General features: G+C 37.6%; 2 pseudogenes; one reads left to right on the top strand and one right to left on the bottom strand.

Annotated features, from left to right (window-relative positions):
* Positions 1 to 33,973: 33,973 nt before the first annotated feature.
* LOC140522583 (olfactory receptor 9G19-like) lies at positions 33,974 to 34,900 on the bottom strand (annotated as a pseudogene).
* A 21,297-nt stretch (positions 34,901 to 56,197) lies between these two features.
* LOC140522582 (olfactory receptor 9G4-like) lies at positions 56,198 to 57,139 on the top strand (annotated as a pseudogene).
* Positions 57,140 to 72,089: the final 14,950 nt, after the last annotated feature.

The raw sequence follows: 72,089 nt of genomic DNA, 5'->3' as shown, positions 1-72,089 counted from the left end.
CACAACAAGACCACAGTGTGCGAGACTTTTTTCTGGTAGACTTGGATCTTCATAGCAATGCAAGGACATTAAAAAAGAATTTCCCAATGGTCTTCTAAGGCAAAATGCCTTCCACATTCAGAGCAAGAACTCTGGAATTCAATCGCAAAATGTAGCAAATCATTTGTGTGTGTGTGTGTGTGTGTGTGTGTGTGTGTGTGTGTGTGATTCCCTCCAACCACTCAAATACTGAGAAAAGTCTCAAGGGTTACAAACATTATCTTTCCATGTGTTAATATAAGCAGTTTCACTGTAGAAAGTCCTTTATGATTTCTCTTTCCAGTTTACATTTTCATGCATTTTTTGATCTTTGTGTTTGAAAGTCAAATTTCTATTCAACTCTGATCTTTTCATCAAGAATGCTTGAAAATCCTCTATACCATTGGATGACTATTTTTTCTCCTGAAGTATTATCCTCGGTTTTGCTGGGTAGGTGATTCTTGGTTTTAATCCCAGTTCCTTTGACTTCTGGAATTTCATATTCCAAGCCCCTTGGTCCCTTAATATAGAAGCTGCCAGATCCTGTGTTATCCTGACTGTATTTCCACAGTACTCAAATTGCTTCTTTCTATCTCCATGCAATATTTTCTTCTTGACCTGGGAACTCTGGAACTTGGCTAAAATATTCTCAAGAGTTTCTCTTTTTGAACCTCTTTCAGGAGGTCGTAGGTGGATTTTTTCAGTATATATTTTGCCCTCTGGTTCTAGATTATCAGGGCAGTTTTCCTTGATAATTTTATGAAAGATAATGTCTAGGTTCTTTTATTGGATCATGGCTTTCAGATAGTCCCACAATTTTTAAATTGTCTCTCCTGGATCTATTTTCCAGGTCAGTTATTTTTCCAGTGAGAAATTTCACATTGTCTTCTATTTTTTCATTCTTTGGTTTTGTTTTGTAAATTCCTGGTTTCTCATAAAGTCATTAGCTTCCATCTGTTTCATTCTAATTTTTAAGGAACTATTTTCTTCAGTGAGCTTTTGAACCTGCTTTTTCATTTGACTATTTCTGCTTTTGAAAGAATTCTCCTCATTGGTTTTTTGGACCTTTTTTGCCATTTGAGTTAGCCTATTTTTAAAGGTGTTATTTTCTTCAGCATTTTTGGGGTCTCCTTTACCAAGCTGTTGAGTTGCTTTTCATGATTTTCTTGCATCCCTCTCATTTGTCTTCCCAATTTTTCCTCCAACTCTCTTACTTCATTTTCAAAATCTATGTCAAGCTCTTCCATGGCCTGAGACCATTGCATATTTATTATGGAGGCCTCTGATGGTAAGTTTTGTTCTTCCTGCTCCAAAAAGATATAAGGGGATTCACCTAAGCTCCTGGAAAAACTCCTCTGGATATCTCTGGGGGGAGAGTCTGACCAGACTTTGGAGGTGTAGAATCCAGTGGGAGACGGACTTTGACGGATTTGGAGCCCAGGCTGGACTGGAGGGTCCACGGGAGGGATCTGTTCCGCGGGGGTAAGACCCCGGCGCACAGCGCAGCGCGGTCGGCGCGGCAGGGCGGAGGGGACCCGAGGGGCCCGAGAGTGGCGGGCGAGACCAGCGGAGCAGGAGATAAGCCAGGCCGAGCCAACGATATCAGCACAACAGCCCTTGAAATCTTCAGCCTAAAGACGGGACTTCAGTGGGTCACTACTTGAACATCCAGGAGCTGGGATGCCGGAGTGATCAGTAAGTGCTCTCCCCTCCCCGCCGATGACCGTGACGGAACCATAAAATTCTTCCCCAGATTAATCCTGGATCAGTGGGAAAAGCAGAAGGGGGCGGGTGGTCTCATAACACTAGAGGCTGGAAAAGTGGCAAAGGGGGATTCTTCCTACGGTGGCGGAGGCTATCTAGAGGGACAGACGACCCAGGGCAGAGAAAATTCGCACTGAGACCCAGGCAAGCCTCAGCCCGGGAGACGAGCCCCAGGAGGGGCGGGAACACGCATTAGCCTCTAGGCCTGCCCCAGCCCTCCAGAGGAAAAGGGAAGACAATAGGGAAGCTGGGATCACCATCCCCTGACCTTGCCTTTGCCTCAGGTCAGCTGAGGAGATATCCTGAGACCAGACCACCCCTCCCACACACCTATCAAGCTAACCCCAGGGTTGATCTGGGAAACAACAACAACAACAACAACAACAACAACAACAACAACAAAAGCCTGCTTTTAGCCTAGACAAACATCAATTCAACTTAAAAGATCTGTATCTTCTGACTGTAAGAACCAAAAGCTACAACACTCGGCCAACATCATGAATCGGAAAAAGCAGACGAAAAGTGAAAAAACCATAGAATCTTTCTATGGGGATAAGGACCAAAACACAAACACCAAAGAGGTCAGAGCTGAGACTGTACTTCCATCTGAAACCTCAGATGGGACTATGAATTTCTCGCAAGCACAACTAGATTACCTGGAACGTCTGAAGAAGGATGTAAAAGAAAAACCGGCCAATGATTTTAAAACTATAAAAAAAGAATTCACTGATGAGAACATCACTCTGAAAAAGAAAATTGAAGAAATGGAAAAGGAAGTTCAAAAATTAACTGGAGAGAATAATTCCCTAAAAGGAAGAGTTAATCAAACGGAAAAGGAAACCCAAAACCTAATAGGGAAAATTGATCAGATGGAAAAGGAAACCCAAAACCTAACTGGGAAAATTGGTCGAATGGAAAAAGAAGTACAAAAATTAAATGGAGAAAATAGCTCCTTAAAGGGAAAAATTGGTCAGATGGAAAAGGAGATGCGAAAGCTAACTGAAGAAAACAATACGATCAAGATTAGAATTGGGCAAGTAGAAACTAATGACTCAATGAGGCAACAAGAATCAGACAAACAAAATCTAAAGAATGAAAAGATAGAAGAAAATGTAAAATATTTAATTGGAAAAACAACTGACCTGGAAAATAGATCCAGGAGAGAAAATCTGAGAATTATTGGCCTGCCAGAAACCCATGATGAAGAAAAGAGTCTGGACAATATCTTCCAGGAAATCATCAAGGAAAACTGCCCAGAAGTACTAGACTCAGAGGGCAAAATAGTCATCGAAAGAATCCACCGTTCCCCACCCGAAAGGGATCCCAAACTCAAAACGCCAAGAAATATAGTTGCCAAATTCCAGAGCTATCAAGTGAAGGAGAAAATACTACAAGCAGCCAGAAAGAAACAATTTAAATATCAAGGTCACACAGTCAGGATCACACAGGACCTTGCAGCTTCTACATTAAAAGATCGAAAGAATTGGAACCCAATATTCCGTAAGGCAAAGGAGTTGGGACTCCAACCAAGGATCAACTACCCAGCAAAGTTCAGCATAACATTTCAGGCAAGGAGAAAGTCATTCAACGAAATAAGGGATTTCCAGAGCTTCCTGACCAAAACACCAGAACTCAATAGACAATTTGATCTTCAAATGCAGGTCTCCAGAGAATCATAAAAAGGTAAACAGAGGGGAAAAAACAAAAACAAAAACTTGCAACTCAATTAGGGCAATCTGTTTACCTCCCTATAAGGGAAGATGATACCTGTTAATCTTGAGAACTGTGCAGCTATTATGATAAAAGGGATATATGTAGAGGGAACGGGCATAAAGTAAATGATGTCATGTCAAAAATATGATTTAAGTATGAGAAGGGAATGTAATAGGAGGTGTGGAAAGGGGGAAGCAGAAAATGGCAAATTATATCACAGGAAGAAGTACAAAACTATAGTAGAGGGAAGGAGGGGAGGGAGATGAGCATTGTTTGAGAGGTACTCTCATCTGATTTGTTCAAAGGAGGGAACAATAATCTTAAGTAGATAAGCCTAACTAGCTCTATAGGTAGTAGGAGGGGAAGGGGGAAGAAAGGGGAGGGTGGCTAAAAGGGAGGAAAGAAGCAATAAGAGTAAAGGGGACTAAAAGGGAGGGGGGCTAAAAGAAGGAGGGGAAGGCTGCAGGAGGAGGGGGAGAAAAGTGAATACTATTGAGGAGGGGAAGGGAGACGGGAGAGTTAAAAGCACAAATGGTGGGAAAGAGGGAGGAGGGAAATACACAGATTGTAATCATAACTGTGAATGTGAATGGCATGAACTCTCCCATAAAACGGAGACGGATAGCAGAATGGATTAAAAGCCATAATCCAACAATATGCTGCTTACAAGAAACACATTTGAAACGGGGGGATACACATAGGATAAAGGTCAAAGGATGGAGCAGAATATATTGTGCCTCAGCTCATGTAAGAAAGGCAGGAGTAGCAATCCTAATCTCAGACAAAGCAAAAGCAGAAATAGATCTAATCAAAAGGGATAAGGATGGAAACTATATCCTACTAAAAGGCACCATAGACAACGAAGCAATATCATTACTAAACATGTATGCTCCAAGTGGTATAGCATCCAAATTCTTAGAGGAGAGGTTGGGGGAGTTGAAGGAAGAAAACCTTCAGCAAGCATTATATGCAATGGGGATAAGCTAGATGCATTCCCAATAAGATCAGGGGTGGAACAAGGTTGTCCATTATCACCACTATTATTCAATATGGTACTAGAAATGTTAGCTGTAGCAATTAGACAAGATAAAGATATTCAAGGAATAAGAATAGCCAAAGAAGAAACTAAGTTATCACTCTTTGCAGATGATATGATGATTTACCTAGAGAATCCCAGAGATTCAAGTAAAAAATTACTTGAATTAATAAACAACTTTGGCAAAGTTGCAGGTTACAAAATAAACCCACACAAATCCTCTGCGTTCCTATATATTAGCAACAAAGTCCAACAGCAAGAGATAGAAAGAGAAATCCCATTTAAAGCTAGGGTAGACAGTATAAAATACTTAGGAGTCTACCTGCCAAAACAAACTCAGGGATTATATGAATACAATTACAAGACACTTTTTGCACAAATAAAGTCAGATTTAAGTAAGTGGAAAAACATTAGTTGCTCATGGGTAGGCCGTGCTAATATAATAAAAATGATAATTCTACCTAAATTAATATACTTATTTAGTGCCATACCAATTAAACTATCAGACAATTATTTTCTAGAGCTGGATAAAATAATGTCAGAATTCATTTGGAAAAACAAAAGGTCCAGAATATCAAAGGGACTAATGAAAAGAAATGCTTGGGAAGGTGGTCTAGCACTACCAGACCTCAAATTGTACTATAAAGCAGCAATTATCAAAACCACTTGGTACTGGCTAAGAAACAGAGAGGTAGACAAGTGGAATAGACTTGGCACTCAAGAGGCAGTAGGCAAGGAATATAGCAACCTTCTGTTTGATAAACCCAAGGACCCCAGCTTCTGGGAGAAGAACTCATTGTTTGACAAAAATTGCTGGGAAAACTAGATAACAGTGTGGCGGAAATTAGGCATAGACCCATACCTGACACCGTACACAAGAATAAAGTCCAAATGGGTACATGATTTAGGTATAAAGATTGACACCATGTATAAACTGGAGAAGCAAGGAATAGTGTATTTATCAGATCTATGGAGAAGGGAAGAATTCTTTACTAAAGGAGAGATAGAAAGCATTATGAAATGCAAAATGGATAACTTTGATTACATTAAACTGAGAAGTTTTTGCACAACCAAACCCAATGCAACCAAAATCCGGAGGGATGTAGTAAATTGGGCAAGAATTTCTACAGCTAAGCTCGGGGATAAAGGCCTCATTTCTAGAATATATAGAGAACTGACTCAAATGTATAATCATACAAGTCATTCCCCAATTGATAAATGGTCAAAGGATATGAACAGGCAATTTTCAGAGGAAGAAATTAAAGATATCTATAATCATATGAAAAAATATTCTAAATCACTTTTGATTATAGAGATGCAAATCAAAACAACTCTGACGTACCACATCACACCTATAAGATTGGCAAACATGACAGAACAGGAAAATGATAAATGCTGGAGAGGATGTGGGAGAGTTGGAACACTAATTCATTGTTGGTGGAGCTGCGAGTGCATCCAACCATTCTGGAGAGCAATTTGGAACTATGCTCAAAGGGCTACAAAAATGTGCATACCCTTTGACCCAGCAATAGCGCTACTAGGACTGTATCCCCAAGAGATCATAAAAATGGGAAAGGGTCCCACATGTACAAAAATATTTATAGCAGCACTCTATGTAGTTGCCAAAAACTGGAAGTCAAGGGGATGTCCATCAATTGGGGAATGGCTGAATAAATTATAGTATATGAATGTAATGGAGTACTATTGTGCCATAAGAAATGATGAACAAGAAGACTTCATAGAGGCCTGGAAGAACTTATATGATCTGATGCTGAGTGAAAGGAGCAGAACCAGGAGAACTTTGTGCACATCAACGACCACAGTGAGCGAGAGTTTTTTTCTGGTAGACTTGGAATTTTGTAATAACGCAAAAACTTCTTATATATAAAAAAAAATCCCACAGGTGGTTCTCAAGGCAAAATGCCTTCCACACTCAGAGAAAGAAATATGGAAGTCATTCACAAAACGTAGCAGATCATGTTTGTGTATGTGTATGTGTTTGTGTATCATGTTTTGATTTGTTATATGATTTCTTTCATTTATTTTAGTCTGACTACATAGCATGACTATAGTGAAAATATACTCAATAGGAAAGTATATGTAGAACCTATACAGAATTGTACGCAGTCGTGGGGAGGGAGGGGGGTAGTGGGGGGTAGGTGTGGGGGGGATAAAATCTCAATTGTATGGCAGTGATTGTTAAACATTAAAAAATTTAAAAAAAAAGTATAGTATTCTATCCTCTTCTATTGTTCCAAGGACTTGAAGAACACTATTCGTATTTTTTTTTCAATATTTGAAGACGTTTTTACTGTCTACTTGTAGAATTTGTTGTTCAGAAATGTTTAATCTATCCTCTATGTCTTTTGGCATTTCTTAGAAATGGCTTTTGTTTTCTTGGGGTAAAATATAAATTAATTTTATTGGTCCTTCTTTGCTTCCTATATTGTGAAGTTTTGGGCAATTTTCTTATACTATCCTACATGATAGTCTTCAGTAGTAGTTGTAATAGTATTTGTCATAGTCCTTATCTTAATGGTTATGCTTTTCTGGGAAACCTATGATTCTCATATTTTCTTTTGGCACCTTGCCTTTGAGGTCAATAGCTTTTTCTTGTATAGGTATTGTGTGTTCTTTTAATGCTGTTGTTTTGTATTTCCTGCTCTCCGGACCTAACACCCCTTAGTTTCTTCAACCAATCTAGGTTGTGAAGGATTTTAAATGACTAGCGAAAGGAGCTTGCTATTAATCCTAGAAGATATAAGGAGATAAAGAAGCATCTTGAGAAGGGAACTCACATGACCAGATACATACACATACATACACACAAAAAGCAAAAAAAAATCAAAAAAGTTTTGTGACAATGTTTTTTTGCGTTGCTAAATCACATCGTTGTGTCCAGGATGTCAAAATACAATCCATTAGGTCTTTCCTTGGCCTTCTCAAGAAACAGTTTGCCACACCCAAATCTCTGTAACCCATTTCTGACACTAGATCTTAATATAAATATCAAGAAATTAGATTGATGGAAAAGTATCAGAAACCCATTAGTGATAATGAAGTTATGCTAATGATTATTCATGATTTTCTCCATGAAAAATGTACATAATTTGAAGAATGTCTCCTGAATGATGGATAATTCTTTAGTGTCTACACCTATAGGTATCTAAGATTAAATTAAGAAAGAAATTAAGTTTATTTTTATAACCCAGTTTGCCTTTCATTTCCTGCTTTTGCTGACACATTTTACTCCCTCCTGTTCCCCTTCATTTACCCTCGTTCTTTATTCAATCCAAATCTGCTGTCAGGAAATTTTTTTTCCTTGGAAACCATTTACAGGTCATTATTAATTTCAGTGTTGATGTTATTTTCCTTAGTGTAGATGTAAAATGACATATGCTATGTTCTATTAGAGGTTAAGTTAGATCATTCATTACAGTATCATAAAATTTCTCTCATGTCAATCATAATTAAGGCTTCAGTTAATGGTTAGGGAAAAGAACTGAGGTCTAAAAGTTAGAAGAAGAGACTTAGCTTATTGATTCGTCTTTGCCACTAACTCACTATGTGACCTCAGAAAAGTCTTCGCGTTTGTCTAGGTTTTATTACCAATGAAATGAGGGGACTATCACAGAATTATAAAAGCATATCATTTATTAGGGTTGAAGAATAATTTGTAAGCCATTCAGTTCAATTTTCAATCCTTTCATTTTATAGATGAGGAAATTGAGATTCAGTTGTGAAATTAGCCCAAGGTCACATAGTCTATATTAGCAGAGTTTATCTAGGCCAAAGAAGCCAGAAGCCCTGGGTTCAGAGACCCTTTCCAGCTTTCAAATTGTACTGTATTTTCTTTTCGTGGGTAAGAGACTAGTAAGCTTTTAAGGCCATAAAAATTTAAAGGCCAGGCACATTAAAGTCCTCAGAAGCTATCTGGGTTATGTTCTGACATCTCAATATTTCCATTGGTCTTATGGGTTGAGTTGAAGCGTTTGCCACATGAACAAACCTTGGGCTGATGCTGCACTGGACCAAGACTATCATTAGTTCTGGATCTTTTTCTATAGGAATCAAAACCAAAACTGGGCAAGGTGGACTTTCCAGAGCTCCTGGAGACCTCAGTTTTCTCACTCTCACCCTTGAAGAGAAAGAGTCAAATGACCAGAAAAGCAGCGGGTATCAGGGACTGAATGTGAATGTTACAAAGTTGATTGCTGTTGTATGCTTGGTTTAAGGCTCAATCTCTTACAATAATTTTTACAATACCAGAAGAATTAACGATGATTATGGTTATGCTTATGGCACTTTAAACTTTCAAAGTAAATTGGATAGTTTGTGTATGTGTATATCTATGTATACATATATGTATGTATATATATATATATATGAATATATGTATGTGTATAATATATATATACATATAATATATGTATATGTATGTATGTATGTGTATTTTTTCTCACTTGAACTTCACAATCTGATGAGGCAGGTGCTACAAGTATTCTTGTCTTCATTTTAAAGTAAAGGAAACTGAGATTCCAACGTGTCCATTGTCACACAGCAAGTGTCTGAGGTGGGATTTGAACCCTTGTCTTTCCAGCTCCATGTCAATACCCTGTCAACTACACAACTGCTCTTTATCAGTGATGTTTAAGAAGGTAATCTTGAAATTAACCAAGGTGTTCAGCTATCAGTGAAAAATTCCTTTATCTTCATTAGGCTAAAGTAATTGAGTTACATATTCTAGAATGATTCAAGAACAAATGTCAAAAGCAATGTGGTTTTATTGTTAGACCCTTAAAATGTTAGATCTGGGAGACACTTTCGAACATAGAATGTCAAAATGTATAGATATCAGAGCAAATATAATGTCAGATGCAAGAGGAACATTAGAACAAAAATCAGAAGATGTTAGGTCTGGTAAGGAACTTAGAGATTATTTAATCCAATTTCTCACATTATTCATAAGGAAACTGCCACAAGGAGAAGGAAAGTGACTTGATAAAGGCCACACAACTGGCAAAGCAGGTCTCCTGATTCCCTATCTATTCTAGAGTTCTTTCCTTTTCATACGTGAATCAAGGCTAAATGGTGACTGGAAAAGTAAACAATTGCAACTTTGACTCTTCTGTGTGCTCAGAAACTCAGATCTGGCTTAATTGGGATTTCCTTGAATGTCCCGTCTTGAACTGTTGTTTGGCTTCTTGTAGACAAAATTTTACATAAGTTCTGGGAAGAAAGTCAACCTGGAATTTTGAATTGATCAGGCTCAGCAACTGGTTGGTTGTCTATATTTTCAATATGCATCCAATTTTTGGGGGGGGGGTCTAGGAGGCATGGTTGTATCACAATGCAGATCAATTATTTGCTCCTTGACAAGCAGATAGGTCCACCATTCATCACAAGCATGAGGGCCTGGAGAACCTTATCACCAGCATTTTTGTAATGGAGGACTGGACAGGATAATGAGTTAATTCTTGTCCAGTTCTAAGTCTATGATGTTACAACGAACACACTCCTCATATAAACTCTTTTCACAAGATCAAATGGATTCAAATCCAGAAGAAAATTTACAGATACTCTAGGTCAATATCTTATTTGTCCATCTGGAAAAATTGTGACTCAAAGAAAAGGATTGATTATATCCTGATTTGGAAGGGATGTCAGAAGCCATCCATTATATTCTACATATGTTTTGGAGTACTTTATAAAATATGCAGCAAATAATTTGACTCAATGGACATTTATTAAGCCATTACTGTGTATATGGCACTTTGAACAACGCTAGTACTATAAAGATATGAAGAAAATAATTAATGTTCTCAAGAAAATTTCTGTCTATATTGAAAACAAAATAAGTTCACATGTATATTTATATTGTGGCTTGATGTTTAGAAAGCTTTGCTCACAGAATTGCTGTGGAATAGGGAATGAAGCATTGTGATCTTATTCTGAAGGAGAAACTGAGGCACAGAACAGTGAAATTATTTACTGAGTCAAACAACGAGTAGGTGTCATGGACAGATATAAAACACAAGTCTCGTGGCTCTTATCATAGGGTACCTTTATATTATCCCATGGAAAACCTTTATGTTCCAAATGGAAGTGACTAATAATTTAATGATAACAGAAGCTGCAGCCTAATTATGAGAAAAATACTGGACTAAGCATCAGAAGACCTGAGTTTGATGCTGATATTTTCTAGCTTTGTGACATTTGGAAAATCACTTCTTTCCCTTGACCCTAAGACACCTCATCTATAAGAACACTGGCCTCTGCCCATCACTCACCTTGCAGTTCTGGGCAAATCATTCAAAATATAAGCATTTCATTCTCTTCTCAATTAATGTCTGCAGTTCCCACTTCAGTTGTTTTGAATTGCACATTTTAAAAAGACATATAGTATTTAACTAAAACTGAAGCTTGAGCTCAATCCAAAGTCATATTTTAGGTCCCTTTCAGGATGAGAACTTAATGTCTATTTATTACAAAGAAAAGGAAAGTCCTAAGTTGTCCCCTTAGATTATCCCTCCAAGGGCAGGACACCTCTAACAAGAGACGAAATAATTCACTAAACTCCACAGTGAGGGTCCGGGCCAATATTCAAGCCAGAGTCTTTGGAGTTTGTAACCTATCTCTATGCACTATTCCAGGCTATGTTTCCTGAAGGCTTTTCTCAAGGCCATTATCACATCCTAGTTCCTTAAGTTGTACATCAGAGGGTTGAGCACTGGTGTGATCACAGTGTAGAAAACAGCAATGATCTTTCCCCCAGGGAGAACTTGGACTGAGGACACATGTACATAAAGATGCCTGTCCCATAGTACAGGACAACCACCATCAGGTGGGAGGCACAGGTGGACAATGCTTTGAGTCTTCCTGCTGCACAGTGCATCCTGAGGACTGATAGGAGAATGCGAGCATAAGAGACGACAAAAAGAAGGAATGGAATGAAGACAATTATGATGCTGAAGATAAACACTACCAGCTCTGTGACAGGTGTCTGTGCAAGCCAACCTGAGTACTGAGGGCACTTCACAAAGGAAGTGGTTCAAAACATTAGGCCCACAGAAAGACAAACTCAAGGCGAGGACATTAATCACCATGGAACTCAGGAAGCTGCTAGTGCAGGAAATGATGACCATGTGAATGCAAGTGCTCTTGTTCGTAATGACTGTGTAGTGCAATGGGAAACAAATAGCAACATATCTGTCATATGCCATGACCCCCAAGAGAACACATTTAATCATCCCAAAGGAGGGAGAGAGTAATACATCTGAATTGCACAACCAGTAAAGGAAATCGTCTTTTTCTTCCCCAACATACTGGAAAGCATTTGTGAGACACTAGTGCTGGTAAGACAGATGTGCAGGAAAGAGAGGTTAGTTAGGAAAAAGTACATGGGGTATTGAAGGTGGGGTTCATTCTGGATTATTGTGATGATTATGAGATTGCCAAGCACTGTCAATAAGTAGAAGAATAAAAACATGATGAAAAGGATGAGTTAAGTCCTTGGTTGAGAAGAGACACCCAAGAAAATGAATTCAGTCACAAAAGTTATATTTGTCTCTGTCATATTGGTTATTTGGACCAACTCAGCATCTCCCAGAGGAAGAGATAGCTTCCATGCAAAGGATTAATCAAACCTACCTAGTCTGAAAAGGAAGCAGCCTACACAGAGCATTGTAGAGAAATTGATTAAAAATAAGAACCCAAAGTGGACCTTTACTTTAGCAGTCTGCACAAGGAATTTGAAGTTTGCAACAAATTTTGAGGTTTTCCTTCCCATTTTAGGGTTGAGAAACTGTTTTTCTGTCAAACTGTAAACATCAATATTTAATTAAATATGTTTAACATTCAAAAAATGCCACATCATAAGAAAGAAGATGTGAATGCCCCACAGAAATACTTCCTGTCCTTCCTTCAAGGTCCTTCTCAAGTTTCCGCCCTCCATGAAGCCTCCCCAAAGTGCATCTACCCACATACAGTTTCCCCTTCTCTAAATTATTAAATCATTTTTAATGTCTCATATTTAAAGTTAAATGAAATGGTGAACAATATGAAATGGTGTAAAAATAAAACAAGCTTATCTCCTCCCCCTAGATCAGAAGCTCTTTCAAGACAGGAAATCTGATCATTCTCTTGTATCTCTCTCAGCATCTGAGATTACACATGAGTTGGTTAGTTTAATCAAAACTGAAGCTTAAGCCCAGTCCAGGGTCATACTAGTCCCTTTCAGGTTGAGAACTCAATGTCTCTTCATTAGGAAGGAATGGAAAGACCTCACATTTCGTCTCCAGGATTCTGGAATAAGTAACAAACTTCCTGCAAATGACCAATGAAGTAGATTAGTAAATAGCTTCCAGTAATTCTTGTAAACACCAAGCAGTGTTTTGAAACTTGTAGACTGCCATACAAAGGAAAAGATAAATGAAGTTATGTGTAAGGTGAAAATATATAAGAATTTGTGATCTCATTGCTGTGGGATCCTCCTTCACTGATGCATATCACTACTCCCATTCAATTTAATAAGTAAGAGAGAATTTCCTGAAGCTCACAAAAGTTGACTTGTCCATGGTCCCAGAGCTGGTCAATGTCAGATATTAGGCTTCAAATCTTGGCCTCCCCAACTGCATTATTCATTATATGACACTTCATCTGTATCACCACCACCAGCAAAAACATAAACAACAAAAATAAAAGCAGATGACATCAATAAAGGGCTTTCATGATGCTAAAGGTTTCTGTATACATTAATTAACTCACCTTACACAAAAACAGTGAAATGAATATTGAAGTTACTGTTATTGTTATCCCCATTTAATAGATGAGAAAACAGAGTCAGAAAAATGAAATGATCTGCCAATAGTCACACAATTAATGTGCAGCATATACAGCTTTAGAGGATGGTCTAAGACAGTTTGTCCTATTTAATATATTATATATGTAGATGCATTTTTTGTTTACAGGTTTTTAAAGTAAAATTAGTCAAAAAAGAAAAAAAGGTTTTTTTTCTTAAATAAGTAAAAATAAGCATTTTATGAACACAATGAACAGGGCACTGGAATTAGTGTCAGGAATACTTTAGTTCAAATTCTGCCTTAGTCATTTACCAGCTGTGTGACCTTGGATTAATAATTTAATGTGCCATAGCCTCAGGTATCTCATCTGAAAAGTGGAGTTAATAATAGCACCTACCTAATAGGATGGTTGTGAAGAACAAATAAAATAATATGTGAAGTACTTGGCATACTATATAAATGAGAGTACTATTGTTATTAGTATTAATTATCCTATGCATTTAAACACATGTCATTTACTAATTCTAGAAAAATTCAAGGCCTTACAGGCTTAGTTGTCATGTTTCCCATCTGTCAACAGAATAGAAGCAGGAATTTATGAACGTTAGTACAAAGAAGTGGAAGGGTGAAAGCATAAGCTCTGAGAAATGATTGCTGCTGATCTAAGAGGTGTGGCCTTCTAGGTCCTAGGTCCTTTTGACTAAGTCCAAGTTTTCCAGAACAAATCCTTTCATTAAGGAGATTTCTTTGGTGGTTTGGATTCGGTCAAATGGCCACGTTTGTTGACCTAGAGGGCCACATTTGGCCTCAAGGCCACAGGCTGGTCTAATGGCAGCCTGAAAAGAGCAGATATAATATAGAAGCAAATATCAAATAGAGGCAACTTCCTCTTTCCATCCCCTTTTCCTTCTTTTTTGTCTCACATCTCTCCCTCCATACTTTCCTTTTTTTTATTTTCTACCTTCTTCCCTTCCTCCTTTGATCCCCTCCTTTCCTTACACTTATTCACCACTTAGTTATTTTATGTCATAATTTTGTAGAAATGTCAGTGATGTGGATAATAACTATCCCCCACTAAAGTCATCCTCTGAAACTTGGTCTTGGTGAAAAGGATGCCCTGGCATGTTGAAAGTTATGCCTGTAGAGCACAAGTAATAGTAGATCCTTCCAAGCTGCAAAGGCTTGGTCATAGAGTGACGATAACTCACAGAGTTCTAAACTGTGATCAAGGATGAAGATAGATAGAGAAATGGATGGACAGATGAATGGGCAGAAAGATAGACAGACAGATAAATAGATAGACAGAGAGGTAGATAGTGAGATGGATAGTGAGATAGATGGATATATAAATAAATGCACAAAGATATATAGATAGATATACATAGAAATGCTAACGTAGCAAGACACACATTTGTGAAAAACAAACAGCCCTCACATACTACTGAATAATGTGCCATGTGAGGTATGCAGAAAAGTATAGATAAAGTCATCCCACATGATAAGGCAAGTTTAGAACACTTTGAGGGCTCCTAAATGCCTCAAGGATAAAATAAGACGTCCTCAACTGAGACTTCAAGACCCTTTGCCTTCTCCCTACAACTTACCTTCTCATACTCATTGCACATTCCTTATCTTTGTCCACTATAAATTCCAGTCAAATTAGAAATGCTAACTCATCCTTAATCTTTGCCCATCTCCCTCCTTCCTCTGTGCATTTGTACAACCTGTTCCTGATGGCTGAATTACATTTTCTCTTCATCTCCAACTTCAAAAATTTTTTTTCTAAGACCAATTCTTATTTGTTATATTATTTGGTCTAGACCTCTTCTTTGTCCTCATCCCATCCCACCTTATACCAAACAATTTTTCCCTAAGCTCTCTGAGGGCAAAGAAAGATACATATAAATGGAATAGTGTGAAGGGATGCTTAGCTTCCTTTTCTAGCTTTTGTTTTTCTATTTTTTATTTTTATTTTTTTTATTTAACTTTTAACATTTATTTTCACAAAATTTTGGGTTACAAAGTTTCTCCCCTTTTATCCCCTCCGCCCCGAAACCCAAGCATTCTAATTGCCCCTGTGACCAATCTGCTCTCTCTTCTATCCTCCCTCTCTGCCCTTGTCTCCGTCTTCTCTTTTGTCCTGTAGGGCCAGATAGCTTTCTTTACCCCTTAACCTGTATTTCTTGTTACCCAGTGGTAAGAACATTACATTTGGTCCTAACACTTTGAGTTCCAACTTCTTTAACTCCCTCGCTCTCCACCCCTTCCCTTTGGAAGACAAGCCATTCAATATAGGCCAAATCTGTGTAGTTTTGCAAATGATTTCCATACTAGTTGTGTTGTATAGGACTAACTATATTTCCCTCCATTCTATCCTGTCCCCCCATTACTTCTATTCTCTTATGATCCTTTCCCTCCCCATGAGTGTCTACCTCGGATTGCATTCTCCTCCCCATGCCCTCCCCTCTATCCTCCCCCCCACCCTGCTTGTGCCCTTGTCCCTCACTCTCCTGTATTGTGAGATAGGTTTTCCTATCAAAATGAGTGTGCATTTTATTCTTTCCTTTAGTAGAATGTGATGAGAGTAGACCTCATGTTTTTCTCTCGCCTCCACTCTTTATCCCTCCACTAATAAGTCTTTTGCTTGCCTCTTTTATGAGAGATAATTTGCCCCATTCAATTTCTCCCTTTCTCCTCCCAATATTTCTCTCTCACTGCTTGATTTCATTTTTTTAAGATATGATCCTATCCTCTTCAATTCACTCTGTGCACTCTGTCTCTATGTATGTGTGCGTGTGTGCATGTGTGTATGTGTACTCCCACCCAGTACCCAGATACTGAAATGTTTCAAGAGTTACAAATATTGTCTTTCCATGTAGGAATGTAAACAGTTCAACTTTAGTAAGTCCCTTATGACTTCTCTTTGCTGTTCACCTTTTCATGCTTCTCTTCATTCTTGTGTTAGAAAGTCAAATTTTCTTTCCAGCTCTGGTCTTTTCATCAAGAAAATTTGAAAATCCTCTATTTCATTAAAAGACCATTTTTTCTCCTGAAGTATTATACTCAGTTTTTCTGGGTAGGTGATTCTTGGTTTTAGTCCTAGTTCCTTTGACTTCTGGAATATCCTATTCCATTCCCTTCGATCCCTGAATGTAGAGGCTGCTAGATCTTGTGTTATCCTGATTGTATTTCCACAATACTTGAATTGTTTCTTTCTAGCTGCTTGCAATATTTTCTCTGTCACCTGGGAATTCTGGAATTTGGCCACAATGTTCCTAGGAGTTTCTCTTTTTGGATCTCTTTCAGGTGGTGTTCTGTGGATTCCTTGAATATTTATTTTGTCCTCTGGTTCTAGAATCTCAGGGCAGTTTTCTTTGATAATTTCATGAAAGATGATGTCTAGGCTCTTCTTTTGATCATGGTTTTCAGGTAGTCCCAAAATTTTTACATTGTCTCTCCTGAATCTATTTTCCAGGTCAGTTGTTTTTCCAATAAGATATTTCACATTATCTTCCATTTTTCCAATCTTCTCGCTATGTTCTCTGATATCTGTCTTTCTCACAAAGTCCTTAGCGTCCATCTGTGTCATTCTAGTTTTGAAAGAACTATTTTCTTCAGTGAGCTTTTGAATCTCCTTTTCCATTTGGCTAAATCTGCTTTTGAAAGCATTCTTCTCCTCATTGGCTTTTTGAACCTCTTTTGCCAATTGAGTTAGGCTAGTTTTCAAGGTGTTAATTTCTTCAACATTTTTTTGGTTCTCCTTTAGCAGGGAGCTGATCTGCTTTTCATGCTTTTCTTTCATCCCTCTCGTTTCTCTTCCCAGTTTTTCCTCCACCTCTCTAACTTGATTTTCAAAATTCTTTTTGAGCCCTTCTATGGCCTGAGCCCATTGGGTGGGCTGGGACACAGAATCCTTGATTTCTGTGTCTTTGCCTGATGGTAAGCATTGTTCTTCCTCATCAGAAAGGAAGGGAGGATATGTCTCTTCTCCAAAAAGTAGCCTTCAATAGTTTTATTTCTTTTCCCTTTTCTGGGCATTCTCCCCAGCCAGTGACTTGACCTCTGAATATTCTCCTCACACCCACCTCGCCTCCTGGTCCTCCCAGCCACCGTTTGGGGACTGAGATTCAAATGCTGCTTCCCGCCTTAGGGCTTTTGGCGGAGGCAGGGCTGGTATTCAGTGTGAGAATTAAGTTCAGGTGGTCAGGAGGGGCAGGGCCGCCTCTCAGGCTCAGTTCCCTCAGGGGGTTTATTTACAGACCTTCCACAATGGATCTAGGCTCCCGCCCGCTTGGGAAGCCCCTGTCTGCAGCCGCCTCTCAGCTTCTATCTCCCGGGGGGGCCCGAGCCATGGGGGCACCCCACTCCCCTCTTGACCCGCCAAAGAGACTCTCTCAACGACCCCCGTCACCTGTGGGTGGAGGGGCTTGTATCGCCGCTGGATATCCCATCCCTGAAGCCTGCTCGGATCTGTACCTCTCAGAGCCGCGGCCGCCGCAGGTCTGGGCTGGGCTCCGCGTCCGCAGCGCAACGGACCCTCCGCAAGAGGTTTGCAGGTCTCTCTGTGGGTGGAGGGACCCACGTGGCCACTTGAGATCCCGTCCCCGTAGCCCGCTCGGATCTTTTCCTCATGGTGTTGCGGCCGCTGCAGGGCTGCCCTCTGCTCCCATTCCCGACACCCAGTCCGCAGCATGAAGGACTCCCCGCGAGAGGTTTGCAGGTCTCTCCGGAACAGAAATCTCCCTCGTTCCAACACTCCGTGACCTCTGGGTGCAGAATTCACCGTGAGTTGGTCCCCTCTAGCCGTTCTGTGGGTTGTGGGTTCGGAGCTATGTGTATGTGCGTCTTTCTACTCCGCCATCTTGGCTCCTCCCCCCTAGCTTTTGTTTTTCTGCTGGGACCTAACACAATATCTTGTACAAACTAAGGGTATTATTAAATGTTTGCTATTCTAAATGGAGGTACTAAATTTAATCTAATATAACTAATAAGTAAGAATATAAGGAAAGGAGGACTTCAAGCCAGTTCAGAACAAAAGGACAAATAACCTCTAAATGCTCCCTGTTTGCTTGATTTATGCAGATGGCTCAGAAATCAGTGTTAAACACAGATTGATGGAAATAATATGGGATTTATAGTTCTAGATCTTGGACTCAAGTCTCAAATCTTTAATTAACTGGTGTGAAAGTTCAGAACAGTCACTCTCTGGTGCTCAGTTAACTCTTCCTTAAAATAAGTGGGTGAAATTAGATAATCTCTAAAATTTTCTCTGACTCAAAATCAATAGTAATAGATACTCAGGTAATCAGAAGCATTCTCTTATGATACAAGAAGTTCAAATATAGAGTGGATTACAGATATAAAAGATGGGTGCACAAACGTAGTTTGCTTTGGAATACACTTTTCTGCTAACTTCAACAATAACTTCTAGTACTAACCTCCAACATCAAATGTAGAAGTTTAATGCCTGTCGCTTCTATCAGTCCCTAAAATACTTCAAGATAGATATTAGATATGATGTTTCCCTTTTAGGTTTCTCCATAGAAAAAATCCCTAATTCTTTTATCAGTTCTTACCTGGTGCAGTTTCCAGTCATCTCACCCACCTGGTTGATTTCCTCGTGATATCTTGGGGATTCTTCAACATTTTTTGCTGCCGTAGTCTCCTTTGACAGTCTAATGAGGTGCATGAGTCCTGTCTCAGAATAATTGTAAAATAAATAGGATTGCAAAAGAAATCAATTATACCTAAAGAGTTATTAAATATCTTTCTTTAAAAATGAATAGAGCCCTTAATCTCTAATCATGGGTCCGCATGGAACTCAGGTTATGAACGCTTGCTTTAGTTGATCAGAATTTCTCCTGAAATATGACCCAAGAATGCAACTTTATAAAGAGTGTAGAAAGCATGGGAATGTATAAGGGTGTCATTAGGGTTGGCTTTTACCAGGATAGAGTAGCCAGCTGCTTTTATTTTAAAATGTTGTAGAAATTTTAAAAGTCATCCTACTAACTACCCTAAAGCTTTCCATTCCACTAGTCCATTGGCGGTGCCTAGAAATTCCACTAGCATTCTCTTCATTCTTTTAGGACAAAAAATTTCTCTTACTTCAATTACAAATGTGCCAGGTAGTTGGATCAATGTCATAGTTTTAAAATTGTCAGAGACGTTGGAGAGAACGTGATCCAGTGTCTTTGTTTTACTGATCAGAAGATCAAGAAGGGGAATCCAAATGATCAGTTGCACAAATGATAAGAAAGAATGATCTGGACAAAAGACCCCAACTTCAAATTCAAGCCTTTTACCATTAGTGCTTCCCCTCTCATATGATATTGTTTCATTCTTTGGTACCATTTTTAATATAGATTTGCCAATTGCCTACCAAGGCATAAGTAAGGTTGAAGTGAGGGACTGAGGATAAAAAATAAGGCACAACTTTACCCTTATGGAGATGACATTCTAATGATATATGAACATAGATGGAAGGAGACACAACTTTCATACAGATATATTTATATAAAAAGATCTCAAAAAAGAACAGTCAAATTGCTCTGAATTTGATGGATACCTGAAAGAAGTGTGCCTACACCTGAGATTAGATCAAGAATTGTTAACCAGAGGACCTGGGAATTTTTATTTTAATTTTGATCAGCGTATTTCAAGATAATTCATTTCATTTGTACCATTTATGTTTTTATAAACACTATTCTTGAAAAGTTTCGTTGAGCTATTCAGATTGCCAAAGGGACCTGTGACACACGCATAACAAAAATATTAAGAAACTCTGACCTATCAGAAAGATTCCAGTACATCGAAGAAATCCTTTAAAAAGGATTTTCATAAACACTTAAGTGAGAAATACAGGTTGAAAAGGTGATGTAGAGTAAAGTGTTATCAGTTTGCTCCAATGGGAACAACCTTGCCTGAAAAATACATGGATAGCGCAATGAATTCAAGTAAATTTTTCCTATCATTTTCATTATTATTAATAAGGTTTAGTTCAGGGTAAAAAGAGATAACTTTAGACTCTGGGTTTAGAACATTGGCATATCCTGAAAGAGAACACTTCCTTTAATCCTAACCCTAAGTCTATGATTTTTAACTAAGGCCAGGAAAGGGAAACATCACAAATCAAATACATAAAAAACACAAAGTCATCGAAACCTCCTTTTGACCAAAGAAAATGCATGGCTGTATCAATGGCATCCAAAGAAACACGCCATTCAGTGAAAGATGGAAAATAATCAAAGCAGCCTTAAAAAACTAAAACAAATAACCTAGTATAATTTAAATGACTTTAATTGGGTCAAATTTTCACTTTTTGAAAATTTTTGTTTTGGTGCTGGAGGTGAACAGTCAAAAGATAATAATTGCAAAAGAGATTAGGGCTTCACCCGTTCATTCTGGAAGCAACGGCAAGAAGAAGCCCATCTCGTGTAAAATGGACAAAATAGCAACATGAAATTTTCATCAAGTGTATGTGTGCAAGTATGAGTGTTTGTGAGTGTGAGTGTGTGTGTTCCACAAAATACCCAAGAGTAAGATGGATGGAATTATTGTCCCTCCAAAATTATATTCTAACTTGAGAGTTTTATTAATTATTTTTGAAGAAGAAGGTGTAGGCATGTGACCAGAACAGTTAAATCCCTTAGCAAGCCAAGGTTCATCACTTTATGAGCCAACTCCATCTGAATGCTGAGATTCTTGAGGGATATTGTCCCAGGTCTACAATTAATCTCTAATGACTTCTGAGGTGTGAATGTGAGGATTCCCCTCCTCCTTTTATTTTTTCCTTTACATTTAATATTATTTCATGACATTGACTTACTAATTTCCTACAATTGTGATTGATCTAATTTACCCCAAACTACTAGGCCCATAATGATTTTCAGAATCTGCTACTGGCATGTGTCAGTATGAGTGATCTCATTGTGGAAGCGTTAATCTGGTATATCCACTACTCATTCATCAAGTATTTATTAATATCTAGTATATGTAAGGCATTGTGATAGACACCGGAACACAAAGCAACGTATTGAACAATCTTTTTTCCACAAGAAGAAATTTACAATAAAAGGAAAGACAGAAATATATTATATCCATGTAATATGCTATTATTATCACCATTTTTTCAACTGAGAAAATTGGAGCAAATAGGTGCCCAGGGTCACACAGCTAATATAAGTCTGAGATTTGAACTCAGGTTTTGCTGACTTCTGGACGAGTGTTTCATCTACTTAGAAACTGAAATATTGAATGAGAGGGGGTAAGGAGAGGAAATGAGAAGGAAGAAAGGAAAAGTCAGACAGACAGAGACACATAGAGACAGAGTCAAACAGACACACAGACACAGACACAGAGAGAGGGAAAGCCAGAGAGACAGACACATAGACACAGAGACAGAATGAGAGTGAGGGAACGGAAAACAGAGAGAGGTAGAAAGACAGACAGATTAATGGAGCAAGATAGAACAAGCGGAAGAGAGACAAAGACAGACAGAGGTAGCGACCACAACAGAGACCTAAAGATAGGAGCAGATCTAAATATGACATAGACAGAAATACAACCAGATATATAAACTCAGATCTTCTTGGGAAGGAGGAGATCTAGGATCTCAAAGGTTTTGCCAAAGCCCTGCTCGCTATTAGAAGCCTGCTTTCCCTGTCACACATGGTGGCATTATAAACTGTCACCAAGCACCAGGTTGCTATATCACAGTAGAAAGAATTTTGGATTAGAGTCAGAGAACCTGAATTCAATCCTGTATCTTTCACTTTCTATGCGGTTTTAGGCAGGTCACTTGACCTCTTTGTAAGTCAGTTTCCTCATCTGTGAAATCAGAGGGCTTAGATGACCTAGATCATTCTGTTCTAAACATGTGATTCTATAATCTAGTATAATGACTATATTTCCCCATGTCTTCTTCCACTCAGTATTCCTAGTTTATGAAATATGGGCTTCACCATACATTATTTGACTAGCAGGAGCAGAGGATCTCTTTGTTGTTGTCATTGTAGTTTCTGTCCTAAAAATTGGTTCATGCATGAAGCCACTTCATGTGCTCGCTCTCTTTCTATCTTTTATATATGTTATGTAAGTATATGTACACATACATGCATGTTTATGTATGTCTATGTCCTTATACATATACATGTTTTAATAAATCTATACGCGTTTATACATATGCGCATATATGTATGTGTATACACACAATCTTACTTTGAGAACTCTTTTAAATGATCCAAAGGAAATCAGAACTCTAGCACTTAACTGGCACTGTACGATTCCCTTTTTCTTACAAATGGACCTTCTTGCTATTTTTCATGTGTCAAACTGAATTTCTCATCTCTGAACCTTTGAACTGGCTGTTCCCTATTCTTAGACTGGACCTCTTAAGTCTTGGAAAATCTTGCTTATTTCTTTCAAAACTTTGCTGAGCCTTGTATGTGAAGTGTTTCCTAATGCCATAGTCACTTTGCCCACTCCCAAAAAAAAAGGTTTTTCCTTCATTTTTATCTTTTGTATATTTATGTATGTATATAGGTATGTATGCATATATGTATGTAAAATTTCTATACATATCTTTCTCCCTTTCCATGGAATATAAGCTCCCTGACAGCAGGAATATTGGCTTTGGCAACTTTATAGCCCCAACACATAACACATTATCTGACAAGTAATACATATTTAATATATCATTTTTTATTGCATATCACAGAAATAATTTCTTAAATATGATTTTTCCTGGAGATAATTTAATTGAAGTGATAAGTATTGCAAAATGATAAGGAGCAGTTAGAACAAAAGTAGTAGCATTGCTCAAAGGCAAACAAAAACTTATGTTTATTCATAACAGACTCCAACGGGAAAAATCTCAGTGAATGACCTTCATTATGCTGAGTTCAAGGGCAGCACAAAGTAGGGTGGCTTCAGATATGATAGAGTAAAACAATATTCATACTCTTCTCAACGGCCCAGAGTCTATTAGAGCTCATACTTATAGACAGTCTTGGACAAGGACCCAACATGTCACTAATAGAAGACTGCTCTATTTCCCATATGGAAGATTGTACTTTAGTCAGACTACTTAAATGAGAATATATTTAAATTGTATAACAATAAGTGAGGAATGATGGGAAGGAGCAAAGGGAACTTAACTCTCTGTCATCCAGTAAGAATTAGTGTCCAAATCTATTAGCTTTAATGTACATGTATCCTGGGAGCAAATTGAAGGTAACTGGCTAGCAATCAAACTAGTTTTCATCAGCATGCAGAGATAGAATCAATACACGTTTTTTAGTCTTCCTTGAATGCAAGTGTTGTCTCCACTGATATACAGATATTTAATATTTCAGACAGTATCTAGAAAGCACTCTCTATTGTCAGGCATGCTTAAAATACTCTAAGGCCTTGGGTCATTTTGTTCAAAAAAGAAGTAGGTTAAGACAGAGATCGAGCTATGCTCATCTTTTAGGATAGAGTAGTTTTAAGGAAACTCAAAGTTATATGACAATTTAATCCCCCTCATGTCTTCCAACTCCAATTTATCTACCTAGATTCCAAGGTTTTGTAGGTGTAGTCCTGACCATGTTACTCCTTTTCTCAATAAATTCAATTATTTTCCTATTACTTCCAGGTACAAAACCTCCAGCTGGAAAAAATTTTCAATTATTAAGCATATTTTTTCCCTCTTCCTTCCTCCCACTGGAAAAAATGCGAAACACTTTTTTATTTTTCACTTTCTAATTTATCTAATAAAACAAGCATTTCCATATCATAGTAGAAAAAATAGATTGCACATAAAACTACAAATATAATATACAACTTACTCTTCCTTTAAAATATATAATAATCATTTAAATTTATTTTTCCTTCCCCCACAGATGGCTATAATTAGACCAACAATTTATATGTGTATATGTAAAATTAATTTGTATGTACTTGTATTTATCAGTTCGTTTTCCAGAGGCAAATACTGTCTTGCTTTATACATGATTTATATTTAATTTCAGCATTTATCATAGTCAACACTTTTTACCAACAAGCATAATTGGGGGAAGAGCCAAGATGACAGAGTAGAAGCAGAGACTTATTAGAGCTCTCCCCTCCCAGTCCAGCCAAATACCTGTAAAACATTATCTTTAAAAAATGACTCTGAATAAATTTTGGAGCTGCAGAACCCACAGAATGATGTAATGAAGCAAATCTCCAACCCAAGACAGCTTGGAAGGTGGATGGATAACATCTATCCTGCTGCCAGGTGAAGAGAACTGTCAAGCATTGCCCTCCCAGCACAGAAGGGAACTGAGCAGGCCTTGGGGAACTGAATCTGTGGCACTTGTGGCAGTTCAGTAGAAAAAACCTGTGGGACCTGCATAAGAGAGTAGAGTGGTATGGCCCAAGCACCAGGGTAGCAGAGGTGGTGGAGGAGCCTGTGGCAGCCACAGCAATGGAAGAGACAGCAGCTATTTCTGGAGGTTTAGGTACACAGATTGTGTGAGGCTCGGGGGTCTGCAAGTAGACCCACCACCCCTACTGGAAGCAGAGAACTTCCTTGACAAAGAACTCGAAAGGCAAATAAATGGCTGCGAAAATGAGCAAAAACCAGAAGCAGAACCAGACTATAGAATCTTACTTTGGAGACAATGGAGACCAAAATATACAAATGGAAGAAGGCAACACAGTCAAAATTACTGCATCCAAAGTCTCCAAGAAAAATATGAATTGACCTCAGGCTATGGAAGAGCTCAGAAAAGATTTTGAAAATCAAGTATTAGAAACAGAGCAAAAATTGGGAAGAGAAATGAGAGTGATGCAAGAAAATCAGGAAAAACAGGTCAACTGCTTACTAAAGGAGACCTAAAAAATCCTGAGGAAAATAACAACTTAAAAATAAACTAACCCAAATGACCAAAGAGATCCAAAAAGCCAATGAGGAGAAGTATGCCTAAAGAAGCAGAATTGGCCAGATGGAAAAGGAGGTTCAAAACCAAAGGAATGAAACAAAATAGCAGGCAATGTGAAATGCCTCACTGGAAAAACATCTGATCTGGAAAACAGATCCAGGAGGGGTAATTTAAAATTATTGGACTACTTTAAAGCCATTATCAAAAAAAGAGCTTAGACATCATCTTTCAGGAAATTATTAAGGAAAACTGCCGTGATATTCTAGAACCAGAGGGTAGAATAGATATTGAAAGAATCCACTGAGTGAGTGCCTCATAAAAGAGGCAACAAAAAGAAAAGTTCCAGGAATATTGAAGTCAAATTCCAGAGCTCCCTGGTGAAGGAGAAAATATTGAAAGCAACCAGAAGGAAACAATTTGGGTATTGTGGAAGCACAATCAAGATAACACAAGATCTAGCAGCTTCTACATTAAGGGATTTGAGGACTGGCAATATTATATTCCAGAGGTCCAAGTAGCTAGGATTAAAAGCAAAAATCACTTACCCAACAAAACTCCAGGGAGAAAATGATCATTCAGTGAAATAGAGTCCTTTCGATCATTCTTGATGAAAAGACCAGAGCTGAATAGGAAATTTGACCTTCAAACATAAGAATCAAAAGAAGCATGAAAAGGTAAACAGAAAAGACAAATCATAAGGGACTTACTAATATGGAAGTGTTTACATTTCTACATGGAAAGATAATGTTTGTAACGCCTGAGACTTTTCTCAGTGTTAGGGCAGCGGGATACATATTGAGAGAGGGCACAAGATGAGTTGAATATGTAGTGATTATATCCCAAAAAAATAAGATAAAATAAAGGGGTGAAGGAGGAATTTACTGGGAGGAGAAAAGGAAGAATAGAATGGGGTAAATTTTATCTCACATAAAGGAGTCAAGAAAAAACTTCCAATGGAGGGGAAGAGGGGGCAGGTGAGAGGAAAAGAACGAACCTTATTCTCATCGTATTTGGCTTAAGTATGGAATTGGTATCAAAACCTATCTCACATTTTAAGAAAGCAGGGGGCAAGGAGATAAGCCGAGGATGGGGAGATGATAGAAGGGAGGGCAAATGGCAGTAGTGGGTAATTAGAAGTAAACACTTTTGAGGAGGGGCAGGTTCAAAAAAAAGAACTGAATAAAGGGGGTGCATGACAGGATGAAGGGAAATATAAGTAGTCTTTGATATCATGACTGCTAAGGAAGTGCTTTGCATGACTACACATGTACAACTTATCTTTAATTGCTTGCCTTCTCAGTGGGAATGGCTTGGGAAATAGGAAGGGGGAGAAGTTGGAACTCAAAGTTTTAAAAACAAATGTTAAAAATTGTTTTTTATATGCAACTTGGAAATACATACAACAATGGGGCATAGAAATCTATCTTGTCGTACAAGAAAATAGAGTGGAAGGGGATGAGAGAAAAGAGAGGTATGGTGGAAGTGCGGGCGCATTGGGGGAAGGAGTAATTAGAATTTGTGATCTCTTGGAGTGGGCAGATGGAAGAGTTGCAAAGAACGTTTGGAACTCAAAATCCTGTAGAAGTAAATGTTGGAAACTAAAAATAAATTAATTAATAAAAACAGGAATAAGCATAATGAAGTATTGTGAACCACAGTCAAGGTTGCTCAAGATTTAGCAGCTTCTACATGGAAGGATTGGAGGCATTAGAATAGGATCTTCTGGAGAGGAAAGATCTAGTATTACAATCAAGAATTACCTCTCAAGCAAAAATGAGTGTAATCTTTTGGGAGAAAAAATAAGCATTCAGTGAAATAGAAGACTTTCAAGCACTCCCGATGAGAAGGCCAGGGCTGAATGGAAAATTTTGCTTTCAAATCCAAAATGCAAAGGAAGCATGAAAAAGAACTAAAGAATAAAGAACTAAAGAGAGCTGAACTGTTTTCATTTCTACATGAGATGATAATACTTGTGAAAAATAATTTTCTTATTATTAGGGCTGTTAGAAGGAATATATAGTGACAGTGCACAGGTATCAGTTAAATAGGATGAGATGATATCTAAAAATAAAATTAATAGATGAGAAAGAGGAATTCACTGAAGAGGCAACACTGGAGGGGTATTTGGAGGTAGTGGCAGGGAATGAATGAACCTTACTCTCACTGGAATTAGAGAGTATAAGAGAAAGTGGTGGATTGCTGATACAAAGGAGGGCAGGCTTGAGGAGTGGGTAGTCAGAAGTGAAACACCTTTGAGTAGGGCAAGGTGAAAGGAAAAAGAGAATAGAATAAGCAGCAGGGAAATAGCATGATGGGAAATAGAGTTTGCAATAATAACTGAAAAAAATTAAAGCAAGTTTCTCTGATAAAACCCTCCCAATCTTCTTTTATTGAATCTGAAGAATATTCCATTTTTTAAGGAATTCATGCCCACAGAACTATATGTAATGATCACGTTAATTAAATTCATCCATTACTGCTTGCTTTATGTTCACTGACACCCAAGGTATTGACGTTAAATCTTTCCATCTGTCATTTACCACATCCAGCTTACCTTGATTCATAAATCTTAAATTCCAGGTTCCTATGAAATACTGATCTTTCCTGTAATCACCAAAGACATTGGCAGCTGAGTTGACTTTCAGGCTTGGCCTAGTCACCTCACTATTTCTGGAGCTACTGTTAGTTGCTGTTGTCATTGTTACTGTTACTTGTCATCCATTCTTTCTCAGTAACATATTGGACACCTTCTGATATGAGGGGCTCATCTCCCAATGTCATCTCTGTTATCATTTTAGAACTTTTCATGCGGTTTTCTTGAGAAAGATATTATAGTGCATCACCAGTTCCTTCACCAGTGGATCACCTTTTGTCAGAACTTTCCACTATGACCTGCTCATGTTAGGCAACCCTGTATGGAATAGCTAATAGTTTCTATTGAGCTACACAAGCCCCTCTGCCACAAGACAGGAATCCAGGAGAAGAAGACAGCACTTGTTTCATTAATTTATTTTGTTATTTCACCTTTAATAATACCCTTCTTGAAGTCAGGGTAGAGGGTCTGGAAACAGAAAGACCAGAGTTTGAATTTGGTCTCAGACACTTATTAGTTTTGTGACTTTAGGGAAGTCATCAACTTCTGTATACTTATATTGTCATCTGTTAAATCATGATAATAATAGCACCTACATCCCAGGAATCTTATGAAAATAAAATGAGTTAAAACACTTGCCACACTTCAAAGTGCTATATAAACCCTGACTGTTATTATTATCAGAATACAAACTTTTTAAGAAGAGTTGATTTGATTTTGTCATGCTATCCCCCACTGGTTAGCATAGTCCCAAATGTTTAGTAAGTGCACATAGAATGTTTGTTAATTGATTGATTAATTTCCATTACCAATGAGTAATGGACGTGACAAATAGTTATTAATGCTAACTACTAAAGATATCTCTGAATATAAAAGTACGGTTACTTATAAGATATATGTATGAAGTAGGAATTTTCTTCTTCTTCTTCTTTTTTGTAAATGTAATACTCCCTGTGTGCTCACTCTCCCAACTCAAACCACCCACTGAAAGGTATGATTCACATAGAAGAAAATGCTATCTATCTGTGAGGTCTCTAGGAATAGCACTGAAAATATGGGACTTCTAATACTGTTGTTCACTAATCTCTGTACAATCCCCCCTCCTCAAAACAACCAGTTTTTTCTAAATGAGAATGTACACACACACACACACACACACACACACACACACCTTTTCATGAGGTTTCTGGGAAGAGTAGGGCCAAATTTGTAGCACAATGGCATAGAGACACATATGGACAGAACCGACAGAACAAACTCCATTTCCTGGAATTTCATTTTTCTCTATGCACAGTTTCTACCAAATTTGGATCTAGGGAAAAAATATCAGAGATTAACAAATTGCTCCCTTTTGCAGCTGGAGTAGATCCTTTTAGGGTGCAAAATCTCTTCTGGTGGGACCATCCACTCTTCATTTGAATCAAAGAGGTTCCTTGGTGATATTCTGTCTTCTAATGCATGTTGTTTGCTACTTCTACAGACTGTGATTGCCAGTGAAAATGTTTCTGATAGCTTCCTCAATACTCAGTAATTTGACCATTTTCATCTAAGAAAATTCATTCACTTGAAATCTGGAAAAAATAAACACAAGATAAAGAGAGGCAATAAGAGGGATGAAACAACTCCCTTCTCTCATGTCCTACTCAAAAGTTACCAGGGAAAGGAGTGAGAACTCATCTGTTTATACGTTTTACGCACAATGATTCTGGTGCAGAAAATCACGTGTCTCTGAAGTCAATCAAGGCTATTCATAATCACACACAATAACTAACATTAATTACCATGGTCAAAACCATTTGTGAAAGTTACACTTTTGGGGTTGATAGCTGGCAGAGAAAATTTGTACAGGTTCTATATGATGCACAAAGAAGGAGAAATCCAATCATGGTCTCATGCAGGAGTTCTCAACTTAGGGTCCATAAACTTGTACTAAAATATTTTTAGTAAATGTATTTCAATATTATTAACCTCCTATATAATATTACGTATTTCATTCTATATATTTAAAATCATTATTGTGAGAAGGTGTCAATAGAGTTACTCAGACTTTCAAAGATGTTCGTGTAACCAAGGTGTAAATAATTCCTTCTGTAAGGGCTGAAATGTCATTGATCAAGCTATCCTCCAGCCATTATATTTCTTTTGCTTCTAATTTCCTTGATATAAACGATGTGATTGTTGATGGTTCAAGAAAAGGCGTAATCATGAAGCTTCACTGGCAAACCAGGTTAGAGATGGGAGTTTCCATAATTAAAAAAAATGTTGAAAGCCATCTTTGTTGCTGCATTTCCATGACTTTATCAGAGAAATATGGTTTTAAAAAAGGTGAAACATTGAGAGAGATGCATACTGGGCAGAATGTTAGCATGTCATTTATTGAATGTAATTAGATAATATGCTATTCACAGAATAACAATACTTTAAAGTTGAAAAGAACCTCAGACATAACTGAATCCAATGAGTAACTGAATTAGAATGCAGAAGTGAATTAGCCAGATAACCAAGACTCTAATAAAACCACATTTTCCCCTCTGAGCCAATAAAACCGCTCCTACTTCTGAGATCCTCATAAAAATTGATTCAGGGTGACCATCACGAACACATATTATGTGATCATACACAGAACGAGCATAAGTTTCCCTAAGAGCCTAATCCATTCATTTCAATAAATTTATTACGTCTTTATGGAATGCAAGACTCTGTGCTGAGTACTGGGTGAATACATCAAGACTCAGTTGAATCAGTGTGGAAATTAATGTGACAATGCTCTCCACAGATGTTGATTGCAGCCCAGGCATCCCTTCTATTGCTGAAGAACCCTTGTTTATCATTTTCCATCGTCTCTATAGATCAATTAATCCACCCATCAATAAATGTTTATTAAGTGCCTGCTATGTGCAAATCATTATGCTAAGTGATGGGAATGCAAAGAGTAAAAAGACAACTCCTACCCTTAAAAAGATTTCAATGTAAATGAGATTGGGTATTTGTGCTGGACACCAGAAATAGCACCAGAATAGCCCCAATTTGATAAAACAGGGAAAGTAAAACCATCATAAGAGCAAAAGGACAGAGTAGAAATCAAACAAGGTGGTATGAATCAAAATGATGTAAAGCTCAGAATACAAGGCAGAACGTGCTAAGAGCCAGAAGAGAAGAGAAGCCAAAGCAGTGTCCTTAATTTCAAGTTGAGAAGAACAATAAAGACTTCCTGGATGAATGGACATGAACCAATTTTTGATATATTTTGACAGACATAGAGAGGAAGGATAAGATGAAAGAAGGGTAGGGAGCAGTGGGTGTGCATTACAGGAAGAGATAACATAATAAGAATTGGCATAATATTTTTCTCTTGGTCTCTTTCAAGTTCATGGGTACTCATGCAGAACTCAGGTCAAGTGACAAATGCCTTTATCTTATTGGAACTTAATTTACCCATCACAACAAAATGAATGAGTTAAACAAGATGACCTCTGAGGTCCCTTCTCAATGGAAATCTCTGATCTTACACTAACTTGTTTTTGGCTGTTGCTTTGTTATAAACCAGTCTCTTTCTGATTGTATTTTTCTTTGATGATATATCTTTTCCTATTTTTTTCATGTAATACATCAATAAAAATATATTTTAGACTTCTGGCACCCACAATGTGCTTCTCCATTATGGGTCGAGACATCTGATACTTTCATTTTTAGGAAAATATGATTTTCTAAGTTTTAACCCATAGCGTATCATTGAAAGAAAAAAATTTCCTTACTCCAGTCAGCCTCAATGTAACGTCCAAAAATGCAATCCAGTGCACTTGAACGTTCATATTCAACTCTGTGCCTAATCTATTGTCACTTTGCATCATTTCTTTCGAGGATATGAATTAACGTATCAACTCAAAGGACTGGACATTGTAAGTGAGAACTGGAGATAGAGAAACAAAAACCGCATACACCACAATCCTTGATGTTAAGAGGTTTGCAGTGTAAAAGGAGGCAATAGACCAGATACACAAATAAAATTTCTATAAAGTGAAATGTTACAGGGGAAAAATCCATACAAACCATTCTAGGAAAACTTGAAGTGTGGAAGAAAATTAACTGAGAAATAGGGAAAAGTTTATGTAATAGGAAACATTTGAGATGAACTCTAAAGGAAAATAAGGATTCTAGGTGGCAGAGAAATTTGAGATGAGTGAATTCCAAGCACATGGAACATATTTTGGAAGCATATGATATTGGAAGATCACATATTGAGATCATAAAACAGGTAAAGATGCAATTCAGCTGGAATAAAGAGAATGAAGTGTAATAATGAACAAAAAGGCTAAAAAGGTTGATTGCAGCTCATTTGTTGTAAATCAGGGTAAGGAGCATGGCATTGAATATCAAGACTTTCACAAGGAGAATGCATGAAGACAATAAGGATTCAGTGATGTGCGATTTCATGTGGGTAGCCCCTATGCTGCCGCTGATTGCATATAATCTATGGTGTTGAAAGTCTTCAAAAATTGTTGCAATAATAATGATGAAGAAAAATCAATGATCAATCAGTTGAGATCTCTCAAAATATTGGCACACAAATATTCAGATGACAAAAACACAGTGTGTCACCAGAACCAACCTGTCTACCTCGGGAAGACTGGCCAATATCTACCTTAAACTATTTTTTTTAAATCTACAATTACTTCCCTCCAATAAGACATAATTTTATGAATACAATGTAGCAATAAAAATATCTCACCCTTATTTTACACTTTGAACTTTTTACAATATTATCATTACAAAAAACCAACCTTCTGTGAAAGGTCATGAAAATATCATTTCCATTTTATAGATGAAGAAATAGATACTGAGAAATTAAACAAATTTCTAAAGGCCAGAAAGTAAATGTTTGAATAGAGATTCAAATGCAATAATGCTAACTCTGGGCAGGTTGTTGATCTAGCAGTGCTTCAGTTTCCTTACCTATGAAATGAGGGGGTTGGATTTAGTGACTTAGAATGTCCCTTATAGTTATAAAATCATGCTCCTATGACTCTAAGCCTTACACTCTTTCAAAGCACCAGAACAGCTCCAATATGATAAAACAAGGAAAGTAAAACCATCATGAGAGCAAAAAGAAGAGTAGAAATCAAACAAGGTGATATGAATCAAAATGGTATAAAGCTCAGAATACAAGGTAGAACGTGCTAAGAGCCAGAAGAGAAGCCAAAGCAGTGTCCTTAATTTCAAGTTGAGAAGAACAATAAAGCCTTCCTGGATGAATGGACATGAACCAATTTTTGATATATTTTGACAGACATAGAGAGGAAGGATAAGATGAAAGAAGGGTAGGGAGCAGTGGGTGTGCATTACAGGAAGAGATAACATAATAAGGATTGACATAGATGATAAAAGGTGTCCAAAAAATGGGTTTGGTATCAAATTAATTATCCTGTTTGGTTAGAGTCCAGAGTGGGCATAATGAAAGATAGCTTTACAAAGGTGCCTTAAAAAGGCTTGTGTGCCACAGAAATGGAAAATACCAATGTGTGAGTGTACCAGGTTACAAAAGGTCTTTAAAGGTAAAAAAGAAAAGAATTCAGATTTTAGTCTCATAATTTCCTAGATTATGGAACCTCCAGATCAGTTAGTAAATCTCATCATCTTACACTTAAGGAAACAAGATCTAAATGGTTAAATGCTTTGTCCAAGGTCACATAAATAGTACTTAGAAAGTCTAGGCTTACTATCTGAGCCTAGGTTATTTTCCTTCAGATTCAGGACTTCTGCCTGTCCTTGTCCATTATACCATGGAGAAATTTCCACTGAATCAAATAATCAAGATCCAAGAGTATCTTCTGGGACACATTCTTTTCAACATTACGATAAACAAGAATATTCACAAAGGAAAAGCATACTTTGAGAAAAATATGAAATATTTTCTTAGTTCCCAATTAACATGTCATTCTCATACTCTGGAAACAATCTGATTGATTCTTTGGAGAATGAAGTGGAGATTTCTGAGAGATTATGTAGGAGAAGTCCCAAAGGAAACATTAGGTGATATACATGAGTACAACAGAAAACATTTGATAAAACTCTAAGTGTTAGGTAACAATCAAATGAAATATATGTATGATTGTTTTGGAGGAAAAACACATTTTCTTCAAACTCAGAAAGCTGTCATTTTGTAGAGTTTCTTCAGGGTTTCTTTCACATCCTTGTTCTTTAGGCTATAGATCATGGGGTTCAACATGGGGAAGAGCACAGTGTAAAACGTAGAGACGATTTTGTTGCACTCCATAGCATAGCTGGAACTTGGGCGAGAATAAATGTAGATAATAGAGCCATACAATTAGGTAACAGAAATCAAGTGAGAATAACAGGTAGAAAAGGCTTTGAGTCGACCTTCCACAGAGTGAATCCTCAAGATGGCAGCAATGATAAAGAGGTACGAGGCTAGGATTAGTAGAGCAGGAGCGATGACATTGGAGGCCAAGAGGAAACAGAGCGCCTCCTGGTAACTCTCCTTTACATTACCTGTCAGCTTCAACAAGGGTGGGATATCACAGAAGTCATCAATGGTATTATCCCCACAGAAATTCAGAGTGAATGTATTGCTAGCACGTATGACACCATTATCAAAACCACCAATGTAGGAAATGCCAATCAGACATATATGTAACCATCTACACATGGCCTGAGCATAGAGTAATGGATTGGAGATGGCTACATAATCGTCATGTGTCATTGCAGCCAACAGGTAGCATTCACTATGTCTTATTGCAGCTACGAGGAAAAACTGAGACACACATCCAGCAAAGGAGATGCTCTTATCCTCAGAGACACAGGTCACCATGATTTTGGGAGTATAAACAGAGGAATACCAGAGATCCAGAAAAGACAGATTTCCAATGAAGAAATACATAGGGGTGTGCAGCAGGAAATATGAATAGATTAATACTATCAAACTGATATTCCCCACCAATGTAAGAAAGTATACCATGAGGAAAAGAACAAAAAGGATCAATTGCATCATAGGATCCTGGGTGAAACGTAGCAGGATGAACTCAGTTACTGTATGGTTGTTTTTCTCCATGCCTGCAGAAGGTTTCATCTACCATGGAGAAGTGGACCAGAAGCACCATTGCCCATAGCCAGATAAAGCAAATTTAAAAAGAAACATCACATTATTAGGTAAACGCTACAATCAACAGGCAGCAACATTTGCCTATCATTTAATCTTTTTTTTTTTGGTTAAATATCAATACCAGCAGACATTTGGAATTTGGAATAGTTGTTTCATTAGAGGTAGTCTTTGGTCCTCAAATTCTGCAAAGAGAGATGAAGTTCTGGTGATTCCTACAAGGCTGAAACGGTTTCAAGTGCATGCCATGTCATTGATTTCATGACTATCGTCCAAGGACTAGCCCAGCAACTTCAAAGAGGCTCATTACCTGCCAGCCTGAAGGGTAAAGGATATTTTAGACACAGATATTTTCAACAAATGTCTTCCAACCAGTTGAAAGTTGTTCTATGAAATGGTGGAAAAATTGTCTACAGCAATGACATTTCCACAAAGTGTAGAAATATTGGATAGAGCATCATTTTTAATTATGCATAATTACACTATTAAACCATGAGACTACTTTTCCTTATGATTAATGGGATCCCACTAATCAGCTCTCTGTGAACCTAGTGGATCAAGAAATTATGGAGCTATTACTTTGTCACTGAATCCAACCGTTTTATTCTTCAGATAAGGAAACTAAGACTTGGGAAATAGATGTGATTTATTCAAGTTCATCTGACTCCACATTCAGTTCTCATTCCATCAAACCACAATGGCTCACATCTTTTGACCTCTTTTTATGCTAGCATGAAAGCATATATGTGTTTTTGCAAATGTCAAGAATAACAAAATTCAGGAGAGGAGCCAAGATGGCAGAGTAGAAAGACACATATATGCTACCTCTGAACTCACAGCCCATAAAACACCTGTGAAGAAGAACTGCCAACAAATTCGGGAGCAGCAGAACCCACAGAACAATGGAGCAGAGGAGATTTATGTTCCAGAGAGATCTGAAGAACTGACACGAAAGATCTGTCACGCACCCAGACCAGAGCAGAGCGCAGCCCTGCCTTGGCTGTGTGACACCAAGAGGAGAAGATTCGAGCAGGCTTCAGGGACAGAATCTCTAGCGACCTCGCAGGTCCCTCCACCCACAGGTGACAAGGGTCTGTGAGAGAGTCTCTTTGGCTCACCGAGAGCGGACTGGGGTGCCCCATAGCTCAGGCCCTTTGGGAGGCAGCAGCAGAGGCTGCAGCACACAGGAACTCCTAAAGTAGGCAGGAGCTCAGATCCATTGTTCAAGGTCTCTGCATAAACCCCCTGAGGGAACTAAGCCTCATGAGGCAGGCCTGACCCCACCTGAGCACCTGAACTTAATCTCACACTGAATAGCAGGCCTGCCCTCGCCCAAAAATCCTGAAGCAGGGAAGCAGCATTTGAATCTCAGACCCTAAGTGCTGGCTGGGCGGATCTGGAGGGGAGGTGGGCGTGGAGAGGACACTCAGAAGTCAAGTAATTGGCTGGGAAAATGCCCAGAAAGGGGGAAAAAATAAGACCATAGAAGGTTAACTTCTTGGTGAAGAGATATTTCCTCCCATCCCGTCAGATGAGGAAGAACAGTGCTTACCATCAGGAGAAGACATAAAAGTCAAGGCTTCTGTATCCCAAACATCAAAAATAAACATTCAATGGCCTCATGCCATGGAAGAGCTCAAAAAGGATTTTGAAAATCAAGTTAGAGAGGTGGAGGAAAAACTGGGAAGAGAAATGAGAGAGATGAAAGAAAAGCATGAAAAGCAGGTCAACACCTTGCTAAAGGAGACCCAAAAAAATGCTGAAGAAAATAAGACCTTTAAAAATAGGCTAACTCAATTGGTAAAAGAGGTTCAAAAAGCCAATGTGTAGAAGAATGCTGTAAAAAGCAGAATTAACCAAATGGAAAAGGAGGTTCAAAAGCTCACTGAAGAAAATAGTTCTTTCAAAATTAGAGTGGAACAGATGGAGGCTAATGACTTTATGAGAAACAAAGAAATCACAAAACAAAACCAAAAGAATGAAAAAATGGAAGAGAATGTGAAATATCTCATTGGAAAAACAACTGACCAGGAAAATAGAGACAGGAGAGACACTTTAAAAATTTTGGGACTACCTGAAAGCCATGATCAAAAAAAGCGCTTAGACGTCATCTTTCATGAAATTGTCAAGGAAAATTGCCCTGATATTCTAGAACCAGAGGGCAAAATAAGTATTCAAGGAATCCACGAATCACCTCCTGAAAGAGATCCAAAAACAGAAATTCCTTGGGACATTGTGGCCAAATTCCAGAGTTCCCTGGTCAAGGAGAATGGACAAGGAGAACCTTGTCAAGGTTACAAGCAGCTAGAAAGAAACAATTCAAGTATTGTGGAAATACAATCAGGATAACATAAGATCTAGGTGCTTCTACATTAAGGGATCAAAGTGTGTGGAATAGGATATTCCAGAAGACAAAAGAAGTAGGACTAAAACCAAGAATCAGCTACCCAGAAAAACTGAGTATAATACTTCAGGGGAAAAATGGTCTTTAAATGAAATAGAGGAGTTTCAAGCATTTTTAATGAAAAGACCAGAGCTGAAAAGAAAATCTAACTTTCAAACACAAGAATGAAGAGAAGCATGAAAAGGTAAACAGTAAAGAGAAGTCATAAGGGACTTACTAAAGTTGAACTGTTTACATTCCTACATGGAAAGACAATATTTGTAACTCTTGAAACTTTTCAGTGTCTGGATAGTGGGTGGGATTACCCACGCGCACACACACACACACACACACACACACACACATAAATACACACAGAGAAACAGAGAGCACAGAGTGAATGGAATAGGATGGGATCATATCATAAAAAAACTTTAATTAAGTGGTGAGAGAGAAATATATTGGGAGGAGAAAGGGAGATATGGAATGGGGCAAATTATCTCTCATAAAAGAGGCAAGCAAAAAACTTTTTAGTGGAGGGAAAAAGAGGGGAGGTGAGAGAAAAATATGAAGTTTACTCTCATCACATACCACTAAATGAAGGAATAAAATGCACGGTCATTTTCGTATGAAAACCTATCTTACAATACAGGAAAGTGAGGGATAAGGGGATAAGCAGGCTGGGGGGGATGATGGAAGGGAGGGCAATGGGAGGAGGGAGCAATTTCAAGTCAACACTCTTGGGGAGGGACAGGATCAAAAGAGAGAATAGAAGCAATGGGGGCAGGATAGGATGGAGGGAAATATGGTTAGTCTTACACAACACGACTATTATGGAAGTCATTTGCAAAACTACACAGATATGGCCTATATTGAATTGCTTGCCTTCCAAAAGGAATGGGTGCGGAGGGAGGGATGAAGAGAAGTTGTAACTCAAAGTTTTAGGAACAACTGTTGAGTTCTGTTCTTGCTACTAGGAAATAAGAAATACAGGTAAAGGAGTATAGAAAGTTATCTGGCTCTACAGGACAAAAGAGAAGATGGGGACAAGGGGAGGGGGGGATGTTAGAAGAGAGTGCAGATTGGTGATAGGGGCAATCAGAATGCTCGGTGTTTTGGGGTGGGGGGAGTGGACAAATGGGGAGAAAATTTGGAACCCAAAATTTTGTGGAAATGAATGTTGCAAACTTAAATAAATAAATTCAAAATAAAAAAATGAAAAAATAAAAATGAAAAAAGAATAACAAAATTCCAGGATCTGAGGGTGGAAAAAGCCTTCATTGGGCATCATCAGAGCTACTCATCAGTGCAACTGACAGGACTTCTCACGGCGACCAATCTAAGAGGTACTTATCTAGCTTGATTACTTCCAGGATCAAAGAAAATGTTATATTATTTGAAATCAGAGTGCATATTCTGCATTGTGCTTAGGACTGAAATGAAGGAAGTTCATGAAAGAACTCTTACTTTGCATTCTATAATAGAGGCTTCTAGCTCATTCCTGTCCCCTCTCCCATTAATTGAAAATAATTCAAACTAATGAAATTGTACCCCATCATCCTCATCTTCATCCTCCTCACCATCATTATCTTCATCATGAATGTTGTTGTAATGTTTTGAGTATTATGCTGGTAGGGCAGTTAGGTTGCAGAGTGCATAAAGTGCCAGGTTTGGAGTCAGGGAGATTCATCTTCCAGAATTCAAATTTGGCCTCAGACACTTACAAGTCATTTGACCCTATTTGCTTAAGTTTCCTCATCTGTAAAATGAGCTGGAAATGGAAGTGGTAAACCACTCTAGTTTAACTGTTAAGAAAACCCTGAATGGAGTCATGAAGAGACAGACATAATCGAAAATTAACTGAATATCAACACTGTACTTGTAGGCAATAAGACATGGGATTATCCATGTCTGATAGTAGTAACGTCCTTCTTAGTCAACTACGTATATGCATGCGTGTGTTTGTGTGTGTGTGAAGCAAGCAATTCCCTTATCTACTGTGCCACATAGCTTGAATGTTTCTCCTCCCCACCTCACATTCCATTTCCATAACTTCTTTCATTCCAAATCTTAGCTTTACAGGAAGCCTTTTCTGCTTCCCCCTAACTTCTAGTGTCTTCTCTCAGCTTACCTTCCATCCATTCTGTATAGGTATTGTATTTAGCTATTTACTTATTTTTCCCACAAGATTTTAAGCAACTTGAGAATAGTATCTATCTTTGTCTTTGTAGCCCCTACACTTACCACATCAACTAAAGTGTTTCAACCCTAATTCCAGCTCTGGATGGGTAGAAGGAATTCTCATTCTAAGAGTTCCACATGTTACTGAAACCCTTCATGTATTTTCAATCATGTATTTTCAATTTCCCCAAACAAAACCTTTTTTTTTTTTTTACATAGGTGATTTCATTTCATTTTCACAATAGCTCCATAAGGGAGATGGTGACTCCATAAGGAGACCTTTAAAACCACATGGTATTTTGGGGGAAGAAAAGGCATTTACTTGACCTTTATGTTGGTACTTTTAAACAGGCATGAAGATATTCAGGCAGATATGAGGCCGACTATGGTTCATAAGCCCTAAATTCAAATCCTCCCTCAGACATTTATCAGCTACGTCAACTTTGGCAAGTGACTTATCCTCTCTCCCTGCTTCAGTCTCCTCATCTGTTAACGAGAGAGATTAGACTAATAGTTTAATCAAGACTTTCAAATTACCTTTCTGATCTAAATATCTGGTAAGAATGTGACAAGGTTTAACTAAGGACATTTCAAAGAAGCAAACAAACAGTACCTGGTTGCTGGAAGCTCTGGACAAAGGAACACAAGCACTACTTTGATATATGGTTTCCTCTGCACTTTACCAAATGCAATTGCAAATGCCACAAGCAGATAGGTCATACTGTCACTTGGCAATGAATCATGCTTTGACCCTATCAAGCAGTTCATAAATGCAACCTTCATGCGACTAAGAGATAGAGTTCATTTTGGTAGCTGGAATCCCCTCTCTTCTGACAGTTTATCAAGCTCCTTGGTAATCTAGGCTAGTCACTCTCTAAGTGAAGCATGAAATTATAGAGGCATAATTCACTGGACTTTGTCATTGAAAACATAGAATAATAAAGATACTCTTCAAGACCTTTCACCTATTCTACCCTTTTGTTATTCAATCATTTTAGCCATGTTCCACTCTTTGTGACCCCATGGTGGGGTTTTCTTGCAAAGATACCAGACTGGTTTGCGATTTTCTTCTCCACCTCATTTTACAGATGAGGAAACTGAGGCAAATGGGGTTAAGTGAATTACTCAAGATCATACAGTGGATATCTGAGGCCGAATTTGAACTCAGATCTTTCTGACTCCAGGCCCAGCAGTGCGAAACCCGGCTGTCACCTTAATGCACACATTTTAAAGGTCAGAATAATTCTCATAAACAGTGAATTACCAAATGTTTTAAACAGACAATCTCCTATTTTTCTCATAATTGCTGTATGAGGTAGTTAACATAAATATTTTTAATGCTGATCAGCATATGAGAAAAATGAGACCCATAAAAGTGAAGTGACTTACCTGGTTTCACACAGGTAGGATCACAGTAGGGAAAATGTACATTTCCAGTTGTATAGTAGAAAAAATGTCTGGGTTTGGGGACATGAGGTAGGATTCAAATACCAACTCAATAATCTTCGCTCTCCTGGTGATCTCTGACAAGTCACTTAGTCTCTCCACTTATCATTTCTCTCACCTGTAAAGAACTCAGATATCCTCCAAGGCTCTCCAGAAAATAGATCTCTGATGTCATAGTTAGTGTAGTATCTTTATAACAGGTTTTCGAGCCTCAGTTTTTCCCCTTTCAAGTACATTGTTCTTTTTCATTTTATATTTAGTAAAGATCAGTGTTCCCTTCCTCCTCCCATTGAAAACCATGTCTTGTAATAGACAGGAAAGCAAAACAATTTTTGTGAGTTTTGTTTTTGTTTGTTTAGTCATTTTTCAGTTGTGTCTAACTCTTGACTCCTTTGGGGATTGTCTTGGCAAAGATACTGGAATAGATTGATATTTCCTTCTCCAGCTCATTTTACAAATAGGGAAGCTGAGGCAAACAGGGCGTAGTGACTTTCCTAGGGTCACATGTCTACCAATTGTCTGAAATCAGATTAGAATTCAGGGAGATGAGCCTTCCTGATTCCAAGCCCAGTGCTCTATCTATTGAGCCATATAGCTGCCCAGTTTCTGCAATGGTCATGTCCAAAAAATAAAACTTTCACTTATAGCCCGATTCTATCTATCTCCATTCTGTTAGGTAAAAGGTAGAAAATTTCATTATCTGTCCTCTAATTTAGTATTCTCAGCCTGAATAATCTTGCTCACACAGTGAGCATGTGACTCTTCTGATCACTACTATTCCATGGTTCCTTCCTTCTTCTAAAGTTTAAACTTCCCTATCTGGCATTCAAAATCTTCCACAATGTGAGGTGGCCTTCCTATATGACCTTCCTTTATCTCTGCTCCCTACACTATAAGTACCAGAGGGAAATTATGCTCCCTAACACTCACTGCCATCCCACTCCTCCGTGTGTTTGCTTTGCTTCTTCTCTGTGCCTGCAATGCCCTACCTAAAAGTCCATTCCTTTTTTCCAGCATCAGAATTCTGTGTCCTCAAGCATATTATGAACTCAAGAGTGATGAAATTGGGGCATTAAGGGCTAAACTATGTGCACCAAACCCTGATGCTCTCAGGTCCCAAAAGTTTGAATTTTTGGATTTATCAATTACTAAATTTCTTTGGCCATTTACTATGTATTGTGTACCTAATTTCTTCTACTTATCCACCATTCTGTTTTTTAGTATCAAATTGTTTTTGATTATTATTGCTTTAGAATAGAGTTTGAGATCTGTTTTGGTTATGTCTCCTTCCTGTATTTTTTCATTGATTTCATTGGTATTCTTGACCTCTTGTTCTTCCCGATGAATTTTGTTATGATTTCTTTCTAGCTCTATAAAATATTTTTGTAGTTTGATTGCACTGAATAAGTAAGTTAATTTAGGTTAAATTGTCATTTTTATTAACCTTCATTTGAGCAATTAATATTTCCTTTACTGATCTGACTTCATTTGTATGAAAAGTGTTTTATAATTTTGTTCATATAAATCTTCATTTGCTTTGCCAGGTTGACTCCAAGTATTTTTTATTGTCTACAGTGATTTTAAATGGAATTTATCTTTTTATTTGTTGCTGCTGGACTTTGTTACTTATATATAGGAATGCTGCACATTTAAGCGGGTTCATTTTATATCCTGTAATTTGACTAAAGTTATTCGTTACTATGTGAATTGTTCATTATTATGCCTCTTGCTTTGAATGTTCATCTTTTTTTTTTAATTGATAATGAAAGCCCAGACTGCACAGTATTACACTTTGGATAACAGTTTGAACAAATGTTTTTTTTTTTTTTAAATATACTAGTCTATCCTCTTCTATGTTTCCAAGAGGGGCAGCTAGGTGGTACAGTGGATAGAGAACCAATGCAGAGGTCCGGAGGACCTAAGTTCAAATCTTACCTCAGACACTTGACACATACTAGCTGTGTGACCTTGAGCAAGTCACTTAACCCTAATTGCTTCATCCTGGGTCATCTCCAGTCATCCTGATGAATATCTGGTGGCTGGATTCAGATGGCTCTGGAGGAGAAGTGAGGGTGGTGACCTGCGCAGTCCTCCCTCATTCAAAACAAAGTCAGGTGCAAATCATGTCATTATTTCTCTGATGGCATGGTCTTCTTCAACAACGAAGGAAGAATACACACACATGCTTCCAAGTAACTAAAGAATAATTTCACTTTTCTTTTAATATTTGAAGGCCTCTTTACTGTCTGTTGACAGAGTTTGTTGTTCAAAATTGTTGAACTTATCCTTGGGGTTTCTTGGAAATGATTTTCGTTTTCTTGGGGCAATATATAAATTGCTTTTACTGATCCTTCTTTGTTTGCTATATTCTGAAGTTCTGGGCAATTTTGTTTTGTTATCCTGAATGATAGTCTTCAATAGTATTCGTACTATTATTTGTCAATGTCATCATCATCTTAGTAGTTATGCGTTTCTGGGAACCTACAATCCTTATATTTTCTTTTGGTACCTTTTCTTTGAGTTCAACAACTTTGACTTATATAGATATTGCTTGTTTTAATGCTTGTGCTTTGTATTTCCTACTCTCTAGGCTTCACACCCCACTGGTTTCCTCAACCAATCTAAGTTGTGAAGGATTTTATAAAACTAGTGGGAAGAGTTTGTTATTATTTCCGGAAGCTATAGAGACATGTAGAAACATCTTGAGAAGGAACATACATGACCAGATACGTGCATGTCACCAAAAAGCAAAAAAAAAAAAAAAAATTCAAAAAAGTTTTGTGACAATGATTTAATAGGTTCCTAAAGCACAAGAATCAAGGGTGTCCAAAATGTAGGAATAAATCCTATTATTACTCTCCCTGTTCTCAAGAAATACTTTGGCCCCCAAAATCATGGTAACCCCATTTTTAACAGAGTCTTAATATAAATGTCTAGAAATCAGATTGATAACAAGATATCAGATACCCAGTGGTGATCATGAAGTTATGCTAATGATTATTGATGTTTTTTTTTTCCCTGAAAAGTGTGTACGATGTGAAGAAAATCTCATGACAGACGGATAATTCTTTAGTGTGTACATCTATGGATATCTAAGGTTGCATTGAGAAGGAAATTAAATTTATTTTCATAACCCAGTTTGCCTTTCATTTCCTCCTTCTGCTGGCATATTATATTCTCTCCTGTTCCTCTTCAATTGCCAATTAAGTCCTTCTTTAATCTGCTATCAGGAAAATTTTTCTGAGGAATCATTTACACCTCATTATTAATTTCAATGTCGTTATTATTTTCCTTAGCATTGGCGTAAAATGTTATATGTTATGTTCTATTAGAGGTTAAGGTGGATCATTTATTGTAGTATCAAAGAATTTCTCCAATGGTAATGAGAATTAAGGCCTCAGTTAGCAGTTAGGAAAAAGAACTGAGGTCTAAAAGTTCAAAGAAAAGACTGAGCTTATTGATCTGTCTTTGCCACTAATACATTATATGACCTCAGACAAATTCTTCCTTTTGTCTAGGTTTAATCTTCAAGGAAATACGGGAATTATCACAGAATTACGAAAGCATACCATTTAGAGTTGAAAGATAATTTAGAAGACATTTAGTTCAACTCTCAATCCTTTTATTTTATAGATGAGGAAACTGTGATTCACTTGTGAACTTACCCCAAGGTCAAATAGTTCATATTTAGCAGAGATTTTCTAGGTCAATGAAGCCAGAAACCCTGGTTTGAGGTGTCAAATTCTACCATATTTCCTTTTCGTTGGTAAGAGAGAACTGAACTTTTAAGCTCATAAAGATTTAAGGACCAGGCACATCAAAGTCTTCAGAACCTATCTGGATTTTGTTTCAAAACTAAATATTTCTCTTATTCCTATGGTTGGGTTTAAGTCTTAAGGCAAAGAAACATTTGTCACACGAACAAACCTTGGAATGATCCCACACGGGGCCAAGACTATCATTACTTCTGGCTCTGTCTATAGGCATCAAATCCCAACTGGTCAAGGTGGATTTTCCAGAGCTCCCTGGGGCCCTCAGTTTTCTCACACTTTAAGGAGAAAGAGTCAAATGACCAGAAAAGCAGCTGCTATCAGAGATTGAAGGTTACAAAGTTGATTGCTGTTACATTCTTGGTGTAAGGCTCAATGACTTACAATTATTTCGACAACACTGAAAGACTTAATAATGATGGCAGTTATGTCTATGGCACATTAAAAGTCCAAACTGATTTGAATATTACGTGTATGTATATATGTATGTACTTATGTATGTGTGTGTGTGTATACATATGTGTGTATATGTGTGTATATATAAGTATGTATATTTGTATTTTTTTCACTTGGACTTCACAACTTGATGAGGCAGGTACTACAGGTATCCTTGTCCTCATTTTAAAGGAAAGGATACTGAGGCTCAGATGTATCCATTGCCACACACCAAGTGTCAGAGGTGGGATTTGAACCCTTGTCTTTCCAACTCCATTTCAATACCTTGCCAACTAGACAATTGCTACCTAACAGTGATGTTTAAAAAGATAGTCTTGAAATTAACCAAGATGTTCAGCCATCAATGGAAATTCATTAGACTAAACTAATTGAGTTATATGTTCTAGAATGATTTTCAAAAGCAAATGACAAAAGTGATTTTCTTGTTAGACCCTTAAAATGTTAGAACTGGGAGAGACTTTCAAACATAGAACGCCAAAATGTGTGAGTATCACAGAAAATATGATGTCAGTTGCAAGAGGAAGATTACAACAAAAATCAGAATAGGTAGGTCTGATAAAGACCTTAGAGATTATTTAATACAAGGCCTCACATTATTCATAAGGAAACTGCCACAAAGAGAAGGAAAGTGACTTGTAAAAGGCCACATAACTGGTAAATGTAAATCTAAGGTCTCCTGTTTCCCTATGTATTCTAGAGTTCTTTCCCTTCCAGAATGTGAATCAAGGCTAGATGGTGACTGCAAAAATAAACAAATAAAACTTTGATGCTTTTGTGTGCTCAGCAACTCAAATCTGGCTTAGTTGGCTTTTTCCTTAAATATCCTGGTTTGAATTGCTGCTTGGCTTCCTGTAGATAAAATTTTAAGTCACTTCTGGGAAGAAAGTCAACTTGAAATTTTGAATTGATCAGGCTCAGCAACTGCTTGGTTGACTATATTTTTCATGTACATCCAATTGTTTTGAGGTCAAGGAGGCATGGTTGTATCACCATGCAGATCAATTATTTGCTCGTTAACAAGTAGATAGCTCCACCATCTTATTCTAGAGAAGCATGACGACCTGGAGAGCATTATCCCCAGTCTTTCTGTAATGGAGGACTGGGCAAGATAATGAGTAAGTTCTTTCTTGCTCAGCTCTATATCTATGATCATAGACTCATACAACGAACACACGCCTCACATAAACTCTTTTTACAACATCAAATGGGTTCAGAGCCAGAAGAAAATTTATATTCTGAAATTTATACTCTAGTTCAACATCATTGTTTATTAGGGGAAACAGTGACACAGAATAGAATCTCTGGATTGGAAGAGATGGAAAGAGAATTGGAAGCCATCCTTTACACTCTACATATGATTGGGAATATTTTTAAAATATACAGCAAATAGTTTGTTTCAGTGAATATTTATTGAGCAACTACTGCGTACATGGCCCTTTCAAAGATGCTAGGGCTACAAAGATATGAAGAAAATAATTCCTGCTCTCAAGGAAACTTTTATCCATATTTAAAACAAAATAAGTTCACATGTATATTTATATTTTGGCTTGATGTCTACAAAGCTTTTCTCACGACATAGCTGTGAACAGATAATGAAGCATTGTGATCCTCATTCTGAAAATGGAGAAACTGAGGCCCAGAATAGTGAAATTATTTACTGGGTCAAACAATAAGTAAGTTTCAGGGACAGATATCAAACTCAAATTTCCTGGTTCTTACCATAGGGTACCTTGACATTATACCATGGTAATTTTTTATGTTCCAAGCGAAATTCACTGGGAATTAAATGATAAAAGAATCTCCTTTCCAATAGTGGAAAATGTGCTGGACTAAGCAACAGGAGGCCTGAGTTAATGCTGACATTTTCTGGCTGTGTGACCCTGGGAATAATGTTTCCTTGAAACTAGGACACTTCATGTATAAGAACACCTGCCTGTGCCCTTCACTCACTTTGGAGTTCCGGACAAATCACTCAAAATCTAAATATTTCAGTCTGCTTTTAACTAAAATCTGCATTCCCCACTTCACAATGTTGTTTTGAATTGCACATCTTTAAAAGATATACAGTATTTAATCAAAACTAATGCTTGAGCTCAGTGCAGTTTCATACTGTAGATCCTTTGCAGGACGAGAATTTAATGTCTACTAATTAGAAAGGAATGGAAAGTCCTAAATTTTCCCCTTAGATTACCACTCCAAAGGCAGGATAACACTAATGAGAGATGAAATAATCTAACAAAGGTCCACAATGAGTGTCTGGGCCAAGGTCTTTTGAGTTTGTATCCTATCTCTATGCACTACTCCAGGTTATGTTTGTTGATGGCTTTTCTGAAGGCCCCATTCACATCCTGGTTCCTTAAGCTATAGATCAGAGAGTTGAGCACTAGTGTGATAACATTGTAGAAAACAGCAACGATTTTCACACCAGACTGGGAGAACTTGGACTCAGGACGCATGTATATGAAGATGCCCGTCCCACAGAACAGGACCACCACCATCAGGGAGGGTAATAATGTGCAAAAGGGAAAAAGGTACATTGCAGTTCATTTGTTGTATGTCAGCCTCAGGATGCTTGTCATTGGATACCAAGACTTTCACAAGGAGAATTCATAAAAACAATGAGGATTCAGTGACCTGAGAGTTCATTCATGTGGGTAGCCCCTAAATAGGTGATGATTGCATCCAGTCTATGGTGTAAAAAGTCTTCAAAAATTGTTGCAATAATAATGATAATGGAAGATCAATGGTGTATCAACTGAGGTCTCTCAAAACATTGGCACACAAATATTCAGATGACAAAAACACAGAATGTCACCATACCTAACCTCAGGAAAACTGGACAGTTACCTCACACTAGTTTATTTTTTTTATTTGAAAATATGAAAATATTTTCCTCCAATACATAATTTTAGAACTACAATGTAGCAGTAATAATATCTCGCATACATTTTATATTTTGAACTTTTGGAGGTCTTTTCAGTGTACACTATTTCATTTTAATACCCATCAATCATACTGGTACATTTTCTTTTTTTTTATTTATATATTTATTTTAATTAATTTATTTTCACTTTTGCAATGCAAAGACCTAAAAATTTCCCAGTGGAGTCTTGAGGCAAAACGCCTTCGACATCCAGAGAAAGAACTATGGAATTGGATCACAGAATGAAGCAGACCATTTTCTCTTGTGTTATCTTTTTTTTCATGGTTTCTCCCATTCATTTTCATTCTTCTTACCAAGATGACTAAGGTGAAAATGTATTTAATAAGAATGAATGTGCAGAACCTATGTAAGATTGCATGCGATCTCAGGGAGAGAGGGAAGGGGGAAGGGAGGAAGGAGGAGGAAAATCTAAGACATATTGAAGTGATTGTAGAAAATTGAAAACACATACTTTGAACTTTTTACAACATTTTCATTATACAAAAACAACCTTCTGTAGCAGGACATGAAAATATCATTTCCATTTTATGGATTAAAAATAGATACTGAGAGATTAAGTAAATTTCCAAAGGCCATAAAATTAATGCTTGAATAGGGATTCAAAACTGATGATATCAACTCTGAGCAAGTCCCTCATCTAGCAGTGCCTCAGTTTCCTTAAAAAAATGCGGGGGTTGGACTTGGTGATCTCAAAGGTCCGTTATAGTTCTAAACCCACGATCTTATGACTCTTGCATTCTTTCACAGCATCAGAATAACTTCAGTACTATTTTAAAGGGAGGGGGAGAGTAAAACTACCATGAGAGCAAAAAGGATAGATTAGAAATCGAAGAAGGTATGAATCAAAATGATGTGAACCTCTGAATACAAGACAGAACATGCTAAGAGGCAGAAGAGAAGCCAAAGCAATGTCCTTAATTTCAAGTTAAGGACAACAATAAAGCCTTCCTGGATGAAGAACATGAGTCAATCCTTGATAGATACATACAGTTTTGACAGACATAGAGAGGAAGTAGAAGGGTAAGATTAAAGAGGGTAGGGAGCAGTGGGTGTGTAATACAGAAAAAGAAAACATAATTAAAATTGACATAAATCAGAAAAGTGTCCAGAAAATATACAAAATGGTACCAAATTAATTATCTGGTTTGACTAGACTCCAGAATGACCATAATGAAAGTTAGCTTTAGAAAGGTTCCTTAGAAAGGCATGTGTACCAAATAAATGGCATTGACCGAATTATGTGTGTACCAGCCTGAAAAAAGGTCTTTTAATGTAAAAAGGAAAAGAATTCAGATGTTGCTCTTATAATTTCCTAAACTATGGGACTGCCAGGTCAGCTAGTTCAATCTCATCAACTTACACATGAGGAAACAGGATATAAATGGTTAAATTCTTTGTCCAAGATCACATAGCTAGTTTTTAGAGACTCTAGGCTTACGATTCGAGCTTAGGTCACTTGTCATCAAATTCAGGACTTCTCCTGCCTCTCCCTCATCCACTATACCATGGGGAACTTGCCACTGAATCAAATAATGGAAATCCAAAAGTAACTTCGGGGAAAACCTTCTTCTCAACATTAAGATAAACAAGAATATTCACAAAGGAAAAGCCTACTTTGAGGAAACTATGACATATTTTCTTAGTTCCCAATTAACGTGTCCTCCCCAAACTCTGGAACAACTCTAATTGATTCTTTGGAGAATGAATTGTAGATTTCGGAGAGACTATGTAGAAGAGGTCCCCAAGGAAGCAATAGGAGATATATTTGGGTCCAGCAGAAGGTATGTCAGAGCCGAAGAGCAAGAAACAGCCTGTCTTGTCCCACAAGTTGTCCCCTGCCTGATTCCTAGTATATGGGCACCCAATGAGCAGTGTCTAATTTATCAAAATTTCAGAGCAGGAAAGACTAACTTGAGGTAAGATTGTCTTACTCTTTACTTTGGAGATGAAGAAACTGAATGTCAGAGAGATTAGGAAAGAACTTTCTCCAAATTATATGAGTAGTAAATTCAGAATCAGGTTCACACTATAAGAAGATGAGCAATTTATTAAAGCAAAGGAACTAACCACCTCATTTTACAGTTAAAGAATGAGTGCCAAAGAGGCTAAAGAACATATCCCAACTCATTTTGGTGGTAGCAGAATCAGGATTTTTAACCATGTCTCATCCTTTCACATCAAGCGCTCTTTTTATTATACAAGCTGCATTTCAACAATAATAAATTGCTCCTGTATTACAGGATGATGGCAACTAACATTTTAAGCTTCTCCTTTTTTAAAATTGGAATAATAATTTTAGTCCTACCTGTTTTGACAAGATTGTGAAGAAAAGTGCTTTCTGAACCTTTAATTGTTATTTATAATTATTTTAATAATTTAATATCAATTTTTTTATTTATAGTAATATTGGTGTAGTTATTCCCATTTATCAAGTGACTAGATGAAGGTTCAAAGGAGTAAAATGCATGATCTAGTGTTGCAATCAAATGAGTTGGGTAGGATTTGATCTAAGTTCATTGTGGCTTAAAGTCTAGTGTCATTTCCACCACATACTTCGTTGTCTTTAGATTCAGGACATGTGAACAAATTTCCCACCATGTTTTTTTTTTCTTAACATACTACTGAAATTAACAACGTGCCTTCACTCATTACACATACCTTTGTGTCTCCTTTCTTCCTTTAGATGCAATTTCCTTTGAAGTCTTTAGTTTTTACTTTGTCAGGATTCTACACTATTAAGAAAACCAAACTGGACATCCTTATGTGGTTCTGTAAGTGTTCTCTCATCTCATCATTTATTGAGAGTTTGGCATTCCCTCTTCTTTCTCGTCACTGAAGTAGTTATGTATATTCCCTCAGAATTCAGGAGAAAAGCTTATGAGAACAACAACATTAGGTCTGAAGGTTTACTCCTCATTTGGGAGGGGATGAATACTTGAGAGATGCCCAGTCATTCTGTGACCAAGCTGACCTATAGCGTATATTCAAAGTGCCAGAGTCTACACCTCCCAGCATGTGAATCTTTTCCTCATTATGCATCATAACATCATAAGACTTAGACATGATTTGTCTAATCATGTCATTTGACACATGAAGTAATGTTCTAGAGAAGGATAGGAAGTTTTTGAATGCAATAATTTACTAAAGCAGTGATTACAGTTTTATTTTTATTTAGTAATTCATTACTTTAATGCTTCAAGGAAGGCCTTTCTCTATTTTTTTTAACTTGTATTTTAGTACTGAAAATCACTGGATCAGGAAAGCAGAAAGCTGTTTTCTAATCCTGACTCTGCCATTAAATAACTGCATGACCATGAGAAAGTCACATGTACATTCTAGTCTTTGTAAAATCAAAGGTGTTCGTTGAATGACATTTATTGTCAAATATCTCTGAATACCTAGAATCTCAGGGTCCTCTCAACTTGAATGCTCTAAGAAACAATTGCACAACCATTTTCATTGTGCTTGTTGAAGAAAACATACTTTATTAATGATGGCCTGAGGATATAGATTATGAAAGGGCCCTAAAATTTCTCCTGTAGGTTTTAATATTTGGATAATCCAGGGCACCTTGTTTCCTACTGGAACTACAAATTAAAAAAAATATGCAGTACCCATCTTCAAATGGTATACATGAGAATTTCCATTTTACAACAGATTACTCAAATATCTCTTTTTCTAACCTCCCTCTCCTTCCTGAACTCAAATTTCATATTGCCACTTTCCAATTACTTGGCATTTCAAGCTGAATTTCTTATAGGCATCCCCAAACTGAGCACACCCAAACAGAATTGCTTATCTTTACCTCCAAAGCCTCCCCACTTCTGAATTTCACTGTTACCACAAAAGACACTACCTTTCTCTCAGTTATCCAGTTTCACAATATCGGTTGGTGTCATCCTTAGTTCCTCATTAAATACTTATTCCACATCGCCATTAGCTGCCAAAGAAAATTATTGTTACCTTCACAACATTTTTCACATTCACCTTCACTCCATACACAGATCACTCTAGTTCAAGTCCTTTGCATTTTTCACCAGAACTACTACAACCGTTACCTCACTTGTCATCCTTCTTCTTATCTCTCAATTTCCACCCCCTCAGATCCATCTTGCACACTGTTGCCAAAGCGATTGTGCTAAAGGCCAGGTCTGATTATGTCTATACCTTACTCAACAAATCGGAAAGACTCTTTATTGCTTCTTGGATCAAATTTAAAATTTTATACAAGAATTTTTAAAGCATTTCGAAACATGGTATTATGTTTCCAGCCTCTTAACAAATTGATCCCCCATAATCTAAAGTCTAACCATATCAGCCAACTTGGTACTCCTCGTATATGATAAATGTTGCTCTCTTTCCTCCTTTATGTTTTTGCATTCTTGGTCCTCCATTTCTGCAATATATTTTCCCAACTGTCTTCCAGCTCTCAAGAAAAAAAAAAGCTTCCTTTAAGACTTAGTTCAAATACTCCCTCCTGCATTGCCTTTCTCAGTCCCTTCAATTACCACTGACTTTTCTAAGGCTGCTGGTTAGTGAATCCAGATGACTCAGGAGAAGAAAGTGAGACTGGGGTCCTTGCACAGCCCTCCCTCACTCAAAACAAAGTCAAGTGCAAGTCATATCATCATTTCTCTGATGTTATCTTTGAAAATGAAGGACGAACACAAACCTCCGAGTAGAATGAGCTGCCCGAATGGGTACCTGGCTAGCTGGGTAACTCAGCTTATCCTCTCCCTTCTGTCCCCCCTTCTTTCTCCTCTTCAAAGAAAGATAAATTTAGGTGATCAGAGGATGCCCAATTAACTTGGGGTTTGCTAGCTGAATTTCTTTCTTTACCTCTCTCTCTCTCTCTCTCTCTCTCTCTCTCTCTCTCTCTCTCTCTCTCTCTCTCTCTCTTTCTCTTGTCTTTCCCAAAACCTTAATCCCAGCTCATTCTGAAGCCCATAGATTGTGCATCAATAGGTCCCTTCTCAAACTCCACTTAAATGTCTGTTTTTCTGGACCTTCCTGGCTTAAGAGTGATTATCAGTATTAACTGTTGCTCCTTCCCTCCCAGCTTGATTTATTTTTTTTCCTTTTGCTCATTCATTGTACCATTCCCTGATTATTTATTAAAGAGGCTTATTCACTGTATGAGCATCACCTCAATCTAAATGAGTACCTGAATAGGGCTTAGCTAAAAAAGACCAAGGTATCCCACTGCATCCTGAGCCATCTCCAGTCATCCAGATGAATATCTTGTCACTAGATCCAAATGGCTCTGGAGGAGATAGTGAGGCTGGTGACCTTACACAGCCCTCCCTTACTCAAAACAAAATCAAGTGCAAGTCATGTTATAATTTCTCTGACGTCATGGTCTTATTCGAAAACTAAGGACAAACACAAAAAAAAAGATCTTCTCATACTACTTTTCATCCATTATGTATTAATTTTATGTGGATAAAGTTTTCTATTTGCTCTTTCTTCCATTATTAATGTAAGCAATTTAGGGCAGATAATAAATTTGTTTTAATTTTGCTTGTACTCTGTAGCGTAGCACCTAGGACAGCATCTGACATGTAATAAGCAATTGAAAATGCTTGTTGATTAATTTATTGATTAATTGACTGATTGACTGATATTAAGGTAGCCATTCCACCTCACTATATCTTCAGTAAATTCAGTATGCCCGACTGGAACAGACATACTCCCAATTCACAGAATTTGACATCATACCTCATCCTTGATACTTATTGGTACTAACCTCTATGACCAGAAACAGTCACTTCAGTTTTCTGGGCTTTAGTTATCTCATCTATGAAATAGGAGTTATAAATGCAGATATCCCTTACAAAGAATTTAAAACTCAAATGAGAGAGGTTGAGGAGAGTTTAAAAAAAAGATATTCAGAATCATAAGGAATCAATGACTTCTTGAAAATCAGAATTGGATAAGGAGAAGCCAGTGAATAACAGATCACGAAAAAAAAATAAAACAATATATAAAGAATAAAACACAGAAGACGGTGTGAAGTACCTTATAGGAAAAACAACTTATCTGTAGAACAGATCAAGAAGAGGAAAAATGGGGTAGATCTGAGTATGGTATGATTTAAAAAAGTAAAATATTTAGGAACAGATAAAATGAGTACTTATACGAATGAGGTGTGAGAGAAACAACCAACACAGAGGAGTAAGTAGAGAAGAAAGGTTGGTAGTTCTGGAAATTGACTTTCATTGAGAATGGGTTTAAGAGGGAACAATGCATACACACACACATACACACACACACACACATTTATACATGAGTACAAAAGTCTTCTAAATTCAGAAAAAAAATAAAACTATCTGCATAGGGAGGAGTAAGGATAAGTGACGGATTTTTAGAGAGGAAGATAAGGGAAGAGGTTAAAAGATAATATAGAAGGCTGTTTAGATGAATGGAAATGAGAGTATAAGGAGGGATCTCTGGAGGTTATGTTAAGTAATGGGAGGGCAAGGTAGTGGATAAAAGTAGAGAAGTCAGGAAGGATAGAAAATAAGAGGTATGCACAAACATAAAATAAGAGGTATGCACACATACAAAATAAAAATAGAATTTGTTGGGGAAAAAGGAGCAGGGTGGTAATCATTATCTTGGATGAAGTTAAGGTTAAAATAGATTTAATCAAAAGAGAAAAACAGAGAAACTATGATATGTTTTGGCCACATTTATCAACGTTATTTTGGAGTATTTTAAACAACATAAGGTGGGAATAATGCTGTCATGTAGGAAATGATGATTTGGTAGACTTGGAAACATGTGAAAAGACTTGGAATTATGAAGGTAGACATTATCTACCCTCAGAAAATTAGATGATAAATAAATATAATATGGTCTTACATAATATGTATGTATGTGTGTTTGTATATATATATAATATATATGTATATACATATGAAGCACATGTGTGTAAGTACATGGATGGATGGATGGATATATACCCGTGTATATATCTCTGAGTGCATGTGTGTGTGTGCATGTGTATATATGCATATGTACAAAAATATACGAAAATATATGCATGAATTCATTCGTACTATACTTATAGACATACACACATATATGTACATGTATAGATATGTAGATCTGTGTGAGTACATAAGTGTGTGTGTGTGTCTGTATTCTCACACTTAATTGTGTCTTTCGGGGGAGGATTGAGGAAGGGAGGGAAGAAAAGAAAGTAAAAAGTTCACAAACAGAAAAGAAAGGAAAACTTACAAGGAAGCAAAGAAAAGAGAGACAGATTTCAACACAAGGTGTACTATTTAATATATAGACTTTCTTCAAATGCAAACTGATTTCTATATATTGTGAATTGTCTCTCACATTCTACTTGATACCTGCTTTTCTTATTTTGTATTGTTTTAGTATTTGTTTGTTTTTTCTTTTCTTATTTTGTATTTGAGTCTCAAAATTACAAAAAAAAAAGAAAGAAAGAAAGAAATGAAAACACTTTTAAGGGCCTTTCCAGCTCTTCAACCATTATCCTATGACGCACAAAATGAGAAAGCTTGAGTAAATGACCCCCAAGTTCATACATCACTCTGACTTTCTGTGTTACACCCTAAAGCCTTTTTTCAATTCAGGCACTTTATATTCTAAACCTAGAGCTAATAGTCTATGTTCTATATTCAAGGTCTCTTCAAGATCTGACTAGGATGTCCAGGTTCTTCCTCTGTGAAATGATGGGAAAACCTAGATAGTGGTTCGATAGCATTTATGTAGTGCTTTAAGTTTTACAGAGCACTTTACATACGTTATCTCATCTGAGCGACACAATCCTGGGAGATGGGAGGTATTATGATACATTTTTTGCAGATGAGGAAGCTGAAGGACACAGAGGGTAAGTGAAGTGCCCAGAGTCACACAGATGATAAGCATATGAGGCAGAATGTGAACTCAGGTGTTTGTGGCTCCTGGTATAAAGCCATATCCTCTGTGTGCCCTATCTGCCCCCTAGGGTGACTCCAGATCTAAATCACAGGAACTATTAAATTCCACTTCTTTCTTTCATGCTTCTTGGATTCTCTCAGGATGCCAGCACTATGTCTGTAGAAGTGAGGAATCAGACCACCTTGATTGAATTCATCTTAATTGGCTTCTCAGCTGACCCCCATATGCAATTGGTCTACTTCGGAGCTTTTTTGGTTCTTTTTTGGTAACACTGGCAGGGAACATGACTCTAATTATCTTAATCAGGATTGACTCCCATTTGCATAACCCAATGTATTTTTTCACTGGGAGTCCGTCATTCGTAGATTTCTGGCATGTATCTGTGTACACCCTCAACATCCTGGCCACTTGTATATCAGAGGACAAGCGTATATCCTTAGCAGGCTGTGGTGCCCAATTTTTCTTTTCTGCTGCTGTGGCTTACACTGTGTTACCTCCTTGCTGCTATGGCCCAAGGCCCGTTATGTAGCAGTCTGCAACCTCCTTCTCTATTCAGCTGCCATGTCCAGGTCTCTCTGTGTTGGACTCGTTGCTGGATCCTATATAGATGGGTTCTGAAATGCCATGGCCCACACTGCTAACACATTTCGCCTGAAATTTTGTGGGGGAAACGTCATTGACCACTTCTTCTGTGAAGTACTACCCCTTGTAAAGAAGTCCTGCACTGACACCGAGGTCTATGAGAATGTGCTCCTGAGAATGGTCGGTTTCCAGTTTTGTCTAGCATACTAGCCATCCTGATATCCTACTTCAATATTCTCCTGGCCATCCTTAGGATCCGTTCAGCCTCAGGGAGGCAGAAGGCTTTCTCCACTTGTGCCTCCCACATGATCTCTGTCATGCTCTTCTACGGGTCCATACTCTTCATTTACTCAAGACCAAGTTCCACCCAGTCCCTAGAGAAGGACAAGTTGGCTGCCCTTTTCTACACAGTGGTGAATCCCTTACTCAGTCCCCTAATCTATAGCTTCAGAAACAAGGATGTGAAGGAAACCTTCAGGAAACCAATACAGAGCATCAAAATGCCAAGATGATTTTAATTCATAGCTAAGATATTTTTAGCAGCTTCCTAAAAGTAGAGGACAAATGAATCATATGTTTTCTCACTGCATTCTTATTGAAATTAATTCAAATGTGATACTTCATTATATTGATTTAGGAAATGGTTGCGAAAGGTAAAGAGGCAGCAAAGTTTCAAGCGAAGAATCATTCACTAGAAGACAAGAGAATGGAGCATTCTCTGCATTATCATCAGATCCCTGGATAATCTAGGGCAAGTAATATAATTTTATTAGCCTCAGTTTCTTTATCTAAAAAGTGGAATATTGAAATCAATTCTGAAGTCCTGATGTATTCCAAAATGTAATATTCAAATTCAGTTCAATTCAGAAAGTATATATTAAAGTAGCAATAAAATTTAGATATAACATAGTGTTCGTGAAACTCTTCTTCTTGATGTTTTCTTCTCTTACACATATTCCAGCATCTATGAGCACCTTAAAATAGCTGTGCTCTGGTATTCACATGAAGATAGATCTTTCTGGCTGTATAACCCTGACAGGTAACTTAACCTCTGAATGCTCTTGTAAACTCTGTAAGATTATAAATTGGGAAAAAAAAAATGTGTCCTGCAATGGTGGAGGAGAACTTATCTTAAAAAGACAATGGCCTCCCCCGACACCCTGTGCCATTTCCAGTTGTCCAAATCTGTAACTATCAATATATCTGGCCACTGGACCCAGATGACTCTAGAGGAAGAAGTGGGGCTATTGAATTTGCATAGCCCTCCCTCAGTGAAATGCAATTTAATTACAAGTCATTGCAACATCTTGAGAACAAAGGACAAACAATATTGAGGAAATATCCTGAAGGAGTTCTCTAAAATAATTATATTGAACTTCCAATCCTCATTCTGATCACATGAAATTAAAATGTACATTGATGTTATCGGGTAAAATTAGTTCACACATAGTTTCAAGTTATTTTAAAATTAAAATAAGTTAGAACAATAACGATTTTTTTAAAAAAGGAACTTTTCAGAGCTTCTATTTGTAAATTATTCATACAATGTTGAGCCCTTCATGGCAATAATTTCATTTTTTTCTCCAATTTAGAAAGCTATCAGTATTGACCTAACTTCCTAATAAAACTGAATGTCTTGGTTGTGTGGATAAAGAGTAAAAGTCTATGCTCCCACCCTTTCTATAAAAATAAAGGGTTTATTTATGTCTAAATTTTCGATTGCTTAAAAAAATCAAGATATATTCTCATCTATTCTGAAGCTCCAACCCTTGTCCAGACAGTCAAAGAGAATCAGACAAACTGTTCTTTTGGAAGGAACAAGGGACCATTGTGATTTTACTAGTTGAAGAATACCTCTAAGCAATCACAGAAACCTTGACCTCACTATAAAGTCTTCTCCAAGAATAATGTCACACATACCGTTGACTATAACAAGTGGTTGATGAAAATCATCTTTTACACTATTGAGAATACATACACTTTGATTTTTCATTCCCTTCTTAAATGGTTCTTAACATAGCTCAAAGGTATTTGGTGAGTCTGACTATGGGGAAAATTAGATTTCTCTTGTCTACTTAAGTCTTGCATCTAATTGATGGAATTTTAAACTTATATGTCATATGCTAACACATGCTCATAAAGGCACCAGGACCTTGAAAAGTAAGCAAAACAATTATATCCTCTAAGTATGCAAGTTTAGGTCTAACAATCATCAGCAAATAAGCAGATTGTACCTGTGTTGGTAGATGTAAATATAATACAGAGAGGCTCTGGTAGTAGTCTAAAAGTTCAAATTCAAATAGGCAGGTTGGTTCCCTGCAAAAAGACTAATCCTCTTCCTCCTTATTTATTTGTTTGTTTGTTTGTTTATTGTTATTTATTTGTTTTATGTAGCATAAATGCAAGAGATTAGGATGTTTTTCTAGTACCATCACACTAGATTCCCCCATCTGGAGTACTTTCCATTCTATCATTCACTATGTTATTTTCTTTTCAATATCAAATAATAAATAGTGCCCTCAATGTGAGTTTAACTGATTAACATGAACTAGCTTTTCTGAAGTGGTGTTTAATGAGAAAATGCATCAGAGACTAGAGTACAAGAATTCTGCCCCATCTACAACAGGGCATTTTTTCTATACACCTCAATAAGTAGATAAACACACCCTGAAGATATTGGCCACAAACCTAAAATAGTTGTAGTAAAATATCTCCCTCTCCCCAAAAAAGATCATTATTTAACACCTGGGCTCCTGGGGACAGTATGGACAAATTTAATGTAGTAGCTACAAAATGTTCCCTTCACCAAGTTCACTTTCAAATATGACAGAACTGATAGGCAGGTCATTCCGTTGTTGGCAGGTTACTAAGTATCAGCTTCCAGGTCAGTTTATGGTTGCAACCGGCTAAGCAGGTATGTGTTAACAGTCTGGGCATATGTTCACAGTCTTGGCTGCTGTGAATACTAAAGACTCCGTTATGAACTCCCCTGAATGGATCTTTCAGAGATCATAAATTTGTTCTTGTCCCAAATCTAACTGACCTAGAATCGGGAAAGAACAAACACAACGGAAAAACAAGAGAAAAGTATGTTCAAACCACATCACATTCAGCTTCCTTAGCACAAGGTTCATGATTCTCCTTCTCACTCAAAAGCTGGGCATGGAGAGATAGTCCATCAATTTGTTCTTTTTATATTCATATGAGGTACAACTCAATAGTCAATTTACAGAATTTCTATCTCCCTTCGATAACTCAAAAAGAGATAAGAATAGGTCTCCATGCTTTCAATAAAGGCAGAGATGCTCCATTCCCTTCATAAGGTAAAGATATTCCCCCACCCATTAATAGGTCTCAGGTGAAGCCCATTAAGGGAAGCTTGATTAGGAGATGCTTGTTTTGTAGCAATGCCCACAACTTTTGGTAATTAATGAGGCACTGGGTAAGGAGAGTTGTGATAACCTCAAGCTCTGAGAAGTGTATATATACTCTGAGATGAGGTTTGGCTTTGGTGGCTTACTGTTTGGAAGAAGGTTCCTGTGGCAAATGAGACTCCAGGTAGCTGTTAAGGATACTCCCAGCTTTGAAAACCGAGATGTTGGCGCTTCTCTCTCTGGTAACTAAATATGTACATAATGGTCAGACAGTTGGACCTGTTTTTTTGATCTGTACTGAATGTATTGCTTATGGTCAGACAGTTAAAAGCCTTGTCTGTTCGTCTTTATTTTTCTGCTTGTATTCTCTCTGTTGGTGAATGTAATTGGAGAAGATTGTTGACGCCTCAAAAGTTGCTTTCCTTTTAGAAAAACAGATCTTAGAACCTTTGAAACAGTCCCTTCTGTGTATGCCAGTGTGCTTGCTGCTACATTCATCACCAGAAGCAGCTTACAATTTCTCCATTTGCATTGCCGCCAGGAAGACTATCCCAGGCATGCTCCATAGGCTGAACCTTCATTAACCAGTTTCCCACTACATAAAAATGACAAAACATCGAATCATCATTGTAGAAATGCATGAAATGCAAATGAAATACACACATATTTTTTAATGTTATTGATACATGGCCTAACTAATTTTCATCTCTACTCTAGAAGCACCAGGTAATTCATGTTTCTCATGACAGAGCTGTGGTCTGTATAATCACTTAGAAGGGCCTAAAATTAGATTAGGGCATTTTGTCTGTTACTTTGCTTGTCCTCACGGAAAATTTTAAAGTTCTCCTCTAGTGTATCCCTGCTTTAAAGGTAGCACTTAGGTCTCTGAAGCACAAATTTTAATAAATCCTACCATGTTTAAAGGGACCCCAGTGTAAGCCCTAACATGAAATGCAAATTTATTTTCTTAGAATCAGGAAACCTAAATTTGGAGACACTACGTATCAAGTTCTTTTCAGAGCAAAACGAATTATCCGTCAATTCTCAAAGATGTACTTGATGTAAAGGAGTTGTAATCATCATCACTTACATTGTCAAATTCACCTAACCATAAAGTAAAATGTCTTCAAGTAAGAAAACTTTGAAGTTAAATGTACTTGTAGAAGCAACTTTATAATCTTACGGTGGTTAAATAATATCTCTGTTTTTCCTTCCTACAAAATATATTAATGTTGAAATTTAATCCTTACTGGAAAAGGTATTTTCCTAAAAATTAAATGGCTGAAACTCGTTTATCTCCATTACATACACAACAAAAAGATTCCATTTTCAATTGTCTAATGGGAACCATTTCCCAGGAAAATAATGACATTAAGTGTCAATTGTAACAAAAATATAAAAAGATTTACATAAAACGAAGTATAATTTTCTCGTCATTATTACATGACAGATAGTGACAACACATTTACTACTCAGTCGTTGACCTGGAGAAGGAAATGTTAAACCACTCTAGTATGTATACAAAGAAAAACTCCAACGGGGTCACAAAGAGTTGGATGTGATTGAAATAACTCAACAACAACAAAAAGATACGTCCTAAAGTGTTGCCTTAGATTGATCAAGTGAATTTTCTAAAGTGTGTCACTCAATTTCCTCAAAAACAGTGGGTCTCACCAAAACACAAAATAAATTCTTTCTTTGGCATTTAAAGTCCTCCAGAATGGGACAGTTTTCTATCTTTCCATTCTTTTTCTATGTTCCTCTCCTCCATATACTTTAAATTTCTGACAGACCGTAATAATCTCTGATCCTTCCACTCCATTTTCTGCCTTTGTGCTTATGTGTTAGCTTTCCCTTTTGCCTGGAATACTTTATCTCCCCCTCCTCACTTCCTAGTTTCCTGCTATACTTCAAGATTTGGCTCAAATCCCACCTTCGGCAAAATGGCATTCCACCAAGCTGCTAGTGCCCTCCCCCCTGAGGTTGCTCTCCTTATACTATGCATATAAATATTTGTTTTATTATACCTATTATTACACACTATTATTCTTATTATATATTATACCTATTATTATGTACTTATGTATACTTATGTTCAAATATTTGCACTGCCCTTCAAATGCAATCTCCTTTGGGGCAGGGACTATTTTTGCCTCTCTTCATATCATCAGCACGTAGTACCTTGGACACATAGTAAGACATTAATAAATGCTCAGTGGTTGAGGGACTGAATGACTTGTTTGAAATACACGTAGCCCATTTTGACACATTGCCAGAAACAGGATTTGAGAACAGATCTCCTGATTAGAAACATAGAATAAAAGTCACTATAAGGAACATTGCTTATACTAACAATTAAACAATCGAAAGCACTTGATTCGCAATCACATTTTTCATCAAAATTGAATCCAAATTTATTTTCCTAGACCCAGGATGGTATGAGAAAACTTAAATGGCTCATTTTTAATTAGACTATTCTCTACATAAAAAAGAAGTCATATTCTAGAAAACTGTTAATAGATAATATTTGACAGATTCTTGGGACTGTCCGAGCTTGCAAATAAACTCAGACTCTTAGGATGAAAAACTCACCTTCACACAAACCCTGGGTGAGAGACAAAGTCTACAATAAAGTAAGGAACAGTAGAATGGAATTCCACAATTGTAGTTCTGTGACTGCTACTGTGATCTTGAGAGAATAACTATTCCTCTATGGTCAAAGAATGCTGATGTGTAAAATAACAAGGTTGGATAAGATTGGAGGTTTTTAACTTTTACACAGTAAATGTGTAGTGGAACCTCTATTCTACTGCTCTTGGGGAGCTTATAAACCCCCTTCTCACAGTTATTTTTTAATGTAGGTACTACATAGAACTACACGGGAAATCAATTATATAAAATAATAAGTTGTCTAAGTTATTTTAAAAGCAATATTTAATATAACTAGCAGAAAGTCTAATAAGTACTGTGATTTCAGGATAATTTTGGATGTAAATGGTATTTTGAGACACATGAATCAATTGTAATGTGATATGAAAATATATGGTATTTCCATTGGTGGCAAAATCACAAACATTATTAATATTACTGTGTTTTGTTGCCTAAAGACATAACTGAAGGAAGTTAAATTTCAGCTATATGTTAGTGGAAGTAAATCTTCATTTTTTTTTCCTATTCAAATTCACAGATCCCCTGAAGTCTCTCCACAGATATCAGGTTAAGAACCTTGACCTTTCAAGTCCCTAAAATTACTTCCAGTTATGAAATTCTATGTTCTATGGTGCAGTGGATAGAATGCCATATCAGGAGCAAGGAGGACATTTCTGAAATTCACATCCACCCTCACATACTTGCTAGCTTTGTGACACTGGACAAGTCATTTAATCCTGTTTTCCACTATTTCTTATCAGCAAAATAGGCAGGAGAAGGAAAGGGCAAAACACTCCAAGATCTCTGCCAGGAAAATCCCAAATGTAATCATGAAGAGGCAGGCATGACTGAAACCACTGAACAACAAGTTTTAAAGATGTGTATATCTATACTTATATTTACATATTTACATATATATTTATATTTATGTATTTACATACATACTTATATTTATATATTTACATATATATGTGCTTCTGTGTGTGTATGTAGTTTCACAGTCTACTCATTTAAAAGTACAACCTTGTAGGAAGAGGGCCAATTAAGCTGAGTAGTGTTTCTTTGCCCTGGAACAAATAATCCAAATTAATAGGGTTTGTAATTGTTTCCTTGCTTTCCCATACTTTTTTTCCTTCCTTCCTTCCTTCTTTCCTTCTTCCCTTCCTTCCCTTCTTCATTCTTCCCTTCATTCCTTCTATCCTTCCTCCCTGCCTCATTCCCTCCATCCCTGTGTACATACTTCCCTCACTTCCTTCAATTCATTCTTTCTTTTTCCTTACCTCCTTCCTTCCATTCTTCCATCCATCCATCCATCCATCCATTCATCCATCCTTCCTTCCTTCCTTCCTTCCTTCCTTCCTTCCTTCCTTCCTTCCTTCCTTCCTTCCTTCCTTCTTTCCTTCCTTCCTTCTTTCCTTCCTTCTTATATTTTTCGGGGCATTCCATTTTTCTCCTTATTTGTCATCACTGTAAATATGAAGTTAAAAAAATGTTTTTCCTTGTCATTTGCTGACACCATCTCATTCTCTTTTTTTTACCCTTTTCTTGGTTGGGAAGACAAATGCCTAAAATAGATGTAAAGTAGATCAAGTACTGTGTGAGCTGGGACCTGAGAGCATAAGTGCATAAGGTTTGATGTACATAGTTTAGACCATAATATCCCAACTCAACCAATCTCCTGACATTGCACCAGGCTTGAGGACCGAAAATTCTGATGCTAGAATAAAGAAGTGGACTTGTAGAATTTTCCTTTCTACCAAATCTCTTGGGGTAGAAAAGAGGAAAAAATTAAACATCTGGAATCAGAACACCCAAATCTAAATCCGTATTCTGCCACTTGCTTCCTGTTTGACCTAATTTTCTTATCTATAAAATGAAAGGCTTAGATAAGATGGCTTTCAAGTTCCCTAACAAACTAAATGTATGATCTCACGATCCTGTTATAGATGATGCCTGAACACAAAAGGAAAGTAGATACTGATGGGATTTCAAGCAACGTGTCAGGCCTTTGCAAGAGATAGCTTGGGTCAGCTGTGTGGAAACTTAGCTGGCACCTCAGCTGGCACCTCAACTCACACTTCATAGGTAGCCACATTTATTATTCTCTGAACAATCTATCATCTTCTGTTGCAAGTACTCCAAGAAAAAATTCTACTGGGACGGAGCCAAGATGGCGGAGTAGAAAGACGCACATACACATAGCTCTGAACCCACAACCCATAGAATGGCTACAGGGAAGTAACTCACGGCGAATTCCGCACCCAGAGGCCACGGAACATTGGAGAGAGAGAGATTTCTGTTCCAGAGAGACCTGCAAACCTCTCGCAAAAGGTCCGTCGCGCTGCAGACACAAAGCCCAGCCCAGACCTGCTGCGGCCACGGCTGCGGCACCGAGAGAAACAGATCCGAGCAGGCTTCAGGGACGGGATCTCCAGCGGCCGCACAAGTCCCTCCACCCACAGGTGACAGGGGTGGGTGAGAGAGTCTCTTTGGCGGGTCGAGGGGGGAGTGGGATGCCCCCATAATTCAGGCCCCCCCCGGGAGGTAGAAGCTGAGAGGCGGCTGCAGACAGGGGCTCCCCAAGCGGGCGGGAGCCTGAATCCATTGCGGAAGGTCTGTGCATAAACCCCCTGAGGGAACTGAGCCTGAGAGGTGGCCCTGCCCCGACCTCAGCACCAGAACATAATCTCATACTGAATAGCAGCCCTGCCCCCGCCAAAAGCCCTGAGGCTGGAAGTAGCATTTGAATCTCAGACCACAAACACGGGCTGGGAGGATCAGGAGGTGAGGTGGGTGTGAGGAAAATATTCAGAGGTCAAGTCACTGGCTGGGAAAATGCCCAGAAAAGGGAAAAGAAATAAGACTATAGAAGGTTACTTTCTTGGTGAACAGGCATTTCCTCCCTTCCTTTCTGATGAGGAAGAGCAATGCTTACCATCAGGCAAAGACACAGAAATCAAGGCTTCTGTGTCCCAGCCCACCCAATGGGCTCAGGCCATGGAAGAGCTCAAAAAGAATTTTGAAAATCAAGTTAGAGAGGTGGAGGAAAAGCTGGGAAGAGAAATGAGAGACATGAAGTCAAAGCATGAACAGCAGATCAGCTCCCTGCTAAGGGAGACCCAAAAAAATGTTGAAGAAATTAACACCTTGAAAACTAGCCTAACTCAATTGGCAAAAGAGGTTCAAAAAGCCAATGAGGAGAAGAATGCTTTCAAAAGCAGAATTAGCCAGATGGAAAAGGAGATTCAAAAGCTCACTGAAGAAAATAGTTCTTTCAAAATTAGAATGGCACAGATGGAGGCTAATGACTTTACACAAAACCAAGAAATCACAGAACAAAGAGAGAAGAATGGAAAAATGGAAGATAATGTGAAATATCTCATTGGAAAAACAACAGACCTGGAAAATAGATCCAGGAGAGACAATTTAAAAATTATGGGACTACCTGAAAGCCATGATCAAAAGAAGAGCCTAGACACCATCTTTCATGAAATTATCAAGGAAAACTGCCCTGAGATTCTAGAACCAGAGGGCAAAATAAATATTCAAGGAATCCACAGAACACCGCCTGAAAGAGATCCAAAAAGAGAAACTCCTAGGAACATTGTGGCCAAATTCCAGAGTTCCCAGGTCAAGGAGAAAATACTGCAGGCAGCTAGAAAGAAACAATTCAAGTATTGTGGAAATACAATCAGGATAACACAAGATCTAGCAGCCTCTACATTAAGGGATCGAAGGGCATGGAACAGTATATTCCAGAAGTCAAAGGAACTAGGACTAAAACCAAGAATCACCTACCCAGCAAAACTGACTATAATACTTCAGGGGAAAAAATGGTCTTTCAATGAAATAGAGGATTTTCAAGTATTCTTGATGAAAAGACCAGAGCTGAAAAGAAAATTTGACTTTCAAACACAAGAATGAAGAGAACCATGAAAAGGTGAACAGCAAAGTGAAGTCATAAGGGACTTACTAAAGCTGAACTGTTTACATTCCTACATGGAAAGACAATATTTGTAACTCTTGAAACATTTCAGTATCTGGGTACTGGGTGGGATTACACATGCACACACGCTCACATACATAGAGACAGAGTGCACAGAGTGAATTGAATAGGATGGGATCATATCTTTAAAACAAAATGAAATCAAGCAGTGAGAGAGAAATATATTGGGAAGAGAAAGGGAGAAATTGAATGGGGCAAATTATCTCTCATAAAAGAGGCAATCAAAAGACTCATTAGTGGAGGGATAAAGAGGGGAGGTGAGAGAAAAACATGAAGTCTACTCTCATCACATTCCACTAAAGAAAAGAATAAAGTGCACACTCATTTTGGTAGGAAAACCTATCTCACAATACAGGAAAGTGGGGGTTAAGGGGACAAGCAGGGTGGGGGGAATGATAGAAGGGAGGGCATGAGGAGGAGAGTGCAATTCGAGGTCGACACTCATGGGGAGGGATAGGATCAAAAGAGAATAGAAGTAATGGGGGACAGGATAGGATGGAGGGAAATATAGTTAGTCCTATACAACACAACTATTATGGAAGTCATTTGCAAAACTACACAGATATGGCCTATATTGAATTGCTTGCTTTCCAAAGGGAAGGGGTGGGGAGGGAGGGAGGAAGAGAAGTTGGAACTCAAAGTGTTAGGATCAACTGTCGAGTAATGTTCTTGCCACTAGGAAATAAGAAAAACAGGTAAAGGGGTATAGAAAGCTATCTGGCCCTACAGGACAAAAGAGAAGATGGAGACAAGGGCAGAGAGGGATGATAGAAGAGAGAACAGATTGGTCATAGGGGCAATTAGAATGCTTGGTGTTTGGCGGGGGAGGGGACAAAAGGGGAGAAAATTTGTAACCCAAAATTTTGTGAAAATGAATGTTAAAAGTTAAATAAATAAATTTAATTTAAAAAAAAAAAGAAAAGAAAAAAAAAAGAAAAAATTCTACTGTATTTCAATCCCTGGGAAATACAATTTAACAAAAAGCTGACCAATGTCATTCCAATGGACCCTCATTCTGCTGATCAAGGAAACTTTTATATCTGCTTTGGGCTCTCTAGGGTCTCAGTTCCCATCCTATTAACATTCTTGGCCTGTGAACTCTTGGATATGGCAATTAAACCAAATTTCCTGTTGACTGTATTGGTTTTGTTTAATTCCACAGGAAGATGGGGAGAGAGTCACACTCTTCTTCAATGAAATCTAGAGAATGAGGAAAGTAACAATAACAATGAGTTCCCAATGCACCAAAGCCCAAATTGCAAATTAATGCTAAGATAGGAGAGAGTTCTACTCAAGTGAATGGGACACAGCTTCTCAAGATATTTTAGGGGCCTGTCAATTCGCTAAATTTGTTTCCATGACTAGCAGAAAGGGGAAGAATCTAAACTGTAGAAAAGAGAAGCAACAAGGTGAAATACTTCAATTCATTTGAAAACTACTTAACCTCTCTCTGGTAGACTAATTGTCCATAATTAACATATAGAAAGACTTGCTAAAACAATGGTGTCCATTTTCCGTTGCTCTTTAAAATTTCTAGTGTATTTTCAGTTCGATTCTTCATATATATTAGTGCTTACTGTGTACTAAGTACTACACAAGGAAACCATGAAAATTAAGAGGCAGTGGTTGGTTGAGGGAGGTAATCATTTTAGTGCTTACAATTTTCCAGTAACTTTGCTAAGCACTCTACAGATATCATTTCAATTGATCCTCACTATATCCCCGTGAAGTGTTTTATTATAATCTTCATACTTAAAGTTATGATCCTCATTTTATAGCTGAGGAAATTGAGACAAACAATGATTGATTTGCCCAGGGTCACACAATTAGAAAGTGTCTAAGACTGTATTTGACTCAGTATTCCTGACTCTAGGATCAGTGCTTTATTCACTGCACCACTTAACTGTTATACACTATACTGAAAGAGACTGAAAATTCTTCCCGTTCTATAAAGTTCTCCTCTTCAAATGAATATAATAGGCTAATTTGGGTAAAAATGTGGATTTGGGAGAAGAATTAGTGGATTTCACTCACTGGATGTCTTTAAGCAAAAGCTTAAAAGTCCCTTAGCAGGGACAACACATAAGGTGTCATTGTTCAGCGTTGATATCTTCTGAAGTCTTTTCCAACTCCAGTCTTACAAGAAGCACCCTAATCTGGGAATTGGCAAATGGGACAATGAAGAATGTTAGCGTGTATCTTTTTGCATCTTTCAAAAATCATTGCTTACATGGTTAGTTGTGTTCATTACACTGACCTGTAATGCTACCCTTTCATGGAGACAAGTCTTATCATACTTAAACTAGTTGATCTTTGGACAATAGTTATAAAATATGGAAAAAGTACTCAAATTCTTTCTGTTTTGTTCATTTCTTCCACAACTTGTGCCAAAGTGTTACAATTTCCAAAAGTCTACATGACCTCCATGACATGAGGAAATATCTGACTATGATGTTGATGGAGTATATTTTTATTTAGGGAACTTTACAAAAGGTGTCCTGGTACTCAGTCCAAGGGATTGACATTTGGGAAATTAGGAGTTAGAAGAGGAGAATGACCTGGCAGTCAGGAGGCTTTTGCCCAGAATTCTGCAAGTTCCAATGATCTTTTACCTTGAAATTGAATGGGATTGCATGAATAAAAATGAGGAGGAGTCCTTTAAGCCTTCATGAGTGAAGTCAAGAAGTCAGGATTTATAGAGCATTCATCTGTGATTCTGTAATTTTGTGATTATCGAACAGTTTGAATAAAAGTAAATAAATTCATGTGAATGTATATTGAGTTATACTATTTTCTCTGTTTTGTTTTTTTTTATTCTCATGGTATTTCCTTCTTTTCTATTCTTCTTTCATACATGAGTAATGTGAAAATATCTTTAATATGATTGTACATGTAGAGCCAATATCAGATTATATGCTGTATTGGAGGGAAGAGGAGGAGGAAAAGGAAAAATCAGAACTCCAAATGTTATGAAAACGAAGGATGAAAACTAAAAATTAATTAATTAAATATAAATTCTTGAAAATTATTTAATTATTTTTGAGTTTAAATATTTCGAATTCAAGATAATAACTTACAAGAAATGAAACCTGTGTAAGGGCTTGCCCCTAGTGACCAATAACAATTACCTCATTGAAAGAAAAACGTTATCAAACATCAGAAGTAATGTCATCTCTTAATGACACAGATTATCAGTTTAAATTCACAAAATGAAGGTGAAAATCCTATCTCTCTCAAATATTACTGAAATTACACATGGGAAAGAATGGGATTTGTTTCCGGAATTTCCATTTCTTTTAAAAATATTTTTATTGCTGTTGCGTGGGGATAGAGAGGCACACAGTGCACTGCACAGTGTGTCCCTGCCACAGCACGGCTGAGCAGGAAGCCCCAGGCTGTGTGAGGTAGCAGTTGCACTGCAGAATCCAGGGCATATCAGCCCAGGACAGGAATCCAGCAGAATCGAGCAAGTGAAAGCCATGGAGCACCAGGTAACTGCAGCAGCTGCTACTGAGACTATCACTCCACGGATTAAATGTCTTCAGGTCACCCAATTCAACTTTCGTGAGCCAAAATGGCAGATGGGTCCATAAATGCTCTCTCCCTCTCCCCTTGCAGATGTTGAAAGAACCATAAAATATTTTCCAACAAAAATCCTGCTATAGTGGGATCAGCAGAAGGGGCAAACATGTGAGGCTAAGAAAATCACTAAGGAGTCTCCCTCTTGCTGTGGTGGAAGGCAACCAGTGCAGGACCAGAGCTGTCCTATAGAGAGCCGCACCTCAGAGTACCAGGAGGAGATGAGGAAACTCAGGGGTGTGGAGAACCGCAACCATCCACACCAGGACCACAGGCGTGCCTCAGCACCCCAGGGGCAATAGGAAGACACTAGATCAGCCAGGATCATCAACTGCTGAGCTTCCTTATGCTCTAGCTCAGCAGAGGAGATATCCTGTGACAAGACCACCCCTCCCCCACACTTAACAAGCTAGCTCCAGGGTAAATTCAAGGAAAAACAAAGAGACTTTGGTTTGTTTAATGATTTCTCCCATTCATTTTAATTTTTCCATACAACATGACTAAGATGAAAATGCATTTAGTAGGAATGTATTTAAAGAACCTATATAAAACTGTATTCCATCTCAGGGAGAAAGTGGGGAGGTAGGGGGGAAGGAGGTGAGGGAGGGGAAAAATCTGAGATATATTGAAGTGATTGTAGAACACTGAAAACAAATAAAATAATAAAAAATAAAATAAAACATTTTCATTTATAAGTAAATGCTCCATTAGGCAGCTAGGTGGTAGAGTGGCTAATTCCAGGCCTGGAGTCAGGAACACTCATCTTCATGAATTCAATCTGGACTGACATACTTACTACCTGTGTGATCCTTGTCAAGTCACAAAACTCTGTTTGCCTCACTTTCTTCATCTACATAACGAGCTGGGGAAAGAAATGGCAAATCACTCCAGTATTTTTTTCAGGAAATCCCAAATGCAGTCATGCAGAGGAAGACATAACTGTCAAATGACACAATTACAACAAATTCTTCATATATTAACATGACCAAAGAGAGAAATAAAAAGAATGTGTATCTCGGAGCTAGGGAAAATTGATCAAGGATGATAAGACAAATGATATCTCAGTTTTATCAGTTAAAGCAGGTTTCACATAACTTGTGGGAGCTTTTGAAGCTTTGAGAGTGTATCATCGAGAATAACGCCCCAGAGAGATTAGGAAATGGGCAGCTTTGCAGTCAATCATTTCACTTTCTCAGAATGAATGATATTTTTTCTTTGCCATTGGGGCCTCTTGGCATACCAGCAAAGTGTTTGGTCAAAGGGACTATGGTTTTCACACTCTTTATGTTAGAAAGCACAATGGACTTGAAGTTCAAAGTCCTAGGTCAAAGGCCTGTAGTCAGAATCCCAGCTCTGAACCTTATTAATTGAGTGATCATGAAACAAGTCATATTTTTTTTCTGAGCTCTAGTTACCTCACTTGTAATGTAATAGAAGTAATAATGACCATGCTACCTAACTTGGAAGGTTGTTCGGAAAGAAATACTTTGTAAACCTTGGAAGTCATATAGAGATATGTATATATGTGTGTTTGTATGTATGTGTATATATGTGCATATGTATATATACACCTACATACATACACATATACACACATGTGAGTATACACATATTATATATACACGTAAATATGTACACTTTATTTATACATATATATATATATGCGTGTGAATACACAAAGAATTCGTGACAATTACAGGAAAGTAATAATTCTGTTGGAATTTGTTTGCCAATGAATATGAAAACCTATCAATAACATAGTAAATAAATTTTGAGATGCGGTGTTATAAATATGTGACATATTATTTGGTACAATTGGAAGGATGATATAGTAGATAGAGTGCTGGACTTAAA

The sequence above is a fragment of the Notamacropus eugenii genome, chromosome 2 (assembly GCF_028372415.1).
Source record: "Notamacropus eugenii isolate mMacEug1 chromosome 2, mMacEug1.pri_v2, whole genome shotgun sequence".
NCBI classification, from domain to species: Eukaryota; Metazoa; Chordata; class Mammalia; order Diprotodontia; family Macropodidae; genus Notamacropus; species Notamacropus eugenii.
The sequence above is the reverse complement of the archived record's forward strand: the minus strand, read 5'-3'. Positions and strand labels throughout refer to the sequence as shown.